We start from the raw sequence: 72089 nt of genomic DNA on the forward strand, positions 1-72089 counted from the left end.
AATTCCTATATAAACTCAACTTTTCAAAAATCCCTTTTCTAGCCTACTTCGGGTTATTAAAATGCCTACATAAAACGATCTGATTAACAACCTAATGGAATATTCATATTGTCTGTAACACTGTCTAAATCTTTTGTTTAGGTTCCAACTTCATCCGGTACGCTTAAGGGGTCAAAAAACGCACCCAAACTCCCCTCCTGAGCTGTTTTGGGGAATGCAGAAAAGCCCCAAAAATGGGATAAACGATAATTCATTTATCAAATAACTCTTCTATTATTTTAAGTAATCCCAACTAGAAACGTTTGCTGAATAACCGATAACTTATCGAGCTAACAAAATTCCTAATTAAACTCAACTTTTTAAAAATTCCTTTTTTAGCCTACTTCGGGCTATCGAAACTCTTACTTAAAACAGTCCGATTACCGAACTAATTGAACATTCCTATTGTCTTCAACACCCTCTAAAACTTCCGTTGACGTTCCAACTTCATCCGGTACGCGTAGGGGGTCAAAAAACATACCCAAACTCCCATCCCTGAGCAGTTTTGGGGAATGCATAAAAGCCCCAAAAACATGATAAAACGATAATTAATTTATCGAATAATTTTTATATGATTTCCAATAATCCCAACTAGAAACGTTGTCCGAATAACCGGTAATTTATCGAGCTAGCAAAATTCCTAGTCAAACTCAACTTTTCAAAAATCCCTTTTTCAGCGTACTTCGGGCTATCAAAATGCTTACATAAAACGGTTTGATTAACAAACTAATTGAATATTCATTTTGTCTGTAACACTGTCTAAATCTTTTGTTCAGGTTCCAACTTCATCCGGTACGCTTATAGGGGCAAAAATCGCACCCAAACTCCCCTCCCTGAGCTGTTTTGGGGAATGCACAAAAACCCCAAAAACAGGATAAAACGATAATTTATTTATCAAATGATTTAAATAATCCCAACTAGAAATGTTGTCCCTGTAACAGATAACTTATCGAGCAAACAAAATTCCTAGATAAACTCAACTTTTCAAAAATCCCTTTTCTAGCCTACTTCGGGTTATTAAAATGCCTACATAAAACGGTCTGATTAACAACCTAATTGATTATTCATATTGTCTGTAACACTGTCTAAATCTTTTGTTTAGGTTCCAACTTCTTCGGTACACTTAAGGGGTCAAAAAACGCACCCAAACTCCCCTCCTGAGCTGTTTTAGGGAATGCAGAAAAGCCCTAAAAATGGGATAAACGATAATTCATTTATCAAATAACTCTTCTATTATTTTAAATAATCCCAACTAGAAACGTTTGCTGAATAACCGATAACTTATCGAGCTAACAAAATTCCTAGTTAAACTCAACTTTTTTAAAATTCCTTTTTTAGCCTACTTCGGGCTATCGAAACTCTTACTTAAAACAGTCTGATTACCGAACTAATTGAACATTCCTATTGTCTTCAACACCCTCTAAAACATTTGTTGAGGTTCCAACTTCATCCGGTACGCGTAGGGGGTCAAAAAACATACCCAAACTCCCCTCCCTGAGCAGTTTTGGGGAATGCATAAAAGCCCCAAAAACATGATAAAACGATAATTAATTTATCAAATAATTTTTATATGATTTCCAATAATCCCAATAAGAAACGTTGTCCGAAGAACAGGTAATTTATCGAGCTAGCAAAATTCCTAATCAATCTCAACTTTTCAAAAATCCCTTTTTCAGCCTACTTCGGGCTATCAAAATGCTTACATAAAACGGTTTGATTAACAAACTAATTGAATATTCATTTTTTCTGTAACACTGTCTAAATCTTTTGTTCAGGTTCCAACTTCATCTGGTACGCTTATAGGGGCAAAAAACGCACCCAAACTCCCCTCCCTGAGCTGTTTTGGGGAATGCACAAAAACCCCAAAAACAGGATTAAATGATAATTTATTTATCAAATGATTTTAAATAATCCCAACTAGAAATGTTGTCCCTGTAACAGATAACTTATCGAGCTAACAAAATCCCGAGATAAACTCAACTTTTCAAAAATCCTTTTTCTAGCCTACTTCGGGCTATCAAAATGCTTACGTAAAACGGTCTGATTAACAACCTAATGGAATATTCATATTGTCTGTAACACTGTCTAAATCTTTTGTTTAGGTTCAAACTTCATCCGGTACGCTTAAGGGGTCAAAAAACGCACCCCAACTCCCCTCCCTGAGCTGTTTTGGGGAATGCAGATAAGCCCCAAAAATGGGATAAAACGTTAATTTATTTATCAAATAACTCTTCTATTATTTTATTTAATCCCAACTAGAAACGTTTTCTTAATAACCGATAACTTATCGAGCTAACAGAATTCCTAGTTAAACTCAACTTTTTAAAAATTCCTTTTATAGCCTACTTCGGGCTATCGAAACTCTTTCTTAAAACAGTCTGATTACCAAACTAATTGAACATTCTTATTGTCTTCAACACCCTCTAAAACTTCCGTCCAGGTTCGAAATTCATCCGGTACGCGTAGGGGGTCAAAACACATACCTAAACTCCCCTCCCTGAGTTGTTTTGGGGAATGCATAAAAGCCCCAAAAACAGGATAAAATGATAATTAATTTATCAAATAATTTTTATATGATTTTCAATAATCCCAACTAGAAACGTTGTCCGAATAACCGGTAATTTATCGAGCTAGCAAAATTCCTAGTCAAACTCAACTTTTCAAAAATCCCTTTTCTAGCCTACTTCGGGCTATCAAAATGCTTACATAAAACGGTTTGATTAACAAACTAATTGAATATTCATTTTGTCTGTAACACTGTCTAAATCTTTTTTTCAGGTTCCAACTTCATCCGGTACGCTTATAGGGGCAAAAAACGCACCCAAACTCCCCTCCCTGAGCTGTTTTGGGGAATGCACAAAAGCCCCAAAAATGGGATAAACGATAATTTATTTATCAAATAACTTTTCTATGATTTTAAATAATCCCAACTAGAAATGCTGTCCCAGTAACAGAAAACTTATCGAGCTAACAAAATTCCTAGGTAAACTCAACTTTTCAAAAATCCCTTTTCTAGCCTACTTCGGGCTATCAAAATGCTTACATAAAACGGTTTGATTAACAAACTAATTGAATATTCATTTTGTCTGTAACACTGTCTAAATCTTTTGTCCAGGTTCCAACTTCATCCGGTACGCTTATAGGGCCAAACAACGCACCCAAACTCCCCTCCCTGAGCTGGTTTGGGGAATGCACAAAAACCCCAAAAACAGGATAAAACGATAATTTATTTATCAAATGATTTTAAATAATCCCAACTAGAAATGTTGTCCCTGTAACAGATAACTTATCGAGCAAACAAAATTCCTAGATAAACTCAACTTTTCAAAAATCCCTTTTCTAGCCTACTTCGGGTTATTAAAATGCCTACATAAAACGGTCTGATTAACAACCTAATTGAATATTCATATTGTCTGTAACACTGTCTAAATCTTTTGTTTAGGTTCCAACTTCATCCGGTACACTTAAGGGGTCAAAAAACGCACCCAAACTCCCCTCCTGAGCTGTTTTAGGGAATGCAGAAAAGCCCTAAAAATGGGATAAACGATAATTCATTTATCAAATAACTCTTCTATTATTTTAAATAATCCCAACTAGAAACGTTTGCTGAATAACCGATAACTTATCGAGCTAACAAAATTCCTAGTTAAACTCAACTTTTTTAAAATTCCTTTTTTAGCCTACTTCGGGCTATCGAAACTCTTACTTAAAACAGTCTGATTACCGAACTAATTGAACATTCCTATTGTCTTCAACACCCTCTAAAACATTTGTTGAGGTTCCAACTTCATCCGGTACGCGTAGGGGGTCAAAAAACATACCCAAACTCCCCTCCCTGAGCAGTTTTGGGGAATGCATAAAAGCCCCAAAAACATGATAAAACGATAATTAATTTATCAAATAATTTTTATATGATTTCCAATAATCCCAATTAGAAACGTTGTCCGAAGAACAGGTAATTTATCGAGCTAGCAAAATTCCTAATCAATCTCAACTTTTCAAAAATCCCTTTTTCAGCCTACTTCGGGCTATCAAAATGCTTACATAAAACGGTTTGATTAACAAACTAATTGAATATTCATTTTTTCTGTAACACTGTCTAAATCTTTTGTTCAGGTTCCAACTTCATCTGGTACGCTTATAGGGGCAAAAAACGCACCCAAACTCCCCTCCCTGAGCTGTTTTGGGGAATGCACAAAAACCCCAAAAACAGGATTAAATGATAATTTATTTATCAAATGATTTTAAATAATCCCAACTAGAAATGTTGTCCCTGTAACAGATAACTTATCGAGCTAACAAAATCCCGAGATAAACTCAACTTTTCAAAAATCCTTTTTCTAGCCTACTTCGGGCTATCAAAATGCTTACATAAAACGGTCTGATTAACAACCTAATGGAATATTCATATTGTCTGTAACACTGTCTAAATCTTTTGTTTAGGTTCAAACTTCATCCGGTACGCTTAAGGGGTCAAAAAACGCACCCCAACTCCCCTCCCTGAGCTGTTTTGGGGAATGCAGATAAGCCCCAAAAATGGGATAAAACGTTAATTTATTTATCAAATAACTCTTCTATTATTTTATTTAATCCCAACTAGAAACGTTTTCTTAATAACCGATAACTTATCGAGCTAACAGAATTCCTAGTTAAACTCAACTTTTTAAAAATTCCTTTTATAGCCTACTTCGGGCTATCGAAACTCTTTCTTAAAACAGTCTGATTACCAAACTAATTGAACATTCTTATTGTCTTCAACACCCTCTAAAACTTCCGTCCAGGTTCGAAATTCATCCGGTACGCGTAGGGGGTCAAAACACATACCTAAACTCCCCTCCCTGAGTTGTTTTGGGGAATGCATAAAAGCCCCAAAAACAGGATAAAATGATAATTAATTTATCAAATAATTTTTATATGATTTTCAATAATCCCAACTAGAAACGTTGTCCGAATAACCGGTAATTTATCGAGCTAGCAAAATTCCTAGTCAAACTCAACTTTTCAAAAATCCCTTTTCTAGCCTACTTCGGGCTATCAAAATGCTTACATAAAACGGTTTGATTAACAAACTAATTGAATATTCATTTTGTCTGTAACACTGTCTAAATCTTTTTTTCAGGTTCCAACTTCATCCGGTACGCTTATAGGGGCAAAAAACGCACCCAAACTCCCCTCCCTGAGCTGTTTTGGGGAATGCACAAAAGCCCCAAAAATGGGATAAACGATAATTTATTTATCAAATAACTTTTCTATGATTTTAAATAATCCCAACTAGAAATGCTGTCCCAGTAACAGAAAACTTATCGAGCTAACAAAATTCCTAGGTAAACTCAACTTTTCAAAAATCCCTTTTCTAGCCTACTTCGGGCTATCAAAATGCTTACATAAAACGGTTTGATTAACAAACTAATTGAATATTCATTTTGTCTGTAACACTGTCTAAATCTTTTGTCCAGGTTCCAACTTCATCCGGTACGCTTATAGGGCCAAACAACGCACCCAAACTCCCCTCCCTGAGCTTGTTTGGGGAATGCACAAAAACCCCAAAACAGGATAAAACGATAATTTATTTATCAAATAACTTTTCTATGATTTTAAATAATCCCAACTAGAAATGCTGTCCCAGTAACAGAAAACTTATCGAGCTAACAAAATTCCTAGGTAAACTCAACTTTTCAAAAATCCCTTTTCTAGCCTACTTCGGGCTATCAAAATGCTTACATAAAACGGTTTGATTAACAAACTAATTGAATATTCATTTTGTCTGTAACACTGTCTAAATCTTTTGTCCAGGTTCCAACTTCATCCGGTACGCTTATAGGGCCAAACAACGCACCCAAACTCCCCTCCCTGAGCTGGTTTGGGGAATGCACAAAAACCCCAAAAACAGGATAAAACGATAATTTATTTATCAAATGATTTTAAATAATCCCAACTAGAAATGTTGTCCCTGTAACAGATAACTTATCGAGCAAACAAAATTCCTAGATAAACTCAACTTTTCAAAAATCCCTTTTCTAGCCTACTTCGGGTTATTAAAATGCCTACATAAAACGGTCTGATTAACAACCTAATTGAATATTCATATTGTCTGTAACACTGTCTAAATCTTTTGTTTAGGTTCCAACTTCATCCGGTACACTTAAGGGGTCAAAAAACGCACCCAAACTCCCCTCCTGAGCTGTTTTAGGGAATGCAGAAAAGCCCTAAAAATGGGATAAACGATAATTCATTTATCAAATAACTCTTCTATTATTTTAAATAATCCCAACTAGAAACGTTTGCTGAATAACCGATAACTTATCGAGCTAACAAAATTCCTAGTTAAACTCAACTTTTTTAAAATTCCTTTTTTAGCCTACTTCGGGCTATCGAAACTCTTACTTAAAACAGTCTGATTACCGAACTAATTGAACATTCCTATTGTCTTCAACACCCTCTAAAACATTTGTTGAGGTTCCAACTTCATCCGGTACGCGTAGGGGGTCAAAAAACATACCCAAACTCCCCTCCCTGAGCAGTTTTGGGGAATGCATAAAAGCCCCAAAAACATGATAAAACGATAATTAATTTATCAAATAATTTTTATATGATTTCCAATAATCCCAATTAGAAACGTTGTCCGAAGAACAGGTAATTTATCGAGCTAGCAAAATTCCTAATCAATCTCAACTTTTCAAAAATCCCTTTTTCAGCCTACTTCGGGCTATCAAAATGCTTACATAAAACGGTTTGATTAACAAACTAATTGAATATTCATTTTTTCTGTAACACTGTCTAAATCTTTTGTTCAGGTTCCAACTTCATCTGGTACGCTTATAGGGGCAAAAAACGCACCCAAACTCCCCTCCCTGAGCTGTTTTGGGGAATGCACAAAAACCCCAAAAACAGGATTAAATGATAATTTATTTATCAAATGATTTTAAATAATCCCAACTAGAAATGTTGTCCCTGTAACAGATAACTTATCGAGCTAACAAAATCCCGAGATAAACTCAACTTTTCAAAAATCCTTTTTCTAGCCTACTTCGGGCTATCAAAATGCTTACATAAAACGGTCTGATTAACAACCTAATGGAATATTCATATTGTCTGTAACACTGTCTAAATCTTTTGTTTAGGTTCAAACTTCATCCGGTACGCTTAAGGGGTCAAAAAACGCACCCCAACTCCCCTCCCTGAGCTGTTTTGGGGAATGCAGATAAGCCCCAAAAATGGGATAAAACGTTAATTTATTTATCAAATAACTCTTCTATTATTTTATTTAATCCCAACTAGAAACGTTTTCTTAATAACCGATAACTTATCGAGCTAACAGAATTCCTAGTTAAACTCAACTTTTTAAAAATTCCTTTTATAGCCTACTTCGGGCTATCGAAACTCTTTCTTAAAACAGTCTGATTACCAAACTAATTGAACATTCTTATTGTCTTCAACACCCTCTAAAACTTCCGTCCAGGTTCGAAATTCATCCGGTACGCGTAGGGGGTCAAAACACATACCTAAACTCCCCTCCCTGAGTTGTTTTGGGGAATGCATAAAAGCCCCAAAAACAGGATAAAATGATAATTAATTTATCAAATAATTTTTATATGATTTTCAATAATCCCAACTAGAAACGTTGTCCGAATAACCGGTAATTTATCGAGCTAGCAAAATTCCTAGTCAAACTCAACTTTTCAAAAATCCCTTTTCTAGCCTACTTCGGGCTATCAAAATGCTTACATAAAACGGTTTGATTAACAAACTAATTGAATATTCATTTTGTCTGTAACACTGTCTAAATCTTTTTTTCAGGTTCCAACTTCATCCGGTACGCTTATAGGGGCAAAAAACGCACCCAAACTCCCCTCCCTGAGCTGTTTTGGGGAATGCACAAAAGCCCCAAAAATGGGATAAACGATAATTTATTTATCAAATAACTTTTCTATGATTTTAAATAATCCCAACTAGAAATGCTGTCCCAGTAACAGAAAACTTATCGAGCTAACAAAATTCCTAGGTAAACTCAACTTTTCAAAAATCCCTTTTCTAGCCTACTTCGGGCTATCAAAATGCTTACATAAAACGGTTTGATTAACAAACTAATTGAATATTCATTTTGTCTGTAACACTGTCTAAATCTTTTGTCCAGGTTCCAACTTCATCCGGTACGCTTATAGGGCCAAACAACGCACCCAAACTCCCCTCCCTGAGCTTGTTTGGGGAATGCACAAAAACCCCAAAACAGGATAAAACGATAATTTATTTATCAAATAACTTTTCTATGATTTTAAATAATCCCAACTAGAAATGCTGTCCCAGTAACAGAAAACTTATCGAGCTAACAAAATTCCTAGGTAAACTCAACTTTTCAAAAATCCCTTTTCTAGCCTACTTCGGGCTATCAAAATGCTTACATAAAACGGTTTGATTAACAAACTAATTGAATATTCATTTTGTCTGTAACACTGTCTAAATCTTTTGTCCAGGTTCCAACTTCATCCGGTACGCTTATAGGGCCAAACAACGCACCCAAACTCCCCTCCCTGAGCTTGTTTGGGGAATGCACAAAAACCCCAAAAACAGGATAAAACGATAATTTATTTATCAAATGATTTTAAATAATCCCAACTAGAAATGTTGTCCCTGTAACAGATAACTTATCGAGCAAACAAAATTCCTCGATAAACTCAACTTTTCAAAAATCTCTTTTCTAGCCTACTTCGGGTTATTAAAATGCCTACATAAAACGGTCTGATTAACAACCTAATTGAATATTCATATTGTGTGTAACACTGTCTAAATCTTTTGTTTAGGTTCCAACTTCATCAGGTACGCTTAAGGGGTCAAAAAACGCACCCAAACTCCCCTCCTGAGCTGTTTTGGGGAATGCAGAAAAACCCCAAAAATGGGATAAACGATAATTCATTTATCAAATAACTCTTTTATTATTTTAAATAATCCCAACTAGAAACGTTTTCTGAATAACCGATAACTTATCGAGCTAACAAAATTCCTAGTTAAACTCAACTTTTTAAAAATTCCTTTTTTTAGCCTACTTCGGGCTATCGAAACTCTTACGTAAAACAGTCTGATTACCGAACTAAATGAACATTCCTATTGTCTTCAACACCCTCTAAAACTTCCGTTGAGGTTCCAACTTCATCCGGTACGCGTAGGGGGTCAAAAACATACCCAAACTCCCCTCCCTGATCAGTTTTGGGGAATGCATAAAAGCCCCAAAAACATGATAAAATGATAATTAATTTATCAAATAATTTATATATGATTCCAATAATCCCAACTAGAAACGTTGTCCGAATAACAGGTAATTTATCGAGCTAGCAAAATTCCTAGTCAAACTCAACTTTTAAAAAATCCCTTTTTCAGCCTACTTCGGGCTATCAAAATGCTTACATAAAACGGTTTGATTAACAAACTAATTGAATATTCATTTTGTCTGTAACACTGTCTAAATCTTTTGTTCAGGTTCCAACTTCATCCGGTACGCTTATAGGGGCAAAAAACGCACCCAAACTCCCCTCCCTGAGCTGTTTTGGGCAATGCACAAAAACCCCAAAAACAGGATAAAACAATAATTTATTTATCAAATGATTATAAATAATACCAACTAGAAATGTTGTCCCTGTAACAGATAACTTATCGAGCTAACAAAATTCCTAGATAAACTTCATTTTTCAAAAATCCCTTTTCTAGCCTACTTCGGGCTATCAAAATGCTTACATAAAACGGTTTGATTAACAAACTAATTGAATATTCATTTTGTCTGTAACACTGTCTAAATCTTTTGTCCAGGTTCCAACTTCATCCGGTACGCTTATAGGGCCAAACAACGCACCCAAACTCCCCTCCCTGAGCTGGTTTGGGGAATGCACAAAAACCCCAAAAACAGGATAAAACGATAATTTATTTATCAAATGATTTTAAATAATCCCAACTAGAAATGTTGTCCCTGTAACAGATAACTTATCGAGCAAACAAAATTCCTAGATAAACTCAAAATTTCAAAAATCCCTTTTCTAGCCTACTTCGGGTTATTAAAATGCCTACATAAAACGGTCTGATTAACAACCTAATTGAATATTCATATTGTGTGTAACACTGTCTAAATCTTTTGTTTAGGTTCCAACTTCATCCGGTACGCTTAAGGGGTCACAAAACGCACCCAAACTCCCCTCCTGAGCTGTTTTGGGGAATGCAGAAAAGCCCCAAAAATGGGATAAACGATAATTCATTTATCAAATAACTCTTCTATTATTTTAAATAATCCCAACTAGAAACGTTTGCTGAATAACCGATAACTTATCGAGCTAACAAAATTCCTAGTTAAACTCAACTTTTTAAAAATTCCTTTTTTAGCCTACTTCGGGCTATCGAAACTCTTACTTAAAACAGTCTGATTACCGAACTAAATGAACATTCCTATTGTCTTCAACACCCTCTAAAACTTCCGTTGAGGTTCCAACTTCATCCGGTACGCGTAAGGGGTCAAAAAACATACCCAAACTCCCCTCCCTGATCAGTTTTGGGGAATGCATAAAAGCCCCAAAAACATGATGAAATGATAATTAATTTATCAAATAATTTTTATATGATTCCAATAATCCCAACTAGAAACGTTGTCCGAATAACAGGTAATTTATCGAGCTAGCAAAATTCCTAGTCAAACTCAACTTTTCAAAAATCCCTTTTTCAGCCTACTTCGGGCTATCAAAATGCTTACATAAAACGGTTTGATTAACAAACTAATTGAATATTCATTTTGTCTGTAACACTGTCTAAATCTTTTGTTCAGGTTCCAACTTCATCCGGTACGCTTATAGGGGCAAAAAATGCACCCAAACTCCCCTCCCTGAGCTGTTTTGGGGAATGCACAAAAACCCCAAAAACAGGAAAAAACAATAATTTATTTATCAAATGATTTTAAATAATCCCAACTAGAAATGTTGTCCCTGTAACAGATAACTTATCGAGCTAACAAAATTCCTAGATAAACTTAATTTTTCAAAAATCCCTTTTCTAGCCTACTTCGTGCTATCAAAATGCTTACATAAAACGGTTTGATTAACAAACTAATTGAATATTCATTTTGTCTGTAACACTGTCTAATTCTTTTGTCCAGGTTCCAACTTCATCCGGTACGCTTATAGGGCCAAACAACGCACCCAAACTCCCCTCCCTGAGCTGGTTTGGGGAATGCACAAAAACTCCAAAAAGCAGGATAAAACGATAATTTATTTATCAAATGATTTTAAATAATCCCAACTAGAAATGTTGTCCCTGTAACAGATAAATTATCGAGCAAACAAAATTCCTAGATAAACTCAACTTTTCAAAAATCCCTTTTCTAGCCTACTTCGGGTTATTAAAATGCCTACATAAAACGGTCTGATTAACAACCTAATTGAATATTCATATTGTGTGTAACACTGTCTAAATCTTTTGTTTAGGTTCCAACTTCATCCGGTACGCTTAAGGGGTCAAAAAACGCACCCAAACTCCCCTCCTGAGCTGTTTTGGGGAATGCAGAAAAGCCCCAAAAATGGGATAAACGATAATTCATTTATCAAATAAATCTTCTATTATTTTAAATAATCCCAACTAGAAACGTTTGCTGAATAACCGATAACTTATCGAGCTAACAAAATTCCTAGTTAAACTCAACTTTTTAAAAATTCCTTTTTTAGCCTACTTCGGGCTATCGAAACTCTTACTTAAAACAGTCTAATTACCGAACTAATTGAACATTCCTATTGTCTTCAACACCCTCTAAAACTTCCGTTGAGGTTCCAACTTCATGCGGTACGCGTAGGGGGTCAAAAAACATACCCAAACTCCCCTCCCTGATCAGTTTTGGGGAATGCATAAAAGCCCCAAAAACATGATAAAACGATAATTAATTTATCAAATAATTTTTATATGATTTCCAATAATCCCAACTAGAAACGTTGTCCGAATAACCGGTAATTTATCGAGCTAGCAAAATTCCTAGTCAAACTCAACTTTTCAAAAATCCCTTTTTCAGCCTACTTCGGGCTATCAAAATGCTTACATCAAACGGTTTGATTAACAAACTAATTGAATATTCATTTTGTCTGTAACACTGTCTAAATCTTTTGTTCAGGTTCCAACTTCATCCGGTACGCTTATAGGGGCAAAAAACGCACCCAAACTCCCCTCCCTGAGCTGTTTTGGGGAATGCACAAAAACCCCAAAAACAGGATAAAACGATAATTTATTTATCAAATGATTTTAAATAATCCCAACTAGAAATGTTGTCCCTGCAACAGATAACTTATCGAGCTAACAAAATTCCTAGATAAACTCAATTTTTCAAAAATCACTTTTCTAGCCTACTTCGGGCTATCAAAATGCTTACATAAAACGGTTTGATTAACAAACTAATTGAATATTCATTTTGTCTGTAACACTGTCTAAATCTTTTGTTCAGGTTCCAACTTCATCTGGTACGCTTTAGGGGCAAAAAACGCACCCAAACTCCCCTCCCTAAGCTGTTTTGGGGAATGCACAAAAACCCCAAAAACAGGATAAAACGATAATTTATTTATCAAATGATTTTAAATAATCTCAACTAGAAATGTTGTCCCTGTAACAGATAACCTATCGAGCAAACAAAATTCCTAGATAAACTCAACTTTTCAAAAATCCCTTTTCTAGCCTACTTCGGGTTATTAAAATGCCTACATAAAACGGTCTGATTAACAACCTAATTGAATATTCATATTGTCTGTAACACTGTCTAAATCTTTTGTTTAGGTTCCAACTTCATCCGGTACGCTTAAGGGGTCAAAAAACGCACCCAAACTCCCCTCCTGAGCTGTTTTGGGGAATGCAGAAAAGCCCCAAAAATGGGATAAACGATAATTCATTTATCAAATAACTCTTCTATTATTTTAAATAATCTCAACTAGAAACGTTTGCTGAATAACCGATAACTTATCGAGCTAACAAAATTCCTAGTTAAACTCAACTTTTTAAAAATTCCTTTTTTAGCCTACTTCGGGATATCGAAAGTCTTACTTAAAACAGTCTGATTACCGAACTAAATGAACATTCCTATTGTCTTCAACACCCTCTAAAACTTCCGTTGAGGTTCCAACTTCATCCGGTACGCGTAGGGGGTCAAAAAACATACCCAAACTCCCTCCCTGATCAGTTTTGGGGAATGCATAAAAGCCCCAAAAACATGATAAAATGATAATTAATTTATCAAATAATTTTTATATGATTCCAATAATCCCAACTAGAAACGTTGTCCGAATAACAGGTAATTTATCGAGCTAGCAAAATTCCTAGTCAAACTCAACTTTTCAAAAATCCCTTTTTCAGCCTACTTCGGGCTATCAAAATGCTTACATAAAACGGTTTGATTAACAAACTAATTGAATATTCATTTTGTCTGTAACACTGTCTAAATCTTTTGTTCAGGTTCCAACTTCATCCGGTACGCTTATAGGGGCAAAAAACGCACCCAAACTCCCCTCCCTGAGCTGTTTTGGGGAATGCACAAAAACCCCAAAAACAGGATAAAACGATAATTTATTTATCAAATGATTTTAAATAATCCCAACTAGAAATGTTGTCCCTGCAACAGATAACTTATCGAGCTAACAAAATTCCTAGATAAACTCAATTTTTCAAAAATCACTTTTCTAGCCTACTTCGCGCTATCAAAATGCTTACATAAAACGGTTTGATTAACAAACTAATTGAATATTCATTTTGTCTGTAACACTGTCTAAATCTTTTGTTCAGGTTCCAACTTCATCTGGTACGCTTTAGGGGCAAAAAACGCACCCAAACTCCCCTCCCTGAGCTGTTTTGGGGAATGCACAAAAACCCCAAAAACAGGATAAAACGATAATTTATTTATCAAATGATTTTAAATAATCTCAACTAGAAATGTTGTCCCTGTAACAGATAACCTATCGAGCAAACAAAATTCCTAGATAAACTCAACTTTTCAAAAATCCCTTTTCTAGCCTACTTCGGGTTATTAAAATGCCTACATAAAACGGTCTGATTAACAACCTAATTGAATATTCATATTGTCTGTAACACTGTCTAAATCTTTTGTTTAGGTTCCAACTTCATCCGGTACGCTTAAGGGGTCAAAAAACGCACACAAACTCCCCTCCTGAGCTGTTTTGGGGAATGCAGAAAAGCCCCAAAAATGGGATAAACGATAATTCATTTATCAAATAACTCTTCTATTATTTTAAATAATCCCAAATAGAAACGTTTGCTGAATAACCGATAACTTATCGAGCTAACAAAATTCCTAGTTAAACTCAACTTTTTAAAAATTCCTTTTTTAGCCTACTTCGGGCTATCGAAACTCTTACTTAAAACAGTCTGATTACCGAACTAAATGAACATTCCTATTGTCTTCAACACCCTCTAAAACTTCCGTTGAGGTTCCAACTTCATCCGGTACGCGTAGGGGGTCAAAAAACATACCCAAACTCCCCTCCCTGATCAGTTTTGGGGAATGCATAAAAGCCCCAAAAACATGATAAAATGATAATTAATTTATCAAATAATTTTTATATGATTCCAATAATCCCAACTAGAAACGTTGTCCGAATAACAGGTAATTTATCGAGCTAGCAAAATTCCTAGTCAAACTCAACTTTTCAAAAATCCCTTTTTCAGCCTACTTCGGGCTATCAAAATGCTTACATAAAACGGTTTGATTAACAAACTAATTGAATATTCATTTTGTCTGTAACACTGTCTAAATCTTTTGTTCAGGTTCCAACTTCATCCGGTACGCTTATAGGAGCAAAAAACGCACCCAAACTCCCCTCCCTGAGCTGTTTTGGGGAATGCACAAAAACCCCAAAAACAGGATAAAACAATAATTTATTTATCAAATGATTTTAAATAATCCCAACTAGAAATGTTGTCCCTGTAATTGATAACTTATCGAGCTTACAAAATTCCTAGATAAACTCAATTTTTCAAAAATCCCTTTTCTAGCCTACTTCGGGCTATCAAAATGCTTACATAAAACGGTCAAATTAACAAACTAATTGAATGTTCATTTTGTCTGTAACACTGTCTAAATCTTTTGTTCAGGTTCCAACTTCATCCAGTACGCTTATAGGGGCAAACAACGCACCCAAACTCCCCTCCCTGAGCTGTTTTGGGGAATGCACAAACCCCAAAAACAGGATAAAACGATAATTTATTTATCCAATGATTTTACATAATCCCAACTAGAAATGTTGTCCCTCACTACAACAAATTTGAGTTTTTGTGGCAAATTTTTTTACCACAAAATGCTAAAATATTGCCACTAAAACCATTAGTGGCAAAAATGTATTTTGCCACTGGTTTGCCACTGAAAATGAGTCACTAAAGGTCTTAGTTGAAAATTTTTCTTTTGCCACTAATAAAACATTTTAGTGGCAAAATATACTCTTGCCAGTAACAAAACGTTTTAGTGGCAAAACGGTTTTACCACTAATCAAACATTTTAGTGGCAACTCAGGATTTGCCACTAATAAAATGTTTTAGTGGCAAAACGGTATTTGTCACTAACATATAGTGGCAATATAATTTTATCATAAAATATAATTTTTTTGTGGCATAATTTTTAATGGTGTCACTAAATTTATAAACTTTGCTGCATACTTCTCTTGACACTAAATTAATTTGTTATCACTTTAGTGGCAAATAATTATAACAAACTTATGAGAACATTTATTGACAAATATTTATATACCATTAAATACATACATTAAATAACTTTTGATTCCAATCTAATATTTTGAAAAGAATTCAAAAAATACATCTGACTTTACAAGAAATTTATAATCATCATTGACTAATAATTCTATCGTACTTTCCAACAAAACTAAAATTCACTATACATTAATCCTTCCCAATGAGCTATAGAGAATGAGCTATAATTTGTATTACCAAATAAAAACAACTGATTCATATGACAAATTAAATAAAAAGAACAACTACTTCTACTCTTATTGAAAGAATATCTGAAGTTTGATGCAAAATCTACCAAAACCTTTAACAGGTGCTTTAGTTCCAAGATGGCATTGATGATGGACTAGAACCCCGAGATGATTTGAGACTATGTAACACTGGTAATAAACTCGCCAAGAAAAGCAAGGAGTGAATGCAAGAACTGAAGAGGCGCAACCTATAAAATAAATCTCCAAAAAATTATCCACTAGGAACAATAGATTAAAGACCCTAACCAAGCATTACAGATAACACATATAGAACCAAGCTAAAGGTCTCAAAGCAATAAATGACATGAGCATTTTATAAAAACAACTTACCTAGAAAAGTATATAAAATGTGAATTATACCATACGTCACCATAATCTTTGGTTAGTTAAATTAAATTTGTAACCATGTCATCTAACAAGTTTCCAGTTAATAACGTCTCTAAAGGAAGACAAATTGATCTGAAACAAAAAAATGTACTAAAATGTTAACAAAAAATGAAAAGTAATTTGAATTCATGGAAAAACAATAGATTTAACCGAACTTCAAAAGTGACAATATTCTTTCTTGTATTAATTGACAATATTTTCATCAACTATCCTAACCCATTGCATGTGATTTCAAGAGTTGCATGCTACATAGAACACTAATTCAGATTTTGCTACATAAATTATCACCCATTGAAATTTACTGTAGAGCAGCATAGCCATAGGTTCCCATAACCCAGATTGTTACATGTAATCACCACCTAATCCCAGTTCTAAATTTTACTTTTAGCAGTACTTAATAGTATTTTTATTATTTCTCTAGCACAAGACAAATATCACTTAAATTTCTACTAAGATTCAAGTTTCCTACTCCCATGTCATAAATATTTGTGGTTTAAAACCAACACAACCTAATTCAAAAATATAAATTCCTCCAGCGTAGTCATTGAGGCATAAGATTAATTAGCTAATAAATACACTTTATTTCACATAACAGTATGAAGAGTCATCATCGTAGTAAAAGAAACAAGCTTATGGACATAAAAGCATATCATTCTATCATGCAATTTAAAAAGTTTACACCAACAATTGACAAGTGCAACCATCATCAAACTTTAGTATAACTGTTAAACACTTCATAAGCAGTAAATTGAATAACAAAAAAAATAAAAATAAACTCACTTGTCTTAAGACGTTCAAATTAATGCAGAATCGATGAGAGATGCCACACACTTCATCTTTCCAGTTTGATTTTTCTAAAAAAAAAGCCAAAAAGTTGTTAATAACAATATGTAACTGAAAATATTAACAAAAAGTACATATATAATAATATCACAAGACATAAAAAAAATTAATATATGAAAGGATAAAGAACATTTTATTAGGTGGAATAAATCGTTTCTTGACTGCTTCTTTATCGTATGAATTTCCATATACACGTCTTTTATCTGAAAATAAAACAAAAGGTAAATATAATCTGACAAATATAATGGTCATGCTAACATAAGTGGTTAACTCACGTTGGTCTCCCCGAATATGAGTCATATAAGTTGTTACATCTTTGAATGACATTGCAGACATTTTGCAATAATATGGAATCTGTAGCAAAAGTTTGTCAGTATTTTTTAAAATAAAATCTTAAAAGCAACCATTGACATATCTAAACTTTGTAATCACTCTATAATATACAAAATTGTAACGCACTTTTGCAACTAAACTAACACAATTATACAATTGCATATTGACCATATTAATAAAACAAACATTAATCATTTAACGTACAACTTTGCTTCGTGCTATATTGGACCCTTTATCTAATATATTTGCAGCAGCTTCTGAAGATGAATGTGAATCCTGTGTTAAGACACATTAACTACAGTAGAACAAGTATTTTATAGACAATACAAATGAAAAATTGAAAACAAAAAAGAAGTAAAACTTACAGCAGTTTGAGCTTGTTTCATGGTGGAAAACTCTTGTTCAAACATTAAGCGCATTTGATTTTGCATTTCTTGTTGCAACTCATTACGCAATTTACTTTCTAGCTCATTTTGAATTTTCACTCGAAGTTCCACTTCTTTTTCTCTAGAGAATGCATCTAATTCGGATCGTAGCTTTTCATTGAATTCAACTTCTTTTTTAGCTGATAACTCAGTAACTTTTTGTTCTACTTCTGCTTGAATTCGAGCATTTATAGCATTTTGATCCACAATGTCACTGCAGCGAAATTGTCCACCCGCATTTACACCTCTAAAAGGTGGAGGTCCTTGACCCAACCCTCTCTGATACCCTGATTTGTGACCTAAAACAATTGTATAAGCCTCTGATGTTAAAAGATTATCTACACCATGTTTCTCGAGCTGCTCGTTATGTAAATCCAATAGCTTTTTATATGCTTCCTCAGCCTCATCATCTACCCAATTGCCATTCTTTTTCTTTTTTTGTTTCTCAAAAAGCCTTACATATTCCGGTAGGATTGGTTCATCATTTTCTTCTCGAGGTGGAACGCTACGCTGAAAAGAGTTTAAAAGTCCCAAGTTGTTTGTATTCAAATAAAATAAAATTAAAACATAAATACAATAATTGAAAATAACAATTATTAATATTACGTGATAAAGTTTATATTCCGCATTTAGAAATAAAAATAGAAAATATACCATTTCGTGTGCGATTCTTTAGATAGACTTTGTCCCTACACAAGCAAGCATCTTCTGCTTTTCCCTATTTGCCATAAGTGTCTCACTTAAATTCTTCAATTGAAAAAAAAACAGGAAATGATAATTAGTGGATTTAAATTGCAAATATCATAAAGACATAAATACAAGTGAGCAACACAATTTAAAATTCAGTTTAGTCATGGGATTACTATGCAATAAGTATAGGACATGCACAGACCTAGTCTTGGAGAATCATACATCATTATAAATTTCAACACTTAACTGATAGAGTAAAGTAATTCTAACTTTTAGTTTTCATCAACTAACCAAGCCACAAATCATTCCAGATAAGCAATGTTTATGATAAAACACAATACTCAAATGAACCTATTTAAAAACACTTTATATCATTAATTTAGCTACCACCCAATTAAATAATATCAACAGCTATAAATATACCTAACTTAACAAACAACTTTTCCCCCTAAATCCATCACTATTGTAGTAGTAGTAGTACTACTACCAAAATCGCCACACTCATTGTTATTATATTTAGTCAAAATCGCATCTGAATTTAGTGAAATTTTAATTCTTAATGACAGTAATTCACTTTCTCCGGAAATTATTAATTTAAACTAAATTACTCCTACCAATAATGTTATTTCCATTACTATTCTCTCTTAAACTCTCATTATCAGATTCAAGTACAAGAACAACAAGACAAGGTATTGTTTTCTGAGAATTCAGGCAGCAAATTACTTATACAAATAAGACAAGTAGAGTGAGACAATAACCAAGTATCAATACGGTCCATATGAAAAGCATGAGTATATTTAGGTAACAATCTGAGTTTATTTCCGGGCTCAAATTCACATAAACAAACAGTATAATCAAAATGATTTTCCAATTCAATAATAGCTTCAGCATGATGAAGATGAAATAATTGATGTAATTTACCTTGAAGAGAAGTCACATTATCTAAATCATTTAGGTATCTACTGGGTAGTCTTAAAAGAAATCTAACAAAAAGATGAAGCAAACCTTTAGAGTAAAACCATACCCGAAATTTCTGGGTTCCCCAATGTTCCACTAGCCACTTCCAATCTTCTGGATCAACTTCAGGTGGACAATGACTTAACCTTTCTTTGTCAGTCTTATACTTTCGATAATAACTTTTTCTCAAGTTATATCGCCACGTTCTCAAACTTCTCATAAGTACGTTGCGAACAGCTCGGTCAACATAAGAACCTTCCGGGAAGACATACATTCCCTAAAATAATGCAAAAAGCTGATAATAAGTTTTTATAATCTAAAAGATACTGAAAAAAATTAAAATGCAGAATTAACCTTAACAGCATCCATCAACTTCTTCTTTTTATCTTCATTTATTGCAGCCCAATTCGGAACATTAAGCGGGCAATATTGCTTCACAATATACACTACTAAAAAACAGCTGATTTGTGACGGCAAAATCCGTCACAAATCCGTCACAAACAGCTGTTTGTGACGGATTTGTGACGGATTTTAATCGGTTGCAAAAAAAGGCGTCACAAACACTTTGTGACGGAAAAACTAATCCGTCACAAATTTGTGACGGATTAGTGACTCACATATCTGTCACTAAAGTCAATGGTCAATTTTTAAAAAATCCGTCACAAATTTGTGACGGATTGTTCGTTCACAAATCTGTTACTAATTGTGACGGATTTGTAACGGAATACGGAGATGTCCGTCATAAATTCGTCACAATATTTGTGAGGGATTTATGACGGGATATCATTCGTGATGGAACTTTCCATCACAAATCCGTCACAAAGCCGTCACAATATTGTGACGGATTTGTAACGGAAATTCAGTTATGACTAACCTGTTTGTCACATTAGTGACAGATTTGTGAAGGAAATTCATTTGTTAACTAATACATTTCCTCATAAATCCGTCACAACTTGTGACAGTTTTTTGACAAAATATTAGAAATAATTACTATAACAATAAATAAAATTTCTAAATAAAAAAATATGAAACCAATATAAGTTTAATGGTACCTATTCATTAAATTCAAAATATAATACATAATAGTTATTAATAATATCAAAAGTAGTCTAAGTACGAATATTACGAAAAACAACGATAAAAAACTACTACGGTAGAGATACAACCACCAAAGCCTACATATCATTGTTTAAGCTTTGAAAACCCCGCAAACAATCTTGTTGCATACGTTCTAATTTTTCCATCTTCTCTTCTATAGTTTTTTCTTTTTCAGATAAAAAGTTCAGCTTTTCTGTTATAGCTTCTTCCTTCTTAGACAAGAACTCATGTTGTTCCTTCAAAGACTCCATCATCCTTTTCACATCATCTGAGGTTGAACAATTGGACGGGGTAGACGTAGATGGCAAATGTCGAGGATAAAAGACCGATGCTTGAGATCCCAATCCATATACACGCCTCTTCTTCTCACCACCAACAACATCATAATATATTGCATTAATGTCAACTACGGGTGTAGTTCCATCTTCTAATGGTTGACTGGCAAGATCGACGGCGGCTTGTATCTTATCCTACATATGCATTAAACCAATAAATTAAATACATAATGTGAACTTTTTTAATAGTTATGATTCAAAATATATACTTACATTAGTAATACGAGATTTGCTATCAACAAATTCCCCATCTTTCCTCATATGGAACTTTCGAAAAAATGTCCATTCATTCACACCACCTTCAATTACCTAAAAGTTATAAGAAAATAAAATAATGAATCAGTTTAGTGCAGATCGAATTTCATAACTCATATATTTGACAAACTTGAGCATTTCCCTATAATAAGTAATTGCAGGTAAGGCATCGCAAACAATTACGGGCAAACAATTTCATAACCCATATATTTGACAAAACTGAGCATTTCCCTATTAATGGATTATCATTAATACATGCAAACAATTACAGGCCAGGCATGGCAATTGTGGGGCCATTCAATCCTTAGAGGTTTAGAGACAATCTATTGCTCGCACACCAGGTTTAGAGACAATCTATTGTTAGTTCTACTTCTGTTTTTGAATTTTCTAACATTGAATCAATAGATGTGGTAGCAAAATCTATCAGTACCTTTTTCATTTGGTTATCGAATTCTCGCATGAATTCATCAACAACAAATGCTAAATCTATCATGATGAAACACAAGACTTTGTCAATCACATTTGTTGAAGCTATAATTTCAACCGCTACTAAGACATAACAAATCAGTATGGCTTCTTTTGTTTTTATTCATTTTTACCCCCCTCAAGGAAGCTGCTGCCTTCACTAGTATATATCAACAAAACCTTCATTACATTAAATTTATCCGAGTATGGTTTAAAATTAAAACATTGATAACTAGATGGACATTCACCTAACCAATGTACTCTCAATAAATAGTACCTACCAAGAAGTCACATGCATCCATGCCTAATAATGCACAATCCTGCTTCATAATATCATAAGTAAATGCAAAATTTAAGAAACCAACAATTTGGGATTAATTAATACGAGTTAATAGATAATCTAACTATTCAATAGTAGGGATACTTGTCATCCTAGCTACCATTCTACTTCTAAAATAATTAGTGATCACTAATCACTATCAAACAAAAAACAGAGAGCAGAAGAAAGAAAATGAAATGGTAGATCAAGAAGATGAAGGAGAAGAGGCATCAGTTGTAGTAGAACCATGAACATGAACTTCATTTTTAACAATCTCATACCTTCCAAAACTATCATACTTGTTATAATCAACTGAAGCGAAAATGGCACACACTCCAAAGTACCCCTAGCCCTAGTTTAAGTTACTACATGACTGGTTATTTAATTTCTCTCTTATTCAGCTTTTCAGTTGCATGCAAACAATTGTGTGATTACATCTAAAGCCTTAAACACTCAAATTCACATCATTGGTTAAGGAAGGAAATGCTTCAAATAAGATGAAGCAACCAGTATGAACAAGATAGAAAAATGTAAGTCGGTATTGAAATGAAAACACTATAAGTAAAAAAGATTATGCAATGCTCTAAAGTAAATAAAAGTTTAATCTATAAACATATTTACCATCGTTTTCGCGTGCTCTAACGCACTTTTGGATCCTCCTGTATGCTTAGCGACACCGGTACCGGGACCACACGGTTCTGAATTTCTATTTTTTGAAGCCTGCTCGGATTTCTTTTTCCAATCCTCTGATTCCCATTTTTTAAGCCAAGAATTCCAAATTTCTTCTTTAACACCTTCAGGTATGCTTTTCTTCCTTTTCCACGAACTTCTCCACTTAGCAAGAGTTTGGTTATAGTGAGTTGATGCAACTCTGTTCCATGTGGCTTTAATAACCTTTGCATCACTAGGATTCCAGGAGTATATTCTCTGAAATTATAAAGCAACAAAATACATTATTGATCAAAGACAAGATAAACATAAAAGAAATATTTAACATTAGTTAGGTTAGTAGTGACCTCAAAATCCTGCCAGTAAAATGTTTTCATATCTGCATTTACAACACTCCAGGTATATCCCGTTGGATCTTGTTTCTCACTAAATACGGAGCTAATGTTTCGAGCTATAGAATTACCGTCAGGTAGAAATCTTTAAAAGGAACAAAAACATCAACAAAAAATATTAACAAAATTGTACTACAATAAACTGATACAAGTAAAATAAGTTGATAAATTATCTTACTTTTTATTCTCGACATATATGTAAGAAATGTCCGATGAATGCCGGTAGTTCGTGTTGGATCCAGTAGAATGATTAGGAATAGGTGTACTACATGACTGTGGTGTAGGTGGATTCTCTAAATGATCATCACCGTTTATTGGCGAAGTGAGTGAGTCTTGTATAGGTGGCACAGGTGGTATTAATACTTGTGGTGGCCGTTGTCGTGATGATGATTCTGGTCGTGTTGGTACGTGTAATGATGTATCTAATAGTCGCCGTAGTGGTGGTGATTGTATTGATGCTTCTTGTAGTACTGGCTGTGGTGGCGGTGGCATTGATGATTCTAGTTGTGACCGTGCTAAAGGCGGCGGCGGCGGGGGTGGTGTCCATGCTGGTGTTTTATGTCGTCTAGCTTTTGTCGTTGCTGCTTGTGATAGTTCTTTTGACGTTATATAAGTCTTACGTTTCATATCCTATAAGAAAGAACAAACAAAAGAAAAGGTCAGTACTTGGACATTCATAATTTTATAAGAAAGCTCAATTAAACTCAGTGCAATGTTTACTTATATTCTCAAAAACACCTTATCATGTCCTAAAATCATCTAGCCAAATTATTGAACAGAACCAATCACCTAAATCTTAATGAATATATATACACCACCAAAAGCCAAGCTTTTGCTGTGAGAATCAATGGCAAGCTGGATAAAAACAGCAATAGATATATAACAAGTACTAAATATATGATAAATCACCAAATGACAGCTCAAAAACAACTTTCTTGATTAGTAATTTGTGAAAGGAATCAAGATTTGATACCTGCTGCTTTAAATGCTTCTTGAATCTGATACAAAATCCTTGCAAATTTGGGCTGAGAGAGGAAACTTTAAACAAGCGCTGATCTGAATTAATGTTATTAATCTGAAGCAAAAAGACATATAATTATAAGACTGCATCCTAATATGTAATAATACTAATTGACAGCTCAAAAATCATCAATGACAGCTCAAGAAACATCAACAAATTCTATTATATATATATGTAAACTGCTAATTAAAAGCTCAAAATGCATGAAATAATTCAAGGATTACTCATTCCCTATGAGTCTTTCTGCTGAAAACTTAAATAAAATTTAACAGAAAATAACAGCAGCAAATTTTCATATTGATCTAAGGAGGTGTTTAGTTAATTGTTGCCATCATCGAAATCACCATCCTCCTCCTCCTCCTCCTCCTCCTCCTCTTCCTCGTCTTCATCATCGAAGTCTGCTTCTGATTCAACGTCATTCTGTACATCATCCACATCGTCTATTTCAGTTGAAGAATCATTTGGATCAACCAAAGTTTCATTCACATCCACTTGTCCATCCACTTCATGATGTTCAATAGAATCCTCTTGATATGCCAACACTGTTGGTGACACTGATATGTTGCTTCTATCTGGTATCTCCACAACAAACCTTGGTTTAATTTTACATACAGCTAACCAGTCAATTCTCTTTGAAGTAGGATATCTTAGATAATGCACTTGTTCTGCTTGAACAGCCATAATAAATGGCTCATATTTATTGAAAACCCTACGACAATTAACATCCACTAGTTTAAGTTGTGGATGTACTCTTGTGCCTAGTCTTGGAGTCGGATCAAACCAAGAGCACTTAAAAAGGACGATCTTTTTTATTGGTGAAGCCGGATAATCCAACTCTAATATCTCAGTCAATTTACCATAATAGTCAAATTCACCAGTGCTACTACTTGAACCCCTAATGCATACTCCACTGTTCATGGTTAATCTACTTGAACCATGTTCTTCCGTGTGAAACTTATATCCATTGACATAGTATCCGGAGTAGCATTTCACTTTATGCAACGGGCCTTTCGCCAAGTCTCGCATAATTGGATTTGTAATGTTTGATAACTCCTTATGTGCCTGATGAAAGAGTCAAATAACAAAAATTCAAAATATTGGAAGGTGCAAAAAATATTGAGTATAGTTAAAATCGTTATTAAGTATTTATATGCTTACATATTTCTCAAACCATTCTGCAAAATCATTTTCCAGTTTCAACTCAACCTCAATGCTGGAAATAGTTGGGTTATTGAATCTCAATTCATCTTCATATATACTACAGGAAAAAGTAAAAAATTAGGATTAATCTTTTCATTAGAATATATTATATAATTAAATATATACTTACTTTATATATGGTTTCACTTCAACGCAATTCAATAGTATATAAGTACGAGCTGCATGATATTCTTTATCCTTCATAAAGATTGATTTAGCTTGACCCATAGATCGACCTGGGTATTTAAAAATTGACAGCATACCGGGAGGCACATATATATCAACTCCACCATCATCATTACGTGGCACTCTCCTATGCCTCGTATGAATAGTAGGCTTGAAATAGTGTGCAAAAAACGAAGCAGTTTCTTCAACCAAATATGCATTAGCAATCGAACCTTCAACTTGAGATTTATTTGCCACATTATTTTTCAGCCTGCGAAGGTACCTACAAGTATATGATTTAATTAAAACATTTACTTAAATTTTTTGATACAATTTTGTTACAGATTATAGCATAGATGAAGTTGTAATTATCAATACCTCTCAAAGGGGTACATCCATCGATATTGAACTGGGCCAGCTATTCGCGCTTCGTGTGGCAAATGAATAGGAAGATGCTCCATTGAGTCGAAGAAGCTTGGAGGAAAGATACGCTCAAGCTTACACAAGATTATTGGAATCTCTTGCTCTAAACGTATCATTTCTTCCCTCGTAATTACAGTGGATGTTAGACTTTTAAAGAAAAGGCTTAATTCTGCCAATACTTGCCACACATTGGCAGGCAACAATTCACGAAAGGCAATTGGAATTAGTCTCTGCATAAAGACATGAGAATCATGGCTCTTCATTCCATAAAATTTTAACTTCTTCATGTCAACACATCGACCCATATTAGAAACATACCCATCTGGAAATCTGAGTTCTCTAACCCAATTACACAATTCTTCCTTCCCTTTTTTGTCAAGTGTGAAAGTAGCCTTTGGATATTTTCCAGAATGTTCATCTTTGTGCAGCTCCGGACGACAAAAAAACTCCTTCAAGTCTTCTCTTGATTTTGCATTATCTTTTGTTTTCCCCGAAACATTCATCACTGTATTAAATATATTATCAAAGAAGTTTTTCTCAATATGCATGACGTCTAAATTATGCCTTATTAAATTAGAACTCCAATAAGGCAAATCCCAAAAAATGCTTCTTCTTTTCCATCCACATCCTTTTGATTTACAAATAGACGCATTTTCTTGTTCTGCATTTACCTCTGTTGCTTTTTTCAGGCCAAGATACTCTATTTGATCAAGTATTTCTGAGCCAGATAACATATCAGGAGCAACTTCGAGCACTACCTTACCTTTTATAAACCACTTCTTGTTCCTTCTAAATGAATGATCTGACGGCAGAAATTTTCGATGATTGTCAAACCACGATGTCTTGCGACCTTTAGTCAATGAGAAAGCATCAGAATCATTCATGCAATGAGGACAAGCTAACTTTCCTGCTGTACTCCACCCGGATAACATTGAGTAAGCTGGAAAATCGCTAATCGTCCACATAAGGGCTGCTCGCATTTGAAAATTTTTCTTGGTTGATATATCGTACGTGTTGGCGCCAACCTCCCATAAATATTTCAACTCAGCGATTAGAGGCTGCAAAAAAACATCCAACTTGTCCTTTGGATTTTTTGGACCGGGAATGATCGCCGTCAAGAACATGTACTCGTCTTTCATGCACATGCCGGGCGGTAAATTGTACGGTGTCATTATAACTGGCCAAGAAGAATACTGTCGCCCTGTTTGTCCAAAAGGTTGGAACCCATCTGTACATAAACCCAATCTAACATTTCGAACTTCAGAAGCAAATAAGGGATTTTCCGCATTAAAATGCTTCCAAGCCGGAGAATCTGAACAATGTCGCATTATACCATCTTCTTCCCATTCATGTTCACCATGCCACCTCATATGATTTGCCGTTGCATGTGAAGCATACAACCTCTGCAAACGTGGTTTTAGCGGAAAATAATGCATCTTAGTATAAGGTATATTTGTTTTCCGCTTATTGGAACCACGTCCTTGCTTCTTAAATCGAGGATGACCACAGACCTTGCAGCTAGTAAGGCCAACATCGTCATTCCAAAACAGCATACATCCTTGCTTGCAACAATCAATCACTTCTACTGGTAAACCCAATTTTCGAACTAGCTTCTTCGTGTCATAGTAGCTATCAGTCATTACATTATCAGTAGGTAGTACCTCAGACAAAAACTTACAAAGTTCATCGTATAACCTTTCTGAAAAATGAAATTCTGCTTTCAAATTCATAAGTCTAGCAACAGCAGATAACTGAGAATGTCCTCCTGGATTTCCTTCCCACAACTCTTGTTCAGATGCCCTAAGCATATCATACAAACGTTGTGCTTCCAAGTTCGGGCCCTCTTCCATTGAATGCGAAACATGGGAAGGACCAATAACATCTTCCGTCGAACAAGGAACACTAGAAGGACCGATAACATCATCCATCATAGATCGAAATAAATCACCAGCGTTATTGGATTCAGCTTGGTGGAGTTGATTCTCTAGATCTATATTATGACTAGGATGGACTAAATTGGGCACATAAGTTTCCCCATGATTGTACCAGCAATAGTAGTTTTTCACAAAACCATTTCTTCCAAGATGACACATTACTGTCATCTCATCCAGATAGCATTTGTTTCGACATTTTTTAAGATTACAAGGACATCTTATCTTCGCACCATCCATGAATTCAGGATGTCTTTTAGCGAATTCTACAAATTCCTCCACGCCTTGAGCAAATCGTGGATGCAAAAATCCATCTTGTAGTCGAACATACATCCATTCTCGGTCCATACTTATACTTTCTAAATTCTGCCAAACAGTATACATTGTTTTTTTTTTTATGTTAAAGCATAATAACATTTACAATGTCTATTGTTTATCAATTTCATTTTAAACCCAAAACTAAGCATAATAACATTTACATTGTCTATTGTTTACCAACTGGTTTGATTAATTGTTAAACTATTTTCATTTGTTTACATGCAATATAAATAAACAAAATTAGCACATAAACAAACTCTAAGAAAACGCAAGTCTTCAAGCCTAATTAGAACTAAATTATAAACACAAAAAAACTGCAAATTCATCAAACACAAGCATGCATGGTCTAAAGATCTACTAATGTTACAAGAAAACACTGACCTTCACAATTAGTTTAGTAGACGTCACAGTTCCTCCAATACTTAACTGCTGCGGTAGAAGTAGCGGTTTCTATGGCTGTTAATATTTTAGAAAGTCTCTGCATTCAATTAAATAATATATATTATGATATGTTCATGTAAAATATATAATTATGAAAAAATTGATAAGAACAACATGATTTGATAACACTGCATCTTATTTTATAACATGGACTGACATAGCTAATCAAGGCAAATTCAGATCGATTTCATATATATTTAAAAATTCAATAAACTTTGATTTAAAAACAAGCAAAGGAAATAATTTATACAATACATAAAAAGAAAGATCAACAATCACTTGATAATCTTCTCATTGACTTGTACAATGAAATATTATTGATACATATTCAATTACTAATCATTTGGTTCATACTTCAGTTATCATCTAATATGACAGTCAATATACTATTTGTTATGCAAAAATGTGGGAGGGTAGAGGAGAAAATATAAGCACTAAAAAGAAAGCTAAGAATGATATAGCAAGGATAGGCAAACCCACCAAAACTACATGCTCCCTTGGCAAGAAATTTAAAGTTTCTGTGCAGCTAGAAGTGTCCAGATTACTAGTAACTAATTCTTTAAAAACTTAAGTTAACGATATATATCAGATAGTTAATGACCTAAATCTTGTTAAAATCTAGCATAACCAATCATTTAAATCTTGTAAACAATTAGACATATATCAGATACATAAATGCATTGTTCTCTAGTTCTTAGCATCATACCAAATGCAAACACAGAATAAGTCTATCCTTAACACTATCACAAAGGTGTCTCCAATCAGTACATCACCTGGGATGAAATTTCTCGGATCATACTTATACTTCCAAATTTCATCCATTCTCGGTTCATACTTGTACTTTCTAAATTTCTGCCAACCATTATGCATTTTTTTATGTTAAAGCATACTAACATTATACATTGTTATTCCTTATCAATATATATGAAAAGTCTATAGAATAATCAATTTAGTAAATGAAGAAAGCTAAATCAAATGCAGCACTTCATGGGTGGACACTACTATAACAAAGAAGAAGCTAAGCAGAAACTATATGCAAACATCTCATGAACATAATCAGGTTTTAACATACCAACCAACCAACCATAAAGAGTATTAATTGATGCAAATTTAGTCTAAATAAGTCACAAACAACAGATTTATGCATGAAACAGTATTAATTAATGAGATAACTAAATAAAGTCAATGATAAAATGAAGGTGACTTGCACTCAGCTGCTCACTGACTAACCAAACAGAGTGGAAATGAAGCTACTGATTCATTTCCACCGTCACAAGCTTTATATATAGAGAGAGAAGAAATACATACGTCTATGAGTAGTAAAACAGTACTTGTTCTTACGTCACAAATATTATGGAAATGAGTTTTTCACATCAACAGCTTATCTTTCAATCTCTTCAATCAACACATAAACCCAATGACAAATATGGACCTGCAAATTGTCCTCAATCAATAGCGAAAAATAAAACAATTCTTCTATATGAACTCAATTCAGAAGTACAGCCAGTTGATTCCACTTTCAAGTGAGCACATACCTTTATGGAGCCCTAGCGTAAGGGCCTGAAATAGTAATGAGACTAGTATAGAAAACAAAGTAAATACCTGCAAAATTGAGAGACATTTGCTATTAGAAGGAAATAAAATTAATAAAACAGTCCAAACTTTAAACTTGAAAAATAAAAAATATCATTATGAGTAAGTTAATAATTGATGTAAGAAGGAAATGATGAGTATGTTATGAAATTGCAATAAGAGACATTGTATGCACATTCAAGTGACGAGCTAAAATAGAAAGGAGGAAAACAATTTTAAGCTAGACAAATAAATGACCAGGCTCAATCTAAAGATAAAACCAACTACTTAAAATAATTGATGTCAAAATATTCAAATCAAGAGGAAATTAGATCTCAGTTTTCCAAGTTGTCAAAATGATTAATACAAATCAAGAGGAAATTCAAATCACTAGCAGTGTACTCACCCATTAATTCTTTGACATTAAAATGAAAGAGCAGCTTCAGAAACATGTAATTCAAAATAAGCTTCAGAAACATGTAATTCAGAAAGAGCTTCAGTAACATGTATTAAAAAAAGAGATTCAGAAACATGTGACGTCTACTAAACTAATTCAGAAACATGTGACGTCTACTAAACTAATTAATTGTGATGGGATTCTGACTTCCAAACAACATTATCACTGGCTACTCATTTTATAAACTAATTAATTCACAACTATATCAAAGCTACATTCTATAAACTGTCAGAAAGTTCAAAAGTAAATGATTGGTTTATCAAGTTCAAAAGTTACTGTTAGAGTATCAAATGATTGCATTGAGCAACTACTTGAGAGCAAGACATTAATTACATGAGTCTAAATCACCCATTAATTCTTCCTAGCACTAGTGCAAAAGAAACAATTGGCTAAAATATCATAGCAGGTCATCAAACAGAAATATATATAAATTTGCTGTCAGTTTCTACAACTTAACTGCACATACACAAATATTGAAATTTCCATGTATTCTTTAAAATCATTCCATCTCCAAAAAATTAATCGAAAAGGAAATAGAGCTTTGGAATGCTTACCGATAGCAGCGTCTCAGTTGAAACGGTTCAAGTAGCATCATTCTCTGGGATTAAAATCGTTCAAATAGTACAGTACTCGTAGCCAACGGTAGAGACTGAAATTAGGGATTTGTTGAGTTAGTGATTTGTTGAGAAAAATAGGGGAAACTGAAATTCCTTAACAAAAAAGAGAATGTACTCACCTGAACTTGAAGGAGTGAAGGATTTGTTGAGTTAGGGAATCACTCACACTGTACTCAGGTAGAGACTGAAATGGAATCACTCATACTGTCCCTTACTCAAACTGAAATTAGGGTTTTTGCCATAATTAAAATGGGTTTTATTCAAAGCGGAAGATTTGAGAGCGTTAAAGGTGGATTTGATAAAAGCAAGCTCCTGGAGCTGACTTAGGGTTCTTGAATAACCTTAGCAGCTGCTTCTCTCAAAGAAAACGAGCCCTGAAAACGCTTATTAGAAGCAGAAAAATGGTGAAGAGAAGCCTCAAGCGTACTGATTCGTGGCGACTGAAAATGTGATATTTGGTGATGATTTTTATGGGCGTTAGGTTTGGTATTAGAGTGAAAATTGGGTGTCTGCTGATTCTTGTGGTGCTGGAGAAGAGAGGCGAGAGAATGAAGAAGTGGGTCGATTGAGGAGTGTTGAGGTGGTGGAATGATATCTTAGAGAATGAGGTCGATTGAGGAGTGTTGAGTTAGGTTTTTGCCATGGATTTGTGAAGAAGGAAATATTGTGTTTTGATTAATCGAAAGAAAACGGCAACACCTATTTGTGTTTTGCAGTTAATAAAATATATCCGTCACAATTCCGTCACAATTTTGTGACGGAATTGTGACGGACAATCACAATTCCATAATTGTGACGGCCGAGTCCGTCACAAAGATTTGTGACAGATATATCCTTCACTATTCCGTCACAATAATAAGTATTTGTGACGGAAAATAAATCCGTCATTAATATCCGTCATAAATACGTCACAAATCCGTAACTATTTTCTTTCCGAAAAAATTTGCAACCAAAAGTTTTATCCGTCAATAATTCCGTCACAAAAATATAAATCCTACACTAGTCTGTCACAAATCCGTCACAAATTTGTGAGGGATTTGTCCGTCACAAATTTCCGTCACAAAATAGCTGTTTTTTAGTAGTGATAGCTTGTCTCGGTAATGAATTGTTGTGCATTTGGTCCTACAACTCGCTGCAAGCATGGAGGTATATCTATATGCACTCTTGTTTTCTCCAAGTCCCTTTTTTTCTTCCATTTTGCACCTCGAGTCTTTCCTCTTTTAGCTTTTTCAACTGAAAAGAAAAATCAGAAATATAAAATTTAAACATATTGATATATCTAATATAAAAGTAAAAACAAAAAAGAGAAGATTAACAACATACATTGATTTTCCTTATCTGATCTCGAAGCACCATCTAGTCCACTTGAGGAGTTCATTTCAACAGCCATTTGAACTGCATAATTCAAAAGCAATAAAATTATAAGATTGAAATATAAATTATAAGGTTTTACATAATCTAGAAAAGCATATTAAGGAAAAAAAATTAGTTGAATTAAAACACAAAAATAGAATTACAAATACTGTTATCTAAAATCAAATAAAACAATCATGGTACTGTAGCCTCACTTATTATCATCTTCTTGTTCTTTTTCTTCATACTCGTCATCTCTTTTTTCTTCTTCGTCTTCTTCGTTTTCCTCTTCCCCCTCTTCCTCCACCACATCCTCCACTTCCTTATCTTTTTTTTATATTGTCTTACTTTTTCTTTTAGTTCTGTAATATGAATATGATCGATAACTTCTGGCTCTATATCAGTTCTTACAACAGGATATTTAACATCCTCTGCCTCAACTACATAACAATTTGAATTCTCACCCAATGAATATTCCATATGGCTCCACTCTGCCTCTACGTCAGCATCTTTTTCACTTTCCAAAGACATATTATAAAGGTTGCGAGGCAAAGTTTTCACTACAAACCGCCAATGTGGGTATACTTGATTCATCATATAATAAACTTGTCCCACCTGGCTTGCTAAGACATATGGCTCGTCAGTTTGTAAAAATTGAGTAACATTTACAGAAATAAGCCCATTTTTTTCCTTTATACCTTTAAGATCATCATATACATTATACCAATCACATCGAAAGAGTACCACCTTACTATCGTGTAAGTATTCTAGTTCAATAATCTCCTTCAATAAGCCAAAATAATCTCTCTCACCACTATGGATATCCCCTTTGACAACAACTCCATTATTTTGGGTGGTGCACCGTGAGGCGTATTCTGTAGTGTGGAACCTAAATCCATTAACGACATATGCACTATAATAGCTTACCCTCTTAGAGGGTCCTTGTGCTAAATGAAGAAGTTTTTTGCTTACTTTCCGATCCCCTTTATTCCATAGGTATGTGATCTACTTACAACAGAAAATGAAAATAAATTAGAATCAATCAAATTTTATTTATGTTTTAAATTACTAGTTTTCTGCCGTACTTTGCATTCGAACCATTTGCAACAATCTGCTTCTTCTCTAAAGCCATCACTTTCATGCTCCCTGATGATTAATGAATTAAAAATATGATAAAATTTAACGATTGAGATACAAGAATACAATTAATAATTTGATTACTTACTGCAAAAATGGTTGTACGTCGTCACAATTTCTTAAGATATAAAGTTGTGCTCTTTTTCGATCTTGGAAACTTAATTCCTTTGTCCTTTCAGTGCCTAAGGGCTTTCCACAATTCACGAATATAGATGGACCCGCTCTTTGTACAATCCCACCATCAAAATTCCTTTCTTTACGATTAAATCGTGTTTCGGTCCTTCCTAAATACCTAGAGCAGAAAGTTAAACACTCATCTGCAATATAGCCTTCAGCTATTGATCCTTCTGGTCGAGCTTTACTGCGCACATTACACTTATATTTCTGCATACACCTATAAATTAATAATAAATAAAGCTATTATACTTAATCCTTGGTAAAAGTACCTACAAAATTGATAGGTAATATTCTTACCTTTCAAAAGGAAACATCCAGCGGTATTGGATAGGTCCAGCCAATTTAGCTTCAGCTGCTAAGTGCACAGGCAAATGGGGCATGATATCAAAAAATGATGGCAGAAATATTTGCTCAAGTTTGCAAAGAGTTCTTGCAATATTATATTCCAATTTCTCTAACACCTCCATCTTTAAAGACTTCGAACATAATTGCTTAAAGAACATTCCCATCTCAACTAATGGCTCATATACTTCTTTACTCAAGATACCATGAAAAGTTGGACCAATTAGATCTTCCATAAACACATGGCAGTCATGACTTTTCATCCCAAATTTTTTTCCCTCTCCTACATTAACCCACCTGCCAACATTAGAAGAATACCCATCAGGAACTTTCACATTCGATAAGAACTCACACACCGCTCTTTTTTCTTGCAATGTTAAAGTGTATGCAGCTGCTGGCATTTCATATTTACCCCCTACTTTTGGTACAAGATGCAAATCCTTTCGAATACCAAGTTTTTCAATGTCGATTCGAGAATTCACAGTATCTTTACTCTTTCCAACAATCCCCATGAGTGTTCCTAATATACTGTCACAAATGTTTTTTTCAATATGCATCACATCTAAGTTATGACGAATAAGAAGCTTACTCCAATACGGAAGTCGAAAAAATATGCTTTTTTTCTTCCAATTATATTTCAGTTCATGTTCATAACTTTGATTTTTCCTTTTTCTTTTTATTTTTTTATTCAGCTTTCCAAAAACAATATTCTCACAACCATGCCATTGACGAAGGATATCATCACCTGAGAGTTGTTTAGGAGCAGCCCTCGTTTCCACATTACCATCAAAAGATTTTTTATCAAACCTCCACTTATGATTAGCTTCTATGAACCTACGATGCCCCATGTAGCAATACTTATGGCCATGTTTCAGTTGGAGGGAGCATGTGTTGATGTTGCAAGAAGGACATGCCAATTTCCCTTTTGTGCTCCAACCGGACAAATTTGCATAAGCCGGAAAGTCGCTTATAGTCCACAATAAAACTGCATGTAGACTAAAAGTAGTTGAACTAAAAGCATCATAAGTCTCAACACCAACCTCCCATAATTCTTCTAGCTCTTCTATCAAAGGTTCCAAATAAATATCAATGTTATTTCCCGGGGCTTTATCCCCTGGGATCAACAATGATAACATCAAAAAATCACTTTTCATGCTCATCCATGGTGGCAAGTTATATGGAACTACTATGACAGGCCAAATGCTATATGAAGTGCTTAGATTTCCAAATGGGTTAAACCCATCTGTTGATAGACCAAGTCTAATATTGCGTGGATCTGATGAGAAGTTTGGATATGTCTGATCAACAGTTTTCCAAGCCTTTGAATCAGCTGGATGCCTCAAAATGCCATCATCACAACGTTTTTCTTTATGCCATCTCATATGGCATGCTAGCTTTGAGGACATATACAGCCGTTGAAGTCTTGGTATTAGCGGAAAATGACGCAAGACTTTGTTAGGAATTTTTTTTCCTTTAACTGCCTTTGATTTTTCAATATCAGTTTTATCCTCATTACTTTTCCACCGAGAGCAACCACACACGTGACAACTTTCTGCATTTGCATAATTTTTCCGATAAAGGATGCAATCGTTTTTACAAGCATGAATCTTATTGTAATTTAATCCCAGGTCTCGCATGTACTTCTTTGCTTCATAAGAATTATGTGGAAATGTCTCATCATGAAGAAATACTTTCTTTAACAGTGTAAGTAACATGGTGAAGGATTTATCGCTCCAACTGTTGATGCACTTGATGTGGAGAAGATGTAGAATGAATTCTAACTTTGAAAAGTTCTTACAACCAGGAAAGAGCTCTTTATCAGCATCATTCATTAATCTGGAAAACTTTTCAGGCACATCATTTTCTATATTTTCACAACACATCTCGCTTTCCCTAAAAGTAAAATCTGACACTCTAACATTAGTGACATCATGAACCAATTTAATTGTTTCATCAACCTCTAAATCATCTTCATCGTCTTCTAACTCCTCGTCACTCTCTTCTCCATGAAAAGACCATTTCCTATAATCAGTTAATATTCCATAAACAATCAAATGGTTGAATGCAGATTCTCGCGTCTGAAATTTTCCATTCATACAAATATTGCATGGACATCGTATTTTACCACATCTCCCTATCTTAATAAAAGAAAAATCTAGAAACTCATTAACTCCCTTAATGTAATCCGGCTTTCTTCTATCACTTATACCCTTATGATTTATCCAATTTCTATCCATATCAAATTTGCTTCAAGAAAATGTATCTAAGTTAAATGAAAAAAACATAGTATAAATATATAATGATACAGTTATGCGCGTATTTAGAAAATACATTCAGCACTAAATTTGTATGTTGGACAAAATAATCAAAAACAGAACAATAATCTGCATTAAAATATATACGAGAAAGATAATGGACAACTATTCAAAGACGACTTACTAGATTTTGAGTCAACGAAAGTCACTGTTTAACTCCAAGCTTCACTAGAAGAATCCTTAAAAACGCAATTTCGTCAATTTCAAAAGCTTACTTCGAGTAGATGCTGCATTAAAAAAAACTTCAATCATAAAAGTAATAACTTATATAGTTTCCATTTGTATTTATTCATTTAAAATCCACATACAAGACATACAATTTTGCAGCTGATTAGATATAGACTAATTAATTTTGCAGCAGTTCATAATTTTTTTTTAAATATATGAGAGTTTTAAAACAGTAGATTACATACCTGCACTACCTCAAAACTTGTTAGCAAGAAAATATGTTCCAACGAGCAGATTTTAAATGATCTCAACTCTAATTGAAGCCTTGAATCCTGTAAAAAATGAAGGAATTCAATGAAAGAAAAAAAAAGCAAACAAAGAATAGTTGCAATCTAAACATCTGAGTCTCACTAATTTCTGAAGAAAAAAAAGTGGTCCAACGACAAAATAGAGGAAAGGGATATGGTAACTACAGCCTAAAAATTGCCAATGATTTTTTCCAAATTAAGTAGCATTACTGAAAATTTTAAAAAGAAAAGTAAACAATGAAAGACAAGAATTTGGAATTCGTTTGCAACCCATTATAAGCTCCACATATATATACAGTCTTGCATTTTAAGTACATAAATATTGTTGTTTAGGCTGGCCAATAAAAAATAATGTAAGAAACATATTATCACCGAAAGACTTCCCCTGCAATGGGATATGGAAGTAACACAATAAAATGAAAATGAAAAATTATAAGTTTGTGTCTTTACAATCTCATATACAAAAGTAGGTCAGCTTCCATTTCAAAACAAGCATAATAGTTTGTAAGAATCAAAAATAATAATGCATGTCAAAAATTGAGATACATGAGGTCAAAGTATATAGATACAGCAGAAATAGATGAACTTTTGGGGAAAGATTTTGACTATAGAAAAATTCATCTAATAGTAATTAAGCATATATATATATATATATATATATTACAGAATCTCTGCATTCTGTATTTTTCTGTAATGAGTTAACCCATTTATTTTTTTATCAAAACCCATTAAACTTTAAAAATGAAAACATAATAAACATAAACCCACACATGTAAAACTTCTAACCTTAGCAATACTACAACCTGCATTACTTAAATTATCCGCTAATCAATTCTTAATTTTTTTAAAATTAATTAATAATTATAAAGAAGTACACTATTCTCTTACAAAAATTGATAATTGATCCAATCATAAACAATGACAATCCAAACTTTAAACATAGCAATAATATAAACCATGTGAACCCTAAACTAAATTTAAAATAAAAATCAATTGCATATAATCCCCAATCATAAGTCTAATTTATACTCTACATAATACATTTATTCTCCAATTAAACAAATCAACAATTTTATACTCCTTAGATACAGTTAAATTGTCAATTTAATATCAAAGTACTCCTTGAATATAGTTAACAAGGAATTGAATCCAATTTTAAAATATAATATGAACAATTGATTTAAAATTCAACATGTAAATCCACAAACTGTGGAGAGGACCCAAGAAAGTAATGATATAGCTAACCTATATTTTCTATTTATCTATATATATATATATATATAAATATGATTAAAGACATTTTCCAGGATTATAGATACAATTGTAATTTACTTAATTCAAACTTGCACTATATCATCCAATTGCACTTTTTCACAAAGAGAATTTCAGCCTATGAAAATGAAATACAGAGCCGCAAAGAGGTCTCATGAAAATTGAAGATGCTTTTGAAAATTTTAGAAATTTTAGAATTAAATTTTATGTCAAATGCACAAAGTTCACTACGTCACAAAGAATACCCATTAAATACCCAAATTTCGTAATTAAAATTCTGTAGTTATAATTTTATAATTATACTCTTTGATGTCAGATACCCAAATTTCCTTACACCACAATAAAAAAGGAAACCATTCAAGTTCATACGTGTTCTTGAGTAAAAATTGAAGGACACCTACATCATTACATACCTATTGCAATTGACAACAGGAGCAACACTGCAAGCGAAACAATTGATGAGAATAGCTAAGAGAGAAGAGCCTCCAATGTAAATCAACAACGAATTCGAAATGTTTCGTCTTTGCTGAATTAGGAAATTGTCAAAATTTTTAGAATCGTTGGTTTGGAATCGTGGATATATTTTGTTTAGGTTTCAGTGTTTTGTTTTACAAATAGTCCAACTTATCATACAATTAGAGAGATAATGAAACTGCTCAATAGAATTTTTCATTTTTTATTGTAACTCTCGCTGTTCATCAATTATTTAGTGCCAAAAAATCTACTTAGCGCCTAAAATATTTCTAATTTAATGGCAAATAACGTAATATTGTCACTAATGCAAAGATAACAGTGGCAATTTATAATTATTCCATTATTGCACGGAGTATAGTGGCATAATTTAATCTCACCACAAAAGTTTTAAAATTTAATTAATTTAGTGGCAAAAAATAATTTTCCACTAAAAAATTGCCACAAAAAATACATATTGTTGTAGTGCCTGTAACAGATAACTTATCGAGCAAACAAAATTCCTAGATAAACTCAACTTTTCAAAAATCCCTTTTCTAGCCTACTTCGGGTTATTAAAATGCCTACATAAAACGGTCTGATTAACAACCTAATTGAATATTCATATTGTCTGTAACACTGTCTAAATCTTTTGTTTAGGTTCCAACTTCATCCGGTACGCTTAAGGGGTCAAAAAACGCACCCAAACTCCCCTCCTGAGCTGTTTTGGGGAATGCAGAAAAGCCCCAAAAATGGGATAAACGATAATTCATTTATCAAATAACTCTTCTATGATTTTAAATAATCCCAACTAGAAACGTTTGCTGAATAACCGATAACTTATCGAGCTAACAAAATTCCTAGTTAAACTCAACTTTTTAAAAATTCCTTTTTTAGCCTACTTCGGACTATCGAAACTCTTACTTAAAACAGTCTGATTACCGAACTAATTGAACATTCCTATTGTCTTCAACACCCTCTAAAACTTCCGTTGAGGTTCCAACTTCATCCGGTACGCGTAGGGGGTCAAAAAACATACGCAAACTCCCCTCCCTGAGCAGTTTTGGGGAATGTATAAAAGCCCCAAAAACATGATAAAACGATATTATCAAATAATTTTTATATGATTTCCAATAATCCCAACTAGAAACGTTGTCCGAATAACCGGTAATTTATCGAGCTAGCAAAATTCCTAGTCAAACTCAACTTTTCAAAAATCCCTTTTTCAGCCTACTTCGGGCTATCAAAATGCTTACATAAAACGGTTTGATTAACAAACTAATTGAATATTCATTTTGTCTGTAACACTTTCTAAATCTTTTGTTCAGGTTCCAACTTCATCCGGTACGCTTATAGGGGCAAAAAACGCACCCAAACTCCCCTCCCTGAGCTGTTTTGGGAAATGCACAAAAACCCCAAAAACAGGATAAAACAATAATTTATTTATCAAATGATTTTAAATAATCCCAACTAGAAATGTTGTCCCTGTAACATATAACTTATCGAGCTAACAAAATTCCTAGATAAACTCAATTTTTCAAAAATCCCTTTTCTAGCCTACTTCGGGCTATCAAAATGCTTACATAAAACGGTCAAATTAACAAACTAATTGAATATTCATTTTGTCTGTAACACTGTCTAAATCTTTTGTTCAGGTTCCAACTTCATCCGGTACGCTTATAGGGGCAAACAACGCACCCAAACTCCCCTCCCTGAGCTGTTTTGGGGAATGCACAAACCCCAAAAACAGGATTAAACGATAATTTATTTATCAAATGATTTTACATAATCCCAACTAGAAATGTTGTCCCTGTAACAGATAACTTATCGAGCAAACAAAATTCCTAGATAAACTCAACTTTTCAAAAATCCCTTTTCTAGCCTACTTCGGGTTATTAAAATGCCTACATAAAACGGTCTGATTAACAACCTAATTGAATATTCATATTGTCTGTAACACTGTCTAAATCTTTTGTTTAGGTTCCAACTTCATCCGGTACGCTTAAGGGGTCAAAAAACGCACCCAAACTCCCCTCCTGAGCTTTTTGGGATATGCAGAAAAGCCCCAAAAATGGGATAAACGATAATTCATTTATCAAATAACTCTTCTATTATTTTAAATAATCCCAACTAGAAACGTTTGCTGAATAACCGATAACTTATCGAGCTAACAAAATTCCTAGTTAAACTCAACTTTTTAAAAATTCCTTTTTTAGCCTACTTCGGACTATCGAAACTCTTACTTAAAACAGTCTGATTACCGAAATAATTGAACATTCCTATTGTCTTCAACACCCTCTAAAACTTCCGTTGAGGTTCCAACTTCATCCGGTACGCGTAGGGGGTCAAAAAACATACCCAAACTCCCCTCCCTGAGCAGTTTTGGGGAATGCATAAAAGCCCCAAAAACATGATAAAACGATATTATCAAATAATTTTTATATGATTTCCAATAATCCCAACTAGAAACGTTGTCCGAATAACCGGTAATTTATCGAGCTAGCAAAATTCCTAGTCAAACTCAACTTTTCAAAAATCCCCTTTTCAGCCTACTTCGGGCTATCAAAATGCTTACATAAAACGGTTTGATTAACAAACTAATTGAATATTCATTTTTTCTGTAACACTGTCTAAATCTTTTGTTCAGGTTCCAACTTCATCCGGTACGCTTATAGGGGCAAAAAACGCACCCAAACTCCCCTCCCTGAGCTGTTTTGGGGAATGCACAAAAACCCCAAAAACAGGATAAAACAATAATTTATTTATCAAATGATTTTAAATAATCCCAACTAGAAATGTTGTCCCTGTAACATATAACTTATCGAGCTAACAAAATTCCTAGATAAACTCAATTTTTCAAAAATCCCTTTTCTAGCCTACTTCGGGCTATCAAAATGCTTACATAAAACTGTCAAATTAACAAACTAATTGAATATTCATTTTGTCTGTAACACTGTCTAAATCTTTTGTTCAGGTTCCAACTTCATCCGGTACGCTTATAGGGGCAAACAACGCACCCAAACTCCCCTCCCTGAGCTGTTTTGGGGAATGCACAAACCCCAAAAACAGGATAAAACGATAATTTATTTATCAAATGATTTTACATAATCCCAACTAGAAATGTTGTCCCTGTAACAGATAACTTATCGAGCAAACAAAATTCCTAGATAAACTCAACTTTTCAAAAATCCCTTTTCTAGCCTACTTCGGGTTATTAAAATGCCTACATAAAACGGTCTGATTAACAACCTAATTGAATATTCATATTGTATGTAACACTGTCTAAATCTTTTGTTTAGGTTCCAACTTCATCCGGTACGCTAAAGGGGTCAAAAAACGCACCCACACTCCCCTCCTGAGCTTTTTGGGGAATGCAGAAAAGCCCCAAAAATGGGATAAACGATAATTCATTTATCAAATAACTCTTCTATTATTTTAAATAATCCCAACTAGAAACGTTTGCTGAATAACCGATAACTTATCGAGCTAACAAAATTCCTAGTTAAACTCAACTTTTTAAAAATTCCTTTTTTAGCCTACTTCGGACTATCGAAACTCTTACTTAAAACAGTCTGATTACCGAACTAATTGAACATTCCTATTGTCTTCAACACCCTCTAAAACTTCCGTTGAGGTTCCAACTTCATCCGGTACGCGTAGGGGGTCAAAAAACATACCCAAACTCCCCTCCCTGAGCAGTTTTGGGGAATGCATAAAAGCCCCAAAAACATGATAAAACGATATTATCAAATAATTTTTATATGATTTCCAATAATCCCAACTAGAAACGTTGTCCGAATAACCGGTAATTTATCGAGCTAGCAAAATTCCTAGTCAAACTCAACTTTTCAAAAATCCCCTTTTCAGCCTACTTCGGGCTATCAAAATGCTTACATAAAACGGTTTGATTAACAAACTAATTGAATATTCATTTTGTCTGTAACACTGTCTAAATCTTTTGTTCAGGTTCCAACTTCATCCGGTACGCTTATAGGGGCAAAAAACGCACCCAAACTCCCCTCCCTGAGCTGTTTTGGGGAATGCACAAAAACCCCAAAAACAGGATAAAACAATAATTTATTTATCAAATGATTTTAAATAATCCCAACTAGAAATGTTGTCCCTGTAACAGATAACTTATCGAGCTAACAAAATTCCTAGATAAACTCAATTTTTCAAAAATCCCTTTTCTAGCCTACTTCGGGCTATCAAAATGCTTACATAAAACGGTCAAATTAACAAACTAATTGAATATTCATTTTTTCTGTAACACTGTCTAAATCTTTTGTTCAGGTTCCAACTTCATCCGGTACGCTTATAGGGGCAAACAACGCACCCAAACTCCCCTCCCTGAGCTGTTTTGGGGAATGCACAAACCCCAAAAACAGGATAAAACGATAATTTATTTATCAAATGATTTTACATAATCCCAACTAGAAATGTTGTCCCTGTAACAGATAACTTATCGAGCAAACAAAATTCCTAGATAAACTCAACTTTTCAAAAATCCCTTTTCTAGCCTACTTCGGGTTATTAAAATGCCTACATAAAACGGTCTGATTAACAACCTAATTAAATATTCATATTGTCTGTAACACTGTCTAAATCTTTTGTTTAGGTTCCAACTTCATCCGGTACGCTTAAGGGGTCAAAAAACGCAACCAAACTCCCCTCCTGAGCTGTTTTGGGGAATGCAGAAAAGCCCCAAAAATGGGATGAACGATAATTCATTTATCAAATAACTCTTCTATTATTTTAAATAATCCCAACTAGAAACGTTTGCTGAATAACCGATAACTTATCGACCTAACAAAATTCCTAGTTAAACTCAACTTTTTAAAAATTCCTTTTTTAGCCTACTTTGGGCTATCGAAACTCTTACTTAAAACAGTCTGATTACCGAACTAATTGAACATTCCTATTGTCTTCAACACCCTCTAAAACTTCCGTTGAGGTTCCAACTTCATCCGGTACGCTTAGGGGGTCAAAAAACATACCCAAACTCCCCTCCCTGAGCAGTTTTGGGGAATGCATAAAAGCCCCAAAAACATGATAAAACGATAATTAATTTATCAAATAATTTTTATATGATTTCCAATAATCCCAACTAGAAACTTTGTCCGAATAACCGGTAATTTATCGAGCTAGCAAAATTCCTAGTCAAACTCAACTTTTCAAAAATCCCTTTTCAGCCTACTTCGGGCTATCAAAATGCTTACATAAAACGGTTTGATTAACAAACTAATTGAATATTCATTTTGTCTGTAACACTGTCTAAATCTTTTGTTCAGGTTCCAACTTCATCCGGTACGCTTATAGGGGCAATAAACGCACCCAAACTCCCCTCCCTGAGCTGTTTTGGGGAATGCACAAAAACCCCAAAAACAGGATAAAACAATAATTTATTTATCAAATGATTTTAAATAATCCCAACTAGAAATGTTGTCCCTGTAACAGATAACTTATCGAGCTAACAAAATTCCTAGATAAACTCAATTTTTCAAAAATCCCTTTTCTAGCCTACTTCGGGCTATCAAAATGCTTACATAAAACGGTTTGATTAACAAACTAATTGAATATTCATTTTGTCTGTAACACTGTCTAAATCTTTTGTTCAGGTTCCAACTTCATCCGGTACGCTTATAGGGGCAAACAACGCACCCAAACTCCCCTCCCTGAGCTGTTTTGGGGAATGCACAAAAACCCCAAAAACAGGATAAAACGATAATTTATTTATAAAATGATTTTAAATAATCCCAACTAGAAATGTTGTCCATGTAACAGATAACTTATCGAGCAAACAAAATTCCTAGATAAACTCAACTTTTCAAAAATCCCTTTTCTAGCCTACTTCGGGTTATTAAAATGCCTACATAAAACGGTCTGATTAACAACCTAATTGAATATTCATATTGTCTGTAACACTGTCTAAATCTTTTGTTTAGGTTTCAACTTCATCTGGTACGCTTAAGGGGTCAAAAAACGCACCCAAACTCCCCTCCTGAGCTGTTTTGGGGAATGTAGAAAAGCCCCAAAAATGGGATAAACGATAATTCATTTATCAAATAACTCTTCTATTATTTTAAATAATCCCAACTAGAAACGTTTGCTGAATAACCGATAACTTATCGAGCTAACAAAATTCCTAGTTAAACTCAACTTTTTAAAAATTCCTTTTTTAGCCTACTTCGGGCTATCAAAACTCTTACTTAAAACAGTCTGATTACCGAACTAATTTAACATTCCTATTGTCTTCAACACCCTCTAAAACTTCCGTTGAGGTTCCAACTTCATCCGGTACGCTTAGGGGGTCAAAAAACATACCCAAACTCCCCTCCCTGAGCAGTTTTGGGGAATGCATAAAAGCCCCAAAAAACATGATAAAACGATAATTAATTTATCAAATAATTTTTATATGATTTCCAATAATCCCAACTAGAAACGTTGTCCGAATAACCGGTAATTTATCGAGCTAGCAAAATTCCTAGTCAAACTCAACTTTTCAAAAATCCCTTTTTCAGCCTACTTCGGGCTATCAAAATGCTTACATAAAACGGTTTGATTAACAAACTAATTGAATATTCATTTTGTCTGTAACACTGTCTAAATGTTTTGTTAAGGTTCCAACTTCATCCGGTACGCTTATAGGGGCAAAAAACGCACCCAAACTCCCCTCCCTGAGCTGTTTTGGGGAATGCACAAAAACCCCAAAAACAGGATAAAACAATAATTTATTTATCAAATGATTTTAAATAATCCCAACTAGAAATGTTGTCCCTGTAACATATAACTTATCGAGCTAACAAAATTCCTAGATAAACTCAATTTTTCAAAAATCCCTTTTCTAGCCTACTTCGGGCTATCAAAATGCTTACATAAAACGGTCAAATTAACAAACTAATTGAATATTCATTTTGTCTGTAACACTGTCTAAATCTTTTGTTCAGGTTCCAACTTCATCCGGTACGCTTATAGGGGCAAACAACGCACCCAAACTCCCTTCCCTGAGCTGTTTTGGGGAATGCACAAAAACCCCAAAAACAGGATAAAACGATAATTTATTTATCAAATGATTTTAAATAATCCCAACTAGAAATGTTGTCCCTGTAACAGATAACTTATCGAGGAAACAAAATTCCTAGATAAACTCAACTTTTCAAAAATCCCTTTTCTAGCCTACTTCGGGTTATTAAAATGCCTACATAAAACGGTCTGATTAACAACCTAATTGAATATTCATATTGTCTGTAACACTGTCTAAATCTTTTGTTTAGGTTCCAACTTCATCCGGTACGCTTAAGGGGTCAAAAAACGCACCCAAACTCCTCTCCTGAGCTGTTTTGGGGAATGCAGAAAAGCCCCAAAAATGGGATAAACGATAATTCATTTATCAAATAACTCTTCTATTATTTTAAATAATCCCAACTAGAAACGTTTGCTGAATAACCGATAACTTATCGAGCTAACAAAATTCCTAGTTAAATTCAACTTTTTAAAAATTCCTTTTTTAGCCTACTTCGGGCTATCGAAACTCTTACTTAAAACAGTCTGATTACCGAACTAATTGAACATTCCTATTGTCTTCAACACCCTCTAAAACTTCCGTTGAGGTTCCAACTTCATCCGGTACGCGTAGGGGGTCAAAAAACATACCCAAACTCCCCTCCTTGAGCAGTTTTGGGGAATGCATAAAAGCCCCAAAAACATGATAAAACGATAATTAATTTATCAAATAATTTTTATATGATTTCCAATAATCCCAACTAGAAACGTTGTCCGAATAACCGGTAATTTATCGAGCTAGGAAAATTCCTAGTCAAACTCAACTTTTCAAAAATCCCTTTTTCAGCCTACTTCGGGCTATCAAAATGCTTACATAAAACGGTTTGATTAACAAACTAATTGAATATTCATTTTGTCTGTAACACTGTCTAAATGTTTTGTTCAGGTTCCAACTTCATCCGGTACGCTTATAGGGGCAAAAAACGCACCCAAACTCCCCTCCCTGAGCTGTTTTAGGGAATGCACAAAAACCCCAAAAACAGGATAAAACAACAATTTATTTATCAAATGATTTTAAATAATCCCAACTAGAAATGTTGTCCCTGTAACAGATAACTTATTGAGCTAACAAAATTCCTAGATAAACTCAATTTTTCAAAAATCCCTTTTCTAGCCTACTTCGGGCTATCAAAATGCTTACATAAAACGGTTTGATTAACAAACTAATTGAATATTCATTTTGTCTGTAACACTGTCTAAATCTTTTGTTCAGGTTCCAACTTCATCCGGTACGCTTATAGGGGCAAAAAACGCACCCAAACTCCCCTCCCTGAGCTGTTTTGGGGAATGCACAAAAACCCCAAAAACAGGATAAAACGATAATTTATTTATCAAATGATTTTAAATAATCCCAACTAGAAATGTTGTCCCTGTAACAGATAACTTATCGAGGAAACAAAATTCCTAGATAAACTCAACTTTTCAAAAATCCCTTTTCTAGCCTACTTCGGGTTATTAAAATGCCTACATAAAACGGTCTGATTAACAACCTAATTGAATATTCATATTGTCTGTAACACTGTCTAAATCTTTTGTTTAGGTTCCAACTTCATCCGGTACGCTTAAAGGGTCAAAAAAACGCACCCAAACTCCCCTCCTGAGCTGTTTTGGGGAATGCAGAAAAGCCCCAAAAATGGGATAAACGATAATTCATTTATCAAATAACACTTCTATTATTTTAAATAATCCCAACTAGAAACGTTTGCTGAATAACCGATAACTTATCGAGCTAACAAAATTCCTAGTTAAACTCAACTTTTTAAAAATTCCTTTTTTAGCCTACTTCGGGCTATCGAAACTCTTACTTAAAACAGTCTGATTACCGAACTAATTGAACATTCCTATTGTCTTCAACACCCTCTAAAACTTCCGTTGAGGTTCCAACTTCATCCGGTACGCGTAGGGGGTCAAAAAACATACCCAAACTCCCCTCCCTGAGCAGTTATGGGGAATGCATAAAAGCCCCAAAAACATGATAAAACGATAATTAATTAATCAAATAATTTTTATATGATTTCCAATAATCCCAACTAGAAACGTTGTCCGAATAACCGGTAATTTATCGAGCTAGCAAAATTCCTAGTCAAACTCAACTTTTCAAAAATCCCTTTTTCAGCCTACTTCGGGCTATCAAAATGCTTACATAAAACGGTTTGATTAACAAACTAATTGAATATTCATTTTGTCTGTAACACTGTCTAAATCTTTTGTTCAGGTTCCAACTTCATCCGGTACGCTTATAGGGGCATAAAACGCACCCAAACTCCCCTCCCTGAGCTGTTTTGGGGAATGCACAAAAACCCCAAAAACAGGATAAAACAACAATTTATTTATCAAATAATTTTAAATAATCCCAACTAGAAATGTTGTCCCAATAACAGATAACTTATCGAGCAAACAAAATTCCTAGATAAACTCAACTTTTCAAAAATCCCTTTTCTAGCCTACTTCGGGCTATCAAAATGCTTACATAAAACGGTTTGATTAACAAACTAATTGAATATTCATTTTGTCTGTAACACTGTCTAAATCTTTTGTTCAGGTTCCAACTTCATCCGGTACGCTTATAGGGGCAAAATACGCACCCAAACTCCCCTCCCTGAGTTGTTTTGGGGAATGCACAAAAACCCCAAAAACAGGATAAAACGATAATTTATTTATCAAATTATTTTAAATAATCCCAACTAGAAATGTTGTCCCAATAACAGATAACTTATCGAGCAAACAAAATTCCTAGATAAACTCAACTTTTCAAAAATCCCTTTTCTAGCCTACTTCGGGTTATTAAAATGCCTACATAAAACGGTCTGATTAACAACCTAATTGAATATTCATATTGTCTGTAACACTGTCTAAATCTTTTGTTTAGGTTCCAACTTCATCCGGTACGCTTAAAGGGTCAAAAAACGCAGCCAAACTCCCCTCCTGAGCTGTTTTGGGGAATGTAGAAAAGCCCCAAAAATGGGATAAACGATAATTCATTTATCAAATAACTCTTCTATTATTTTAAATAATCCCAACTAGAAACGTTTGCTGAATAACCGATAACTTATCGAGCTAACAAAATTCCTAGTTAAACTCAACTTTTTAAAAATTCCTTTTTTAGCCTACTTCGGGCTATCGAAACTCTTACTTAAAACAGTCTGATTACCGAACTAATTGAACATTCCTATTGTCTTCAACACCCTCTAAAACTTCCGTTGAGGTTCCAACTTCATCCGGTACGCGTAGGGGGTCAAAAAACATACCCAAACTCCCCTCCCTGAGCAGTTATGGGGAATGCATAAAAGCCCCAAAAACATGATAAAACGATAATTAATTAATCAAATAATTTTTATATGATTTCCAATAATCCCAACTAGAAACGTTGTCCGAATAACCGGTAATTTATCGAGCTAGCAAAATTCCTAGTCAAACTCAACTTTTCAAAAATCCCTTTTTCAGCCTACTTCGGGCTATCAAAATGCTTACATAAAACGGTTTGATTAACAAACTAATTGAATATTCATTTTGTCTGTAACACTGTCTAAATCTTTTGTTCAGGTTCCAACTTCATCCGGTACGCTTATAGGGGCATAAAACGCACCCAAACTCCCCTCCCTGAGCTGTTTTGGGGAATGCACAAAAACCCCAAAAACAGGATAAAACAACAATTTATTTATCAAATGATTTTAAATAATCCCAACTAGAAATGTTGTCCCAATAACAGATAACTTATCGAGCAAACAAAATTCCTAGATAAACTCAACTTTTCAAAAATCCCTTTTCTAGCCTACTTCGGGCTATCAAAATGCTTACATAAAACGGTTTGATTAACAAACTAATTGAATATTCATTTTGTCTGTAACACTGTCTAAATCTTTTGTTCAGGTTCCAACTTCATCCGGTACGCTTATAGGGGCAAAATACGCACCCAAACTCCCCTCCCTGAGCTGTTTTGGGGAATGCACAAAAACCCCAAAAACAGGATAAAACGATAATTTATTTATCAAATTATTTTAAATAATCCCAACTAGAAATGTTGTCCCAATAACAGATAACTTATCGAGCAAACAAAATTCCTAGATAAACTCAACTTTTCAAAAATCCCTTTTCTAGCCTACTTCGGGTTATTAAAATGCCTACATAAAACGGTCTGATTAACAACCTAATTGAATGTTCATATTGTCTGTAACACTGTCTAAATCTTTTGTTTAGGTTCCAACTTCATCCGGTACGCTTAAAGGGTCAAAAAACGCACCCAAACTCCCCTCCTGAGCTGTTTTGGGGAATGTAGAAAAGCCCCAAAAATGGGATAAACGATAATTCGTTTATCAAATAACTCTTCTATTATTTTAAATAATCCCAACTAGAAACGTTTGCTGAATAACCGATAACTTATCGAGCTAACAAAATTCCTAGTTAAACTCAACTTTTTAAAAATTCCTTTTTTAGCCTACTTCGGGCTATCGAAACATTACTTAAAACAGTCTGATTACCGAACTAATTGAACATTCCTATTGTCTTCAACACCCTCTAAAACTTCCGTTGAGGTTCCAACTTCATCCGGTACGCGTAGGGGGTCAAAAAACATACCCAAACTCCCCTCCCTGAGCAGTTTTGGGGAATGCATAAAAGCCCCAAAAACATGATAAAACGATAATTAATTTATCAAATAATTTTTATATGATTTCCAATAATCCCAACTAGAAACGTTGTCCGAATAACCGGTAATTTATCGAGCTGGCAAAATTCCTAGTCAAACTCAACTTTTCAAAAATCCCTTTTTCAGCCTACTTCGGGCTATCAAAATGCTTACATAAAACGGTTTGATTAACAAACTAATTGAATATTCATTTTGTCTGTAACACTGTCTAAATCTTTTGTTCAGGTTCCAACTTCATCCGGTACGCTTATAGGGGCAAAAAACGCACCCAAACTCCCCTCCCTGAGCTGTTTTGGGGAATGCACAAAAACCCCAAAAACAGGATAAAACAATAATTTATTTATCAAATGATTTTAAATAATCCCAACTAGAAATGTTGTCCCTGTAACATATAACTTATCGAGCTAACAAAATTCCTAGATAAACTCAATTTTTCAAAAATCCCTTTTCTAGCCTACTTCGGGCTATCAAAATGCTTACATAAAACGATTTGATTAACAAACTAATTGAATATTCATTTTGTCTGTAACACTGTTTAAATCTTTTGTTCAGGTTCCAACTTCATCCGGTACGCTTATAGGGGCAAAAAACGCACCCAAACTCCCCTCCCTGAGCTGTTTTGGGGAATGCACAAAAACCCCAAAAACAGGATAAAACGATAATTTATTTATCAAATGATTTTAAATAATCCCAACTAGAAATGTTGTCCCAATAACAGATAACTTATCGAGCAAACAAAATTCCTAGATAAACTCAACTTTTCAAAAATTCCTTTTCTAGCCTACTTCGGGTTATTAAAATGCCTACATAAAACGGTCTGATTAACAACCTAATTGAATATTCATATTGTCTGTAACACTGTCTAAATCTTTTGTTTAGGTTCCAACTTCATCCGGTACGCTTAAAGGGTCAAAAAACGCACCCAAACTCCCCTCCTGAGCTGTTTTGGGGAATGCAGAAAAGCCCAAAAAATGGGATAAACGATAATTCATTTATCAAATAACTCTTCTATTATTTTAAATAATCCCAACTAGAAACGTTTGCTGAATAACCGATAACTTATCGAGCTAACAAAATTCCTAGTTAAACTCAACTTTTTAAAAATTCCTTTTTTAGCCTACTTCGGGCTATCGAAACTCTTACTTAAAACAGTCTGATTACCGAACTAATTGAACATTCCTATTGTCTTCAACACCCTCTAAAACTTCCGTTGAGGTTCCAACTTCATCCGGTACGCGTAGGGGGTCAAAAAACATACCCAAACTCCCCTCCCTGAGCAGTTTTGGGGAATGCATAAAAGCCCCAAAAACATGATAAAACGATAATTAATTTATCAGATAATTTTTATATGATTTCCAATAATCCCAACTAGAAACGTTGTCCGAATAACCGGTAATTTATCGAGCTAGCAAAATTCCTAGTCAAACTCAACTTTTCAAAAATCCCTTTTTCAGCCTACTTCGGGCTATCAAAATGCTTACATAAAACGGTTTGATTAACAAACTAATTGAATATTCATTTTGTCTGTAACACTGTCTAAATCTTTTGTTCAGGTTCCAACTTCATCAGGTACGCTTATAGGGGCAAAAAACGCACCCAAACTCCCCTCCCTGAGCTGTTTTGGGGAATGCACAAAAACCCCAAAAACAGGATAAAACGACAATTTATTTATCAACTGATTTTAAATAATCCCAACTAGAAATGTTGTCCCTGTAACAGATAACTTATCGAGCTAACAAAATTCCTAGATAAACTCAATTTTTTAAAAATCCCTTTTCTAGCCTACTACGGGCTATCAAAATGCTTACATAAAACGGTTTGATTAACAAACTAATTGAATATTCATTTTGTCTGTAACACTGTCTAAATCTTTTGTTCAGGTTCCAACTTCATCCGGTACGCTTATAGGGGCAAAAAACGCACCCAAACTCCCCTCCCTGAGCTGTTTTGGGGAATGCACAAAAACCCCAAAAACAGGATAAAACGATAATTTATTTATCAAATGATTTTAAATAATCCCAACTAGAAATGTTGTCCCTGTAACAGATAACTTATCGAGCTAACAAAATTCCGAGATAAGCTCAACTTTTCAAAAATCCCTTTTCTAGCCTACTTCAGGCTATCAAAATGCTTACATAAAACGGTCTGATTAACAACCTAATGGAATATTCATATTGTCTGTAACACTGTCTAAATCTTTTATTTAGGTTCAAACTTCATCCGGTACGCTTAAGGGGTCAAAAAATGCACCCAAATTCCCCTCCCTGAGCTGTTTTGGGGAATGCAGATAAGCCCCAAAAATGGGATAAAACGATAATTTATTTGTCAAATAACTCTTCTATTATTTTAATTAATCCCAACTAGAAACGTTTTCTGAATAACCGATAACTTATCGAACTAACAGAATTCCTAGTTAAACTCAACTTTTTAAAAATTCCTTTTATAGCCTACTTCGGGCTATCGAAACTCTTTCTTAAAACAGTCTGATTACCAAACTAATTGAACATTCTTATTGTCTTCAACACCCTCTAAAACTTCCGTCCAGGTTCGAACTTCATCTGGTACGCGTAGGGGGTCAAAACACATACCTAAACTCCCCTCCCTGAGCTGTTTTGGGGAATGCATAAAAGCCCCAAAAACAGGATAAAACGATAATTAATTTATCAAATAATTTTTATATGATTTTCAATAATCCCAACTAGAAACGTTGTCCGAATAACCGGTAATTTATCGAGCTAGCAAAATTCCAAGTCAAACTCAACTTTTCAAAAATCCCTTTTCTAGCCTACTTCGGGCTATCAAAATGCTTACATAAAACGGTTTGATTAACAAACTAATTGAATATTAATTTTGTCTGTAACACTGTCTAAATCTTTTTTTCAGGTTCCAACTTCATCCGGTACGCTTATAGGGGCAAAAAACGCACCCAAACTCCCCTCCCTGAGCTGTTTTGGGGAATGCACAAAAGCCCCAAAAACGGGATAAACGATAATTTATTTATCAAATAACTTTTCTATGATTTTAAATAATCCCAACTAGAAATGTTGTCCTAGTAACAGAAAACTTATCGAGCTAACAAAATTCCTAGTTAAACTCAACTTTTCAAAAATCCCTTTTCTAGCCTACTTCGGGCTATCAAAATGCTTACATAAAATGGTCTGATTAACAACCTAATTGAATATTCATTTTGTCTGTAACACTGTCTAAATCTTTTGTTCAGGTTCCAACTTCATCCGGTACGCTTATAGGGGCAAAAACGCACCCAAACTCCCCTCCTTGAGCTGTTTTGGGGAATGCACAAAAACCCCAACAACAGGATAAAACGATAATTTATTTATCAAATGATTTTAAATAATCCCAAATAGAAATGTTGTCCCTGTAACAGATAACTTATCGAGCAAACAAAATTCCTAGATAAACTCAACTTTTCAAAAATCCCTTTTCTAGCCTACTTCGGGTTATTAAAATGCCTACATAAAACGGTCTGATTAACAACCTAATTGAATATTCATATTGTCTGTAACACTGTCTAAATCTTTTGTTTAGGTTCCAACTTCATCCGGTACGCTTAAGGGGTCAAAAATCGCACCCAAACTCCCCTCCTGAGCTGTTTTGGGGAATGCAGAAAAGCCCCAAAAATGGGATAAACGGTAATTCATTTATCAAATAACTCTTCTATTATTTTAAATAATCCCAACTAGAAACGTTTGCTGAATAACCGATAACTTATCGAGCTAACAAAATTCCTAGTTAAACTCAACTTTTTAAAAATTCCTTTTTTAGCCTACTTCGGGCTATCGAAACTCTTACTTAAAACAGTCTGATTACCGAACTAATTGAACATTCGTATTGTCTTCAACACCCTCTAAAACTTCCGTTGAGGTTCCAACTTCATCCGGTACGCGTAGGGGGTCAAAAAACATACCCAAACTCCCCTCCCTGAGCAGTTATGGGGAATGCATAAAAGCCCCAAAAACATGATAAAACGATAATTAATTAATCAAATAATTTTTATATGATTTCCAATAATCCCAACTAGAAACGTTGTCCGAATAACCGGTAATTTATCGAGCTAGCAAAATTCCTAGTCAAACTCAACTTTTCAAAAATCCCTTTTTCAGCCTACTTCGGGCTATCAAAATGCTTACATAAAACGGTTTGATTAAAAAACTAATTGAATATTCATTTTGTCTGTAACACTGTCTAAATCTTTTGTTCAGGTTCCAACTTCATCCGGTACGCTTATAGGGGCAAAAAACGCACCCAAACTCCCCTCCCTGAGCTGTTTTGGGGAATGCACAAAAACCCCAACAACAGGATAAAACGATAATTTATTTATCAAATGATTTTAAATAATCCCAAATAGAAATGTTGTCCCTGTAACAGATAACTTATCGAGCTAACAAAATTCCTAGATAAACTTAACTTTTCAAAAATCCCTTTTCTAGCCTACTTCGGGTTATTAAAATGCCTACATAAAACGGTCTGATTAACAACCTAATTGAATATTCATATTGTCTGTAACACTGTCTAAATCTTTTGTTTAGGTTCCAACTTCATCCGGTACGCTTAAGGGGTCAAAAATCGCACCCAAACTCCCCTCCTGAGCTGTTTTGGGGAATGCAGAAAAGCCCCAAAAATGGGATAAACGGTAATTCATTTATCAAATAACTCTTCTATTATTTTAAATAATCCCAACTAGAAACGTTTGCTGAATAACCGATAACTTATTGAGCTAACAAAATTCCTAGTTAAACTCAACTTTTTAAAAATTCCTTTTTTAGCCTACTTCGGGCTATCGAAACTCTTACTTAAAACAGTCTGATTACCGAACTAATTGAACATTCCTATTGTCTTCAACACCCTCTAAAACTTCCGTTGAGGTTCCAACTTCATCCGGTACGCGTAGGGGGTCAAAAAACATACCCAAACTCCCCTCCCTGAGCAGTTTTGGGGAATGCATAAAAGCCCCCAAAAACATGATAAAACGATAATTAATTTATCAAATAATTTTTATATGATTTCCAATAATCCCAACTAGAAACGTTGTCCGAATAACCGGTAATTTATCGAGCTAGCAAAATTCCTAGTCAAACTCAACTTTTCAAAAATCCCTTTTTCAGCCTACTTCGGGCTATCAAAATGCTTACATAAAACGGTTCGATTAACAAACTAATTGAATATTCATTTTGTCTGTAACACTGTCTAAATGTTTTGTTCAGGTTCCAACTTCATCCGGTACGCTTATAGGGGCAAAAAACGCACCCAAACTCCCCTCCTTGAGCTGTTTTGGGGAATGCACAAAAACCCCAAAAACAGGACAAAACAATAATTTATTTATCAACTGATTTTAAATAATCCCAACTAGAAATGTTGTCCCTGTAACAGATAACTTATCGAGCTAACAAAATTCCTAGATAAACTCAATTTTTCAAAAATCCCTTTTCTAGCCTACTTCGGGCTATCAAAATGCTTACATAAAATGGTTTGATTAACAAACTAATTGAATATTCATTTTGTCTGTAACACTGTCTAAATCTTTTGTTGAGGTTCCAACTTCATCCGGTACGCTTATAGGGGCAAAAAACGCACCCAAACTCCCCTCCCTGAGCTGTTTTGGGGAATGCACAAAAACTCCAAAAACAGCATAAAACGATAATTTATTTATCAAATGATTTTAAATAATCCCAACTAGAAATGTTGTCCCTGTAACAGATAACTTATCGAGCAAACAAAATTCCTAGATAAACTCAACTTTTCAAAAATCCCTTTTCTAGCCTACTTCGGGTTATTAAAATGCCTACATAAAACGGTCTGATTAACAACCTAATTGAATATTCATATTGTCTGTAACACTGTCTAAATCTTTTGTTTAGGTTCCCACTTCATCCGGTACGCTTAAGGGGTCAAAAAACGCACCCAAACTCCCCTCCTGAGCTGTTTTGGGGAATGCAGAAAAGCCCCAAAAATGGGATAAACATTCATTTATCAAATAACTCTTCTATTATTTAAATTAATCCCAACTAGAAACGTTTTCTGAATAACCGATAACTTATCGAGCTAACAAAATTCCTAGTTAAACTCAACTTTCTAAAAATTCCTTTTTTAGCCTACTTCGGGCTACCGAAACTCTAACTTAAAACAGTCTGATTACCGAACTAATTGAACATTCTTATTGTGTTCAACACCCTCTAAAACTTCCGTTAACGTTCCAACTTCATCCGGTACGCTTAGGGGGTCAAAAAACATACTCAAACTCATGTCCCTGAGCAGTTTTGGGGAATGCATAAAAGCCCCAAAAACATGATAAAACGATAATTAATTTATCAAATAATTTTTATATGATTTCCAATAATCCCAACTAGAAACGTTGTCCGAATAACCGGTAATTTATCGAGTTAGCAAAATTCCTAGTCAAACTCAACTTTTCAAAAATCCCTTTTCTAGCCTACTTCGGGCTATCAAAATGCTTACATAAAACGGTTTGATTAACAAACTAATTGAATATTCATTTTGTCTGTAACACTGTCTAAATCTTTTTTTCAGGTTCGAACTTCATCCGGTACGCTTATAGGGGCAAAAAACGCACCCAAACTCCCCTCCCTGAGCTGTTTTGGGGAATGCACAAAAGCCCCAAAAACGGGATAAACGATAATTTATTTATCAAATAACTTTTCTATGATTTTAAATAATCCCAACTAGAAATGTTGTCCTAGTAACAGAAAACTTATCGAGCTAACAAAATTCCTAGATAAACTCAATTTTTCAAAAATCCCTTTTCTAGCCTACTTCGGGCTATCAAAATGCTTACATAAAATGGTTTGATTAACAAACTAATTGAATATTCATTTTGTCTGTAACACTGTCTAAATCTTTTGTTGAGGTTCCAACTTCATCCGGTACGCTTATAGGGGCAAAAAACGCACCCAAACTCCCCTCCCTGAGCTGTTTTGGGGAATGCACAAAAACCCCAAAAACAGCATAAAACGATAATTTATTTATCAAATGATTTTAAATAATCCCAACTAGAAATGTTGTCCCTGAAACAGATAACTTATCGAGCAAACAAAATTCGTAGATAAACTCAACTTTTCAAAAATCCCTTTTCTAGCCTACTTCGGGTTATTAAAATGCCTACATAAAACGGTCTGATTAACAACCTAATTGAATATTCATATTGTCTGTAACACTGTCTAAATCTTTTGTTTAGGTTCCCACTTCATCAGGTACTCTTAAGGGGTCAAAAAACGCACCCAAACTCCCCTCCTGAGCTGTTTTGGGGAATGCAGAAAAGCCCCAAAAATGGGATAAACGATAATTCATTTATCAAATAACTCTTCTATTATTTTAATTAATCCCAACTAGAAACGTTTTCTGAATAACCGATAACTTATCGAGCTAACAAAATTCCTAGTTAAACTCAACTTTTTAAAAATTCCTTTTTTAGCCTACTTCGGGCTACCGAAACTCTAACTTAAAACAGTCTGATTACCGAACTAATTGAACATTCTTATTGTCTTCAACACCCTCTAAAACTTCTGTTGACGTTCCAACTTCATCCGGTACGCGTAGGGGGTCAAAAAAACATACCCAAACTCATATGTCCCTGAGCAGTTTTGGGGAATGCATAAAAGCCCCAAAAACATGATAAAACGATAATTAATTTATCAAATAATTTTTATATGATTTCCAATAATCCCAACTAGAAACGTTGTCCGAATAACCGGTAATTTATCGAGTTAGCAAAATTCCTAGACAAACTCAACTTTTCAAAAATCCTTTTTTCAGCCTACTTCGGGCTATCAAAATGCTTACATAAAACGGTTTGATTAACAAACTAATTGAATATTCATTTTGTCTGTAACACTGTCTAAATCTTTTGTTCAGGTTCCAACTTCATCCGGTACGCTTATAGGGGCAAACAACGCACCCAAACTCCCCTCCCTGAGCTGTTTTGGGGAATGCACAAAAACCCCAAAAACAGGATAAAACAATAATTTATTTATAAAATGATTTTAAATAATCCCAACTAGAAATGTTGTCCCTGTAACAGATAACTTATCGAGCTAACAAAATTCCTAGATAAACTCAATTTTTCAAAAATCCCTTTTCTAGCCTACTTCGGTCTATCAAAATGCTTACATAAAACGGTTTGATTAACAAACTAATTGAATATTCATTTTGTCTGTAACACTGTCTAAATCTTTTGTTCAGGTGCCAACTTCATCCGGTACGCTTATAGGGGCAAAAAACGCACCCAAACTCCCCTCCCTGAGCTGTTTTGGGGAATGCACAAAAACCCCAAAAACAGCATAAAACGATAATTTATTTATCAAATGATTTTAAATAATCCCAACTAGAAATGTTGTCCCTGTAACAGATAACTTATCGAGCAAACAAAATTCCTAGATAAACTCAACTTTTCAAAAATCCCTTTTCTAGCCTACTTCGGGTTATTAAAATGCCTACATAAAACGGTCTGATTAACAACCTAATTGAATATTCATATTGTCTGTAACACTGTCTAAATCTTTTGTTTAGGTTCCCACTTCATCCGGTACGCTTAAGGGGTCAAAAAACGCACCCAAACTCCCCTCCTGAGCTGTTTTGGGGAATGCAGAAAAGCCCCAAAAATGGGATAAACGATAATTCATTTATCAAATAACTCTTCTATTATTTTAATTAATCCCAACTAGAAACGTTTTCTGAATAACCGATAACTTATCGAGCTAACAAAATTCCTAGTTAAACTCAACTTTTTAAAAATTCCTTTTTTAGCCTACTTCGGGCTACCGAAACTCTAACTTAAAACAGTCTGATTACCGAACTAATTGAACATTCTTATTGTCTTCAACACCCTCTAAAACTTCTGTTGACGTTCCAACTTCATCCGGTACGCGTAGGGGGTCAAAAAAACATACCCAAACTCATGTCCCTGAGCAGTTTTGGGGAATGCATAAAAGCCCCAAAAACATGATAAAACGATAATTAATTTATCAAATAATTTTTATATGATTTCCAATAATCCCAACTAGAAACGTTGTCCGAATAACCGGTAATTTATCGAGTTAGCAAAATTCCTAGTCAAACTCAACTTTTCAAAAATCCCTTTTTCAGCCTACTTCGGGCTATCAAAATGCTTACATAAAACGGTTTGATTAACAAACTAATTGAATATTCATTTTGTCTGTAACACTGTCTAAATCTTTTGTTCAGGTTCCAACTTCATCCGGTACGCTTATAGGGGCAAACAACGCACCCAAACTCCCCTCCCTGAGCTGTTTTGGGGAATGCACAAAAACCCCAAAAACAGGATAAAACGATAATTTATTTATCAAATGATTTTAAATAATCCCAACTAGAAATGTTGTCCCTGTAACAGATAACTTATCGAGCTAACAAAATTCCTAGATAAACTCAATTTTTCAAAAATCCCTTTTCTAGCCTACTTCGGTCTATCAAAATGCTTACATAAAACGGTTTGATTAACAAACTAATTGAATATTCATTTTGTCTGTAACACTGTCTAAATCTTTTGTTCAGGTGCCAACTTCATCCGGTACGCTTATAGGGGCAAAAAACGCACCCAAACTCCCCTCCCTGAGCTGTTTTGGGGAATGCACAAAAACCCCAAAAACAGCATAAAACGATAATTTATTTATCAAATGATTTTAAATAATCCCAACTAGAAATGTTGTCCCTGTAACAGATAACTTATCGAGCAAACAAAATTCCTAGATAAACTCAACTTTTCAAAAATCCCTTTTCTAGCCTACTTCGGGTTATTAAAATGCATACATAAAACGGTCTGATTAACAACCTAATTGAATATTCATATTGTCTGTAACACTGTCTAAATCTTTTGTTTAGGTTCCCACTTCATCCGGTACGCTTAAGGGGTCAAAAAACGCACCCAAACTCCCCTCCTGAGCTGTTTTGGGGAATGCAGAAAAGTCCCAAAAATGGGATAAACGATAATTCATTTATCAAATAACTCTTCTATTATTTAAATTAATCCCAACTAGAAACGTTTTCTGAATAACCGATAACTTATCGAGCTAACAAAATTCCTAGTTAAACTCAACTTTTTTAAAATTCCTTTTTTAGCCTACTTCGGGCTACCGAAACTCTAACTTAAAACATTCTGATTACCGAACTAATTGAACATTCTTATTGTGTTCAACACCCTCTAAAACTTCCGTTAACGTTCCAACTTCATCCGGTACGCTTAGAGGGTCAAAAAACATACCCAAACTCCCCTCCCTGAGCAGTTTTGGGGAATGCATAAAAGCCCCAAAAACATGATAAAACGATAATTAATTTATCAAATAATTTTTATATGATTTCCAACAATCCCAACTAGAAACGTTGTCCGAATAACCGGTAATTTATCGAGTTAGCAAAATTCCTAGTCAAACTCAACTTTTCAAAAATCCCTTTTTCAGCCTACTTCGGGCTATCAAAATGCTTACATAAAACGGTTTGATTAACAAACTAATTGAATATTCATTTTGTCTGTAACACTGTCTAAATCTTTTGTTCAGGTTCCAACTTCATCCGGTACGCTTATAGGGGCAAAAAACGCACCCAAACTCCCCTCCCTGAGCTGTTTTGGGGAATGCACAAAAACCTCAAAAACAGGATAAAACGATAATTTATTTATCAAATGATTTTAAATAATCCCAACTAGAAATGTTGTCCCTGTAACAGATAACTTATCGAGCAAACAAAATTCCTATATAAACTCAACTTTTCAAAAATCCCTTTTCTAGCCTACTTCGGGTTATTAAAATGCCTACATAAAACGGTCTGATTAACAACCTAATTGAATATTCATATTGTCTGTAACACTGTCTAAATCTTTTGTTTAGGTTCCCACTTCATCCGGTACTCTTAAGGGGTCAAAAAACGCACCCAAACTCCCCTCCTGAGCTGTTTTAGGGAATGCAGAAAAGCCCCAAAAATGGGATAAACGATAATTCATTTATCAAATAACTCTTCTATTATTTTAATTAATCCCAACTAGAAACGTTTTCTTAATAACCGATAACTTATCGAGCTAACAAAATTCCTAGTTAAACTCAACTTTTTAAAAATTCCTTTTTTAGCCTACTTCGGGCTACCGAAACTCTAACTTAAAACAATCTGATTACCGAACTAATTAAACATTCTTATTGTCTTCAACACCCTCTAAAACTTCCGTTGACGTTCCAACTTCATCCGGTACGCGTAGGGGGTCAAAAAACATACCCAAACTCATGTCCCTGAGCAGTTTTGGGGAATGCATAAAAGCCCCAAAAACATGATAAAACGATAATTAATTTATCAAATAATTTTTATATGATTTCCAATAATCCCAACTAGAAACGTTGTCCGAATAACCGGTAATTTATCGAGTTAGCAAAATTCCTAGTCAAACTCAACTTTTCAAAAATCCCTTTTTCAGCCTACTTCGGGCTATCAAAATGCTTACATAAAACGGTTTGATTAACAAACTAATTGAATATTCATTTTGTCTGTAACACTGTCTAAATCTTTTGTTCAGGTTCCAACTTCATCCGGTACGCTTATAGGGGCAAAAAACGCACCCAAACTCCCCTCCCTTAGCTGTTTTGGGGAATGCACAAAAACCTCAAAAACAGGATAAAACGATAATTTATTTATCAAATGATTTTAAATAATCCCAACTAGAAATGTTGTCCCTGTAACAGATAACTTATCGAGCAAACAAAATTCCTATATAAACTCAACTTTTCAAAAATCCCTTTTCTAGCCTACTTCGGGTTATTAAAATGCCTACATAAAACGGTCTGATTAACAACCTAATTGAATATTCATATTGTCTGTAACACTATCTAAATCTTTTGTTTAGGTTCCCACTTCATCCGGTACTCTTAAGGGGTCAAAAAACGCACCCAAACTCCCCTCCTGAGCTGTTTTAGGGAATGCAGAAAAGCCCCAAAAATGGGATAAACGATAATTCATTTATCAAATAACTCTTCTATTATTTTAATTAATCCCAACTAGAAACGTTTTCTTAATAACCGATAACTTATCGAGCTAACAGAATTCCTAGTTAAACTCAACTTTTTAAAAATTCCTTTTTTAGCCTACTTCGGGCTACCGAAACTCTAACTTAAAACAATCTGATTACCGAACTAATTAAACATTCTTATTGTCTTCAACACCCTCTAAAACTTCCGTTGACGTTCCAACTTCATCCGGTACGCGTAGGGGGTCAAAAAACATACCCAAACTCATGTCCCTGAGCAGTTTTGGGGAATGCATAAAAGCCCCAAAAACATGATAAAACGATAATTAATTTATCAAATAATTTTTATATGATTTCCAATAATCCCAACTAGAAACGTTGTCCGAATAACCGGTAATTTATCGAGTTAGCAAAATTCCTAGTCAAACTCAACTTTTCAAAAATCCCTTTTTCAGCCTACTTCGGGCTATCAAAATGCTTACATAAAACGGTTTGAATAACAAACTAATTGAATATTCATTTTGTCTGTAACACTGTCTAAATCTTTTGTTCAGGTTCCAACTTCATCCGGTACGCTTATAGGGGCAAAAAACGCACCCAAACTCCCCTCCCTGAGCTGTTTTGGGGAATGCACAAAAACCCCAAAAACAGGACAAAACAATAATTTATTTATCAACTGATTTTAAATAATGCCAACTAGAAATGTTGTCCCTGTAACAGATAACTTATCGAGCTAACAAAATTCCTAGATAAACTCAATTTTTCAAAAATCCCTTTTCTAGCCTACTTCGGGCTATCAAAATGCATACATAAAATGGTTTGATTAACAAACTAATTGAATATTCATTTTGTCTGTAACACTGTCTAAATCTTTTGTTCAGGTTCCAACTTCATCCGGTACGCTTATAGGGGCAAAAAACGCACCCAAACTCCCCTCCCTGAGCTGTTTTGGGGAATGCACAAAAACAACAAAAACAGGATAAAATGATAATTTATTTATCAACTGATTTTAAATAATGCCAACTAGAAATGTTGTCCCTGTAACAGATAACTTATCGAGCAAACAAAATTCCTAGATAAACTCAATTTTTTAAAAATCCCTTTTCTAGCCTATTTCGGGTTATTAAAATGCCTACATAAAACGGTCTGATTAACAACCTAATTGAATATTCATATTGTCTGTAACACTGTCTAAATCTTTTGTTTAGGTTCCCACTTCATCCGGTACTCTTAAGGGGTCAAAAAACGCACCCAAACTCCCCTCCTGAGCTGTTTTGGGGAATGCAGAAAAGCCCCAAAAATGGGATAAACGGTAATTCATTTATCAAATAACTCTTCTATTATTTTAATTAATCCCAACTAGAAACGTTTTCTGAATAACCGATAACTTATCGAGCTAACAAAATTCCTAGTTAAACTCAACTTTTTAAAAATTCCTTTTTTAGCCTACTTCGGGCTACCGAAACTCTAACTTAAAACAGTCTGATTACCAAACTAATTGAACATTCTTATTGTCTTCAACACCCTCTAAAACTTCCGTTGACGTTCCAACTTCATCCGGTACGCGTAGGGGGTCAAAAAAACATACCCAAACTCATGTCCCTGAGCAGTTTTGGGGAATGCATAAAAGCCCCAAAAACATGATAAAACGATAATTAGTTTATCAAATAATTTTTATATGATTTCCAATAATCCCAACTAGAAACGTTGTCCGAATAACCGGTAATTTATCGAGCTAGCAAAATTCCTAGTCAAACTCAACTTTTCAAAAATCCCTTTTTCAGCCTACTTCGGGCTATCAAAATGCTTACATAAAACGGTTTGATTAACAAACTAATTGAATATTCATTTTGTCTGTAACACTGTCTAAATCTTTTGTTCAGGTTCCAACTTCATCCGGTACGCTTATAGGGGCAAACAACGCACCCAAACTCCCCTCCCTGAGCTGTTTTGGGGAATGCACAAAAACCCCAAAAACAGGATAAAACAATAATTTATTTATCAAATGATTTTAAATAATCCCAACTAGAAATGTTGTCCCTGTAACAGATAACTTATCGAGCTAACAAAATTCCTAGATAAACTCAATTTTTCAAAAATCCCTTTTCTAGCCTACTTCGGGCTATCAAAATGCTTACATAAAACGGTTTGATTAACAAACTAATTGAATATTCATTTTGTCTGTAACACTGTCTAAATCTTTTGTTCAGGTGCCAACTTCATCCGGTACGCTTATAGGGGCAAAAAACGCACCCAAACTCCCCTCCCTGAGCTGTTTTGGGGAATGCACAAAAACCCCAAAAACAGCATAAAACGATAATTTATTTATCAAATGATTTTAAATAATCCCAACTAGAAATGTTGTCCCTGTAACAGATAACTTATCGAGCAAACAAAATTCCTAGATAAACTCAACTTTTCAAAAATCCCTTTTCTAGCCTACTTCGGGTTATTAAAATGCCTACATAAAACGGTCTGATTAACAACCTAATTGAATATTCATATTGTCTGTAACACTGTCTAAATCTTTTGTTTAGGTTCCCACTTCATCCGGTACGCTTAAGGGGTCAAAAAACGCACCCAAACTCCCCTCCTGAGCTGTTTTGGGGAATGCAGAAAAGTCCCAAAAATGGGATAAACGATAATTCATTTATCAAATAACTCTTCTATTATTTAAATTAATCCCAACTAGAAACGTTTTCTGAATAACCGATAACTTATCGAGCTAACAAAATTCCTAGTTAAACTCAACTTTTTAAAAATTCCTTTTTTAGCCTACTTCGGGCTACCGAAACTCTAACTTAAAACATTCTGATTACCGAACTAATTGAACATTCTTATTGTGTTCAACACCCTCTAAAACTTCCGTTAACGTTCCAACTTTATCCGGTACGCTTAGAGGGTCAAAAAACATACCCAAACTCCCCTCCCTGAGCAGTTTTGGGGAATGCATAAAAGCCCCAAAAACATGATAAAACGATAATTAATTTATCAAATAATTTTTATATGATTTCCAACAATCCCAACTAGAAACGTTGTCCGAATAACCGGTAATTTATCGAGTTAGCAAAATTCCTAGTCAAACTCAACTTTTCAAAAATCCCTTTTTCAGCCTACTTCGGGCTATCAAAATGCTTACATAAAACGGTTTGAATAACAAACTAATTGAATATTCATTTTGTCTGTAACACTGTCTAAATCTTTTGTTCAGGTTCCAACTTCATCCGGTACGCTTATAGGGGCAAAAAACGCACCCAAACTCCCCTCCCTGAGCTGTTTTGGGGAATGCACAAAAACCTCAAAAACAGGATAAAACGATAATTTATTTATCAAATGATTTTAAATAATCCCAACTAGAAATGTTGTCCCTGTAACAGATAACTTATCGAGCAAACAAAATTCCTATATAAACTCAACTTTTCAAAAATCCCTTTTCTAGCCTACTTCGGGTTATTAAAATGCCTACATAAAACGGTCTGATTAACAACCTAATTGAATATTCATATTGTCTGTAACACTGTCTAAATCTTTTGTTTAGGTTCCCACTTCATCCGGTACTCTTAAGGGGTCAAAAAACGCACCCAAACTCCCCTCCTGAGCTGTTTTAGGGAATGCAGAAAAGCCCCAAAAATGGGATAAACGATAATTCATTTATCAAATAACTCTTCTATTATTTTAATTAATCCCAACTAGAAACGTTTTCTTAATAACCGATAACTTATCGAGCTAACAGAATTCCTAGTTAAACTCAACTTTTTAAAAATTCCTTTTTTAGCCTACTTCGGGCTACCGAAACTCTAACTTAAAACAATCTGATTACCGAACTAATTAAACATTCTTATTGTCTTCAACACCCTCTAAAACTTCCGTTGACGTTCCAACTTCATCCGGTACGCGTAGGGGGTCAAAAAACATACCCAAACTCATGTCCCTGAGCAGTTTTGGGGAATGCATAAAAGCCCCAAAAACATGATAAAACGATAATTAATTTATCAAATAATTTTTATATGATTTCCAATAATCCCAACTAGAAACGTTGTCCGAATAACCGGTAATTTATCGAGTTAGCAAAATTCCTAGTCAAACTCAACTTTTCAAAAATCCCTTTTTCAGCCTACTTCGGGCTATCAAAATGCTTACATAAAACGGTTTGAATAACAAACTAATTGAATATTCATTTTGTCTGTAACACTGTCTAAATCTTTTGTTCAGGTTCCAACTTCATCCGGTACGCTTATAGGGGCAAAAAACGCACCCAAACTCCCCTCCCTGAGCTGTTTTGGGGAATGCACAAAAACCCCAAAAACAGGACAAAACAATAATTTATTTATCAACTGATTTTAAATAATGCCAACTAGAAATGTTGTCCCTGTAACAGATAACTTATCGAGCTAACAAAATTCCTAGATAAACTCAATTTTTCCAAAATCCCTTTTCTAGCCTACTTCGGGCTATCAAAATGCATACATAAAATGGTTTGATTAACAAACTAATTGAATATTCATTTTGTCTGTAACACTGTCTAAATCTTTTGTTCAGGTTCCAACTTCATCCGGTACGCTTATAGGGGCAAAAAACGCACCCAAACTCCCCTCCCTGAGCTGTTTTGGGGAATGCACAAAAACACCAAAAACAGGATAAAATGATAATTTATTTATCAAATGATTTTAAATAATCCCAACTAGAAATGTTGTCCCTGTAACAGATAACTTATCGAGCAAACAAAATTCCTAGATAAACTCAACTTTTTAAAAATCCCTTTTCTAGCCTATTTCGGGTTATTAAAATGCCTACATAAAACGGTCTGATTAACAACCTAATTGAATATTCATATTGTCTGTAACACTGTCTAAATCTTTTGTTTAGGTTCCAACTTCATCCGGTACGCTTAAGGGGTCAAAAAACGCACCCAAACTCCCCTCCTGAGCTGTTTTGGGGAATGCAGAAAAGCCCCAAAAATGGGATAAACGATAATTCATTTATCAAATAACTCTTCTATTATTTTAAATAATCCCAACTAGAAACGTTTGCTGAATAACCGATAACTTATCGAGCTAACAAAATTCCTAGTTAAACTCAACTTTTTAAAAATTCCTTTTTTAGCCTACTTCGGGCTATCGAAACTCTTACTTAAAACAGTCTGATTACCGAACTAATTGAACATTCCTAATGTCTTCAACACCCTCTAAAACTTCCGTTGAGGTTCCAACTTCATCCGGTTCGCGTAGGGGGTCAAAAAACATACCCAAACTCCCCTCCCTGAGCAGTTTTGGGGAATGCATAAAAGCCCCAAAAACATGATAAAACGATAATTAATTTATCAAATAATTTTTATATGATTTCCAATAATCCCAACTAGAAACGTTGTCCGAATAACCGGTAATTTATCGAGCTAGCAAAATTCCTAGTCAAACTCAACTTTTCAAAAATCCCTTTTTCAGCCTACTTCGGGCTATCAAAATGCTTACATAAAACGGTTTGATTAACAAACTAATTGAATATTCATTTTGTCTGTAACACTGTCTAAATCTTTTGTTCAGGTTCCAACTTCATCCGGTACGCTTATAGGGGCAAAAAACGCACCCAAACTCCCCTCCCTGAGCTGTTTTGGGGAATGCACAAAAACCCCAAAAACAGGATAAAACAATAATTTATTTATCAAATGATAATAAATAATCCCAACTAGAAATGTTGTCCCTGTAACAGATAACTTATCGAGCTAACAAAATTCCTAGATAAACTCAACTTTTCAAAAATCCCTTTTCTAGCCTACTTCGGTCTATCAAAATGCTTACATAAAACGGTTTGATTAACAAACTAATTGAATATTCATTTTGTCTGTAACACTGTCTAAATCTTTTTTTCAGGTTCCAACTTCATCCGGTACGCTTATAGAGGCAAACAACGCACCCAAACTCCCCTCCCTGAGCTGTTTTGGGGAATGCACAAAAACCCCAAAAACAGGATAAAACGATAATTTATTTATCAAATGATTTTAAATAATCCCAACTAGAAATGTTGTCCCTGTAACAGATAACTTATCGAGCAAACAAAATTCCTAGATAAACTCAACTTTTCAAAAATCCCTTTTCTAGCCTACTTCGGGTTATTAAAATGCCTACATAAAACGGTCTGATTAACAACCTAATTGAATATTCATATTGTCTGTAACACTGTCTAAATCTTTTGTTTAGGTTCCAACTTCATCCGGTACGCTTAAGGGGTCAAAAAACGCACCCAAACTCCCCTCCTGAGCTGTTTTGGGGAATGCAGAAAAGTCCCAAAAATGGGATAAACGATAATTCATTTATCAAATAACTCTTCTATTATTTAAATTAATCCCAACTAGAAACGTTTTCTGAATAACCGATAACTTATCGAGCTAACAAAATTCCTAGTTAAACTCAACTTTTTAAAAATTCCTTTTTTAGCCTACTTCGGGCTACCGAAACTCTAACTTAAAACATTCTGATTACCGAACTAATTGAACATTCTTATTGTGTTCAACACCCTCTAAAACTTCCGTTAACGTTCCAACTTCATCCGGTACGCTTAGAGGGTCAAAAAACATACCCAAACTCCCCTCCCTGAGCAGTTTTGGGGAATGCATAAAAGCCCCAAAAACATGATAAAACGATAATTAATTTATCAAATAATTTTTATATGATTTCCAACAATCCCAACTAGAAACGTTGTCCGAATAACCGGTAATTTATCGAGTTAGCAAAATTCCTAGTCAAACTCAACTTTTCAAAAATCCCTTTTTCAGCCTACTTCGGGCTATCAAAATGCTTACATAAAACGGTTTGATTAACAAACTAATTGAATATTCATTTTGTCTGTAACACTGTCTAAATCTTTTGTTCAGGTTCCAACTTCATCCGGTACGCTTATAGGGGCAAAAAACGCACCCAAACTCCCCTCCCTGAGCTGTTTTGGGGAATGCACAAAAACCCCAAAAACAGGACAAAACAATAATTTATTTATCAACTGATTTTAAATAATGCCAACTAGAAATGTTGTCCCTGTAACAGATAACTTATCGAGCTAACAAAATTCCTAGATAAACTCAATTTTTCCAAAATCCCTTTTCTAGCCTACTTCGGGCTATCAAAATGCATACATAAAATGGTTTGATTAACAAACTAATTGAATATTCATTTTGTCTGTAACACTGTCTAAATCTTTTGTTCAGGTTCCAACTTCATCCGGTACGCTTATAGGGGCAAAAAACGCACCCAAACTCCCCTCCCTTAGCTGTTTTGGGGAATGCACAAAAACCTCAAAAACAGGATAAAACGATAATTTATTTATCAAATGATTTTAAATAATCCCAACTAGAAATGTTGTCCCTGTAACAGATAACTTATCGAGCAAACAAAATTCCTATATAAACTCAACTTTTCAAAAATCCCTTTTCTAGCCTACTTCGGGTTATTAAAATGCCTACATAAAATGGGATAAACGATAATTCATTTATCAAATAACTCTTCTATTATTTTAATTAATCCCAACTAGAAACGTTTTCTTAATAACCGATAACTTATCGAGCTAACAGAATTCCTAGTTAAACTCAACTTTTTAAAAATTCCTTTTTTAGCCTACTTCGGGCTACCGAAACTCTAACTTAAAACAATCTGATTACCGAACTAATTAAACATTCTTATTGTCTTCAACACCCTCTAAAACTTCCGTTGACGTTCCAACTTCATCCGGTACGCGTAGGGGGTCAAAAAACATACCCAAACTCATGTCCCTGAGCAGTTTTGGGGAATGCATAAAAGCCCCAAAAACATGATAAAACGATAATTAATTTATCAAATAATTTTTATATGATTTCCAATAATCCCAACTAGAAACGTTGTCCGAATAACCGGTAATTTATCGAGTTAGCAAAATTCCTAGTCAAACTCAACTTTTCAAAAATCCCTTTTTCAGCCTACTTCGGGCTATCAAAATGCTTACATAAAACGGTTTGAATAACAAACTAATTGAATATTCATTTTGTCTGTAACACTGTCTAAATCTTTTGTTCAGGTTCCAACTTCATCCGGTACGCTTATAGGGGCAAAAAACGCACCCAAACTCCCCTCCCTGAGCTGTTTTGGGGAATGCACAAAAACCCCAAAAACAGGACAAAACAATAATTTATTTATCAACTGATTTTAAATAATGCCAACTAGAAATGTTGTCCCTGTAACAGATAACTTATCGAGCTAACAAAATTCCTAGATAAACTCAATTTTTCCAAAATCCCTTTTCTAGCCTACTTCGGGCTATCAAAATGCATACATAAAATGGTTTGATTAACAAACTAATTGAATATTCATTTTGTCTGTAACACTGTCTAAATCTTTTGTTCAGGTTCCAACTTCATCCGGTACGCTTATAGGGGCAAAAAACGCACCCAAACTCCCCTCCCTTAGCTGTTTTGGGGAATGCACAAAAACCTCAAAAACAGGATAAAACGATAATTTATTTATCAAATGATTTTAAATAATCCCAACTAGAAATGTTGTCCCTGTAACAGATAACTTATCGAGCAAACAAAATTCCTATATAAACTCAACTTTTCAAAAATCCCTTTTCTAGCCTACTTCGGGTTATTAAAATGCCTACATAAAACGGTCTGATTAACAACCTAATTGAATATTCATATTGTCTGTAACACTATCTAAATCTTTTGTTTAGGTTCCCACTTCATCCGGTACTCTTAAGGGGTCAAAAAACGCACCCAAACTCCCCTCCTGAGCTGTTTTAGGGAATGCAGAAAAGCCCCAAAAATGGGATAAACGATAATTCATTTATCAAATAACTCTTCTATTATTTTAATTAATCCCAACTAGAAACGTTTTCTTAATAACCGATAACTTATCGAGCTAACAGAATTCCTAGTTAAACTCAACTTTTTAAAAATTCCTTTTTTAGCCTACTTCGGGCTACCGAAACTCTAACTTAAAACAATCTGATTACCGAACTAATTAAACATTCTTATTGTCTTCAACACCCTCTAAAACTTCCGTTGACGTTCCAACTTCATCCGGTACGCGTAGGGGGTCAAAAAACATACCCAAACTCATGTCCCTGAGCAGTTTTGGGGAATGCATAAAAGCCCCAAAAACATGATAAAACGATAATTAATTTATCAAATAATTTTTATATGATTTCCAATAATCCCAACTAGAAACGTTGTCCGAATAACCGGTAATTTATCGAGTTAGCAAAATTCCTAGTCAAACTCAACTTTTCAAAAATCCCTTTTTCAGCCTACTTCGGGCTATCAAAATGCTTACATAAAACGGTTTGAATAACAAACTAATTGAATATTCATTTTGTCTGTAACACTGTCTAAATCTTTTGTTCAGGTTCCAACTTCATCCGGTACGCTTATAGGGGCAAAAAACGCACCCAAACTCCCCTCCCTGAGCTGTTTTGGGGAATGCACAAAAACCCCAAAAACAGGACAAAACAATAATTTATTTATCAACTGATTTTAAATAATGCCAACTAGAAAT

General features: G+C 34.3%; 4 protein-coding genes across 4 annotated transcripts; all 4 read right to left on the bottom strand.

Annotated features, from left to right (window-relative positions):
* Positions 1 to 17545: 17545 nt before the first annotated feature.
* Positions 17546 to 20119, bottom strand: LOC126680364 (uncharacterized). Its single transcript, XM_050375481.2, has 5 exons — positions 20030 to 20119; positions 19743 to 19952; positions 18683 to 18775; positions 17969 to 18538; positions 17546 to 17879 (listed from the first exon to the last, which is right to left on the bottom strand). Exons 3-5 carry the CDS (start codon positions 18683 to 18685, stop codon positions 17799 to 17801), a joined length of 654 nt encoding a protein of 217 aa, XP_050231438.1. The 5' UTR covers positions 18686 to 18775; positions 19743 to 19952; positions 20030 to 20119; the 3' UTR covers positions 17546 to 17798.
* Positions 20120 to 20740: 621 nt separating this feature from the next.
* On the bottom strand, positions 20741 to 24278 carry LOC126680571 (uncharacterized). The gene is made up of 6 exons (XM_050375713.2): positions 24182 to 24278; positions 23387 to 23838; positions 23164 to 23293; positions 22769 to 23074; positions 21322 to 21417; positions 20741 to 21243 (listed from the first exon to the last, which is right to left on the bottom strand). Exons 2-6 carry the CDS (start codon positions 23833 to 23835, stop codon positions 20851 to 20853), a joined length of 1374 nt encoding a protein of 457 aa, XP_050231670.2. The 5' UTR covers positions 23836 to 23838; positions 24182 to 24278; the 3' UTR covers positions 20741 to 20850.
* An 8000-nt stretch (positions 24279 to 32278) lies between these two features.
* On the bottom strand, positions 32279 to 33705 carry LOC126680365 (uncharacterized). Its single transcript, XM_050375484.2, has 3 exons — positions 32922 to 33705; positions 32677 to 32748; positions 32279 to 32586 (listed from the first exon to the last, which is right to left on the bottom strand). The coding sequence occupies exons 1-3, from the start codon at positions 33301 to 33303 to the stop codon at positions 32429 to 32431; spliced, it is 612 nt and encodes a 203-aa protein (XP_050231441.2). The 5' UTR covers positions 33304 to 33705; the 3' UTR covers positions 32279 to 32428.
* A 608-nt stretch (positions 33706 to 34313) lies between these two features.
* On the bottom strand, positions 34314 to 36599 carry LOC130015477 (uncharacterized). Its single transcript, XM_056105712.1, has one exon. The coding sequence runs from the start codon at positions 36597 to 36599 to the stop codon at positions 34314 to 34316; it is 2286 nt and encodes a 761-aa protein (XP_055961687.1).
* Between the last annotated feature and the right edge of the window lie 35490 nt (positions 36600 to 72089).

This window comes from Mercurialis annua, linkage group LG5 (assembly GCF_937616625.2).
Source record: "Mercurialis annua linkage group LG5, ddMerAnnu1.2, whole genome shotgun sequence".
Lineage (NCBI taxonomy): Eukaryota > Viridiplantae > Streptophyta > Magnoliopsida > Malpighiales > Euphorbiaceae > Mercurialis > Mercurialis annua.

Bases quoted from the DNA above. Each gene is read 5' to 3' on its own strand.
- LOC126680364 (XM_050375481.2), bottom strand. The intron at 17,880-17,968 runs GTAAGTTTTACT...GTCTTAACACAG, and splicing joins TGAAACAAGCTCAAACTGCT to GATTCACATTCATCTTCAGA.
- LOC126680571 (XM_050375713.2), bottom strand. From the start codon at position 23,835: ATGAAACGTAAGACTTATATAACGTCAAAAGAACTATCACAAGCAGCA. The intron at 23,294-23,386 runs GTAAGATAATTT...TTCCTTTTAAAG, and splicing joins ATATATGTCGAGAATAAAAA to ATTTCTACCTGACGGTAATT. The intron at 21,244-21,321 runs GTAAGTATATAT...ATGCATATGTAG, and splicing joins GCAAATCTCGTATTACTAAT to GATAAGATACAAGCCGCCGT.
- LOC126680365 (XM_050375484.2), bottom strand. From the start codon at position 33,303: ATGATGAATCAAGTATACCCACATTGGCGGTTTGTAGTGAAAACTTTG. The intron at 32,749-32,921 runs GTGAGGCTACAG...TGAATTATGCAG, and splicing joins GAACAAGAAGATGATAATAA to TTCAAATGGCTGTTGAAATG. The intron at 32,587-32,676 runs GTATGTTGTTAA...TTTTCTTTTCAG, and splicing joins ATCAGATAAGGAAAATCAAT to TTGAAAAAGCTAAAAGAGGA.
- LOC130015477 (XM_056105712.1), bottom strand. From the start codon at position 36,599: ATGGATAGAAATTGGATAAATCATAAGGGTATAAGTGATAGAAGAAAG.